This window comes from Phaseolus vulgaris, chromosome 11, assembly GCF_051622355.1.
Source record: "Phaseolus vulgaris cultivar YP4 chromosome 11, ASM5162235v1, whole genome shotgun sequence".
NCBI classification, from domain to species: Eukaryota; Viridiplantae; Streptophyta; class Magnoliopsida; order Fabales; family Fabaceae; genus Phaseolus; species Phaseolus vulgaris.
In genome coordinates this window covers 8,194,569-8,266,657 of record NC_143508.1, presented here as the reverse complement: position 1 = coordinate 8,266,657, position 72,089 = coordinate 8,194,569, and the positions used below count along the sequence as shown (strand labels likewise).

Below are 72,089 nucleotides of genomic sequence, written 5' to 3'. Positions count from 1 at the left end.
TAGGTAGTCAAGTGAAATTTGTACACAACCCCATCATCTCTTTGTGGGAAATTATCTCACATACAGAATAAAAATCACAGCTTTCTTCATATAAACATAGTTGAAACATATATATATAGTTATATATATATAAAAATTGTAATTTAAGTCTAAGTCTAATTTGGTCTTATAAAATCGGTCTGTAGGATGAAATTTAGGATTTAGGGTTTAGGGTTTGTAACATGAAATTTACCCTCACTTATATACTATGAAATATTTTAATCTTTATACTCTACTCGACTTTTGTTAAAATAGAATCAAAATAACTATGATACTATATTAAAAAAATAACTTTAAATTTAACTAAATCTTATAAAGTCGATTTATAAAGTAAAATTTGTACTTATTTTTATATTATAAATATTTTAATTTTTAATTCATATGAGATGTTGAATAATTACGTGAGGAGGAATTAAAGAGAAATTAAAATGGGAAATTTAGAAAGCAAACAAAGTAATTGTTTGTGATATTTGAGAATGTAATATGATAAATAAAGTAGAGGTTATAAATATAAATGTAAAGTGGGAGGTTAGATTAATTTATAAGACATGGAGGGAACATCTCCAACTACATGTGCTAATGTCAATGAATGATATCTTCTTATGCATTCGGACACCTCACGCAATGTACGTGTCCACATGCTTCGCTTACCACCATTTCACCAAAACGTGCACATTACTAACTTTAGATAAGTGCCCACTCAAACTCACTTCAAACTCTTCTTTCATCTCTCTCTTTTTTGCTTAATTCAAGTTTTATCTCCCACTCTTTCGTTATTTGTATTTCTCAATATTATTTTCCGTGGAAGAGAGGAACTGAAATTGTTGTCACTCTTTCTGTCCTTTTCTCATCTTTGGTTATGTGAACTGCATAAATAATGGTTAAGTTTGTAGCTACAAAAGAGTATAAAGAGTAGTACTAACCAGTGGGTGATGGGTCCAACTCTAAACAGTGGACCATTCGTACAAGTCCTAATCAAATGCACTTGTGGCTTCAAAGTTAATAGTATCTTTCTTGGGAGCATCAACTTTGTATGGGCTCAAAACTTCCATAAGACAATCTCAAACCCAATTATTACTTAATCATTATATATACGTATGTTGAAATTTAAAAAGGGGTGTCACTAAACTAAATTTTATCGAGTTTATAAATTGTGAACAAATTAGTTTGTTAATTAGGTGAAACCTATTAGTTTAAAGCGACTAATCACTATATAAAGTGGTGGGGAGGATGAAATTAACATATATGGTAAGATATTTGGCTGATTCGTTAGTGTATTTTTTAAAAATAATAGTGAGTGAGAGAGTGGGAACCATATAAATTGAAAGATAAATACATGGTGATGGGCATGCATATGGTAGAGGCATATTTATCAAAGCAGTTTTGACAAATCCTTTATTCTCTTCATTAATGAAAGGAGTGGGAATGGGTAGTGAGTGTGAGTGAGAAAGTGATGTTTTAGCTTTATTGTAATGAAATCCAAAACAAGTAAAGGAACCTAATCCACCACTTTTGGTTATGGTTATGGTCATGGTGCTGCCAAACCAAAACCCTAGCTAGCAATGCCAAAGCACTCTCTCTCGCACATCGCCATCGATTATCCCCTCAAACAAGAACTTGCAAATACACCCAAATAATAAATAATTCAAAAAGAAATAAAATAAAAAAAGATGCCCTATGAACTATCACTCACTTTTCGTGAATGAAAGGCAACCACATCAACACTAACCACTTACTTACTCAAAGTATTCCAACTTGAACAAGTAGATCGATCACATATATCAAAATGGCAATTATTAATAAACCCAATTAGGAATAATAATCCAAAAAAATCGATAATTACGAATAATTGTAAATTAAAAATAACACTAATAATTCACATTGATATCAAAATAATAATTCTTTGTAATTCCAATCCCCACCCTGCTCTAATAAAGACAATCTACCAAAGCCGGAGTACCAACCAGCATCTGAGTTGTTACGGGAAATTGAAACTTGGCCTCCCGAATATCATCCTCCGGCGCCGGGAGGTTAAGATCCAATTGCAAGATGTTACGCGGCGGCGAAACAGTGGCGGCGACAGCGGTGGTGACGGTGTTAGAACTTGTGTCAACAGTGCTGGTGTTTGTCGATGCCCTATGCCTCCTCATGTGTCCACCCAATGCTTGTCCTGATGAGAATTCAGAACCACAAATGGAACATTCATGAATCTTACCCTTGCTGTTGTTGCCATGACCCAATTGAAGGGAAATTGGAGGACCACTTTTAACGTTATCCTCTTCGAACCGATCATACTTGGTAACAAACATGTGCTGCAATTGAGAGGGTGGTGTTTTTTTCTCTTCACCCACGAGTTTCGGCTTTTTGTGACTCGCCCTGTGTCCACCGAGAGCTTGAAACGAAGGGAACGTTCGGTTACACGTTTTGCACTCATAAATAAAGAACCCAACTTTGGTGTTAACCGCGGTTGTTGCGGCGGTGTTGGTGGTGTTACCGTTACCCTTTCCTGTCTTGACACCGTTACAATCTCCAAGACCATGATCTTCAACTCGTTGCTTGTGATGGCGAGGTTGATGACGGTGAGGTTCCCCTCCCTGGGCCAAGAGAATCAAACAATTTGCCATGTCTTCCTCTTCGCTCTCGTAAGTGGTGGTGGAGGAGCCACCGGAATTAGGACTGGAGCAACTAGTGGCGGTGACTCCAGTGGCGGCGGTGCTAGCAACGACGACACCAGAAGGGGACAAAAGCCTCATCCTTTTGGTGCGTTTGCCCTTGGCTATGTTGCTCTGGGTAGAACTGGAATTGGAATTGGAATTAGAATTAGAATATAACCCTTCCATCTCCATATCTCTCACCAAACTGAAACAACCCAAGTGATGAGAAACAAAGCCTCAACACAGCAGTTTTATATGTAAAACAATACCATTTAAGGTAAGAGAGAGAAATGTGATTACGATGTAGTGATGGAATTGAAGTGGTTATGTGGATATAAACATATATATATATATATATATATATATATATATATATATATTTGTGTGCTGTGAAATTTGGTAGTGAATGGCAAGAGAGAAGTTGAAGCCGTCTTATAACAGCTACACCCAAGTGGTCTGTCACCAAAATCTTCCTTGCGTTTCCAACCTTCGAAGTGTTACTAACAAGAAAACTAACTTCTTTCAGCTTTTTCACGCGCCTCTCTAAGCACTTCTTTCTACGCCTTCATCATGACCACACTTTTTTGCTTTCTGTTTCACTTCTACTTTATAACACCATCGTAGCTCAGCCTCAGGGTGTTACTTTTATGAACTAATATTTTATTTTATTATCTATAGGCTACGATTTTATACCTATTTCTTTTTCTTGTAATAACGGTAAAAACTAAAATAAAAACTCAGACTTTTCTTAAATTGTATTCAGTATAATGATGTTGGGAATGTGAAGGCTTGTGTTGTGATGTTTGTTCTATTATTATTCTTGCATGATTAATTAAGATCGTTTTTATTTGGCAATTAATGGCGAGTTTAATTAGTAGGAGTGTGATTAATATTTAGTGTATGAGTTAAAGTTGGGTTTAGTAGTAAGTTAGGTTGGAATTAGAGAAGGAGATTGATGGAACTGATAAGTAAGTAAGTTGTAAAGTGAAAAAAGGAAAAAAAAGAAAGTAAGAAGCGAAAGCATGGAGGAGTTAAAGAAAGAAAGAAAGGTTGGCGTTAACGTTTCAGAATCGGTTTCAACGCTCTCTTTTGTTCACACCTTTAGGGCAACTATTTACACTAACCTCTTCAAGGAAAGTCAGATTGCATCACGTCGAAAGCATGTCAACTTTCATAATTTAGTTCTCTAATCTCTCGTGTGTTTGAAGAAAAAAAAGTACTAATCCAAGTATAATGATTAGGGATTGAGGTGCCTTTCAACCAAATTCTATGATCTCAAATTTAAAAATGTAAGATAATAAGTGTGTATTTTTTGTTTTTATACTGTTAATTTTTTTTTTCATTTTTACTAAATATTATATTCAAACTTATATTTGAATTTCTAACCAAGTAAAATTCCTAACAAAATGGGATGAAGAGGTATGGATTTTGTTTTTTTATTTAAGAGTGAAACTGTATTTTATAATTCTATTAGGACATTATGTATATATAGTAGTATGGGGTTGGGTTAATAAATATTATACGAAGTAAGGAAAACACATGTAACATAAAAAAGAGATATAGGACTTAAGAACTTTAGGAGAGTTCCTACCTTATAATTTCTTTTGGTTAAACTTCATCTTCCGCCAAAATCTACATTGAGCTACAACGTCTTTACTAACAATAATTACTACAAAAGAAAATATTTTAGAGTCGGCTAGAAACAAACACAAATATTATGTTAAAACGTGATAAGCGTATGTCTCACATTGATTATTTGAAAGTTATTGAATTTTGTATTGGTCTATAGAAGGGATGCTAGAAGTAAAATATACCATGAAAAATTCAAAAAGTAAGATTGTTTAAAAAAAATAAGTTAAAAATATGAATGAAGAATGTTTGATAACTAAAAATAAATTCAAAGAATATCTAAAGATATAAAAAAAAAATCCATTTGATTTAAATTTAAGTAAATTGGACTAGTATAAAAAAAATTATAGTAACTTCTCTTTTATTTTCCAATTCTTTATATATATATATATATATATATATATATTAATATTATGCTTGTATTTCCACATCTCCTTTTGTTATTAATCATATAAAAAGTTTAAAACATTAAATTACTTTCTTCTTAATATAATGCAGAGCCTAATTTTCCTTACAGTTTTTAAATATAAGAACTAAAAAATAAAATTGTTGCTATTATAAAAACCAAATAGTATGGGGATAAATATTTTTCATTGTCAAATAACAAAAATTAAAGAAAAAAAACTGACTTTTTGAATAGATATTGTTAATGTCAATAAACTTATATCACGTACTAATTTTTTAATAAATGACAACATAAAAAAAAGTATGCTTAAGATGTATTTAATTGGAACTTCAAAATATTTTTGAAGACATTTTTATTAAGAAATATTGTAGTATTCGATTAATATTTTAAATATTTTTTTAAAAAATATTCAATAAATAAAGACCATCAAAGTTCCACAATATAGTATTCCATTAACATTTAAATGACTTAGAAAGAATAAAGTAGTATTCAAAATCATAAAAAATAATTTTTTTAATTGAATTTCTGTATTTTTTGTGTGATATCATTACCATAAAACAACTTCATACAAATGTATGAGACTTTTCTATACTTATTGTCATGACTTTTCTAAATATCAAGAGTGGTAATAATAATAATAATTTTCTAATTTTAAATATTTTTCTATATTCAAATAATTGTTTTATGCTATTATACTTCTATTATCAATTTTTTTATTGTCGTTATATATATATATATATATATATATATATATATATATATATTTAATCAATGAACATACGCTTTTTTTTTCTATTGACATGATATTTTTTTCCAAAACATGGTTCAAACTTACTTATAGTAAACAAATTGAAATTGGAAAATTAGTAATTTTATGAAAAAAAAAGAGAACAATTATAATTCATAAATAAAGATAGAGCGATTACACAAATTTTCTCATTTTAATAATAATTTATAACTAAATAATAATTCAAAAATATGCGTTTTTTAAGAAAGAATGAACAAATATATTAAAATAGAATATTTGAGATGTTCTAACCCTTATACAAAAGATGTTCCGAAGAGACAGGTTATCTGTAAAATATAATAGATTGTCTAACCAAAAAACACAATTGGCATAATGGTTGGCTACCAGAATTGGTTCCCAAAATTAGGGGTAACAAAATGGGTTAGTCCGACCCATTTTGGTTCGATCCACCATTGACTAGCTAAAAGCGAGGTGAGCTAGACTGACCCACCAAGGTTATATGAGTTGAAATTAGTAACTCATCCCATCATAGGGTGAGTTGGCATTATCATTAAATTTGGATGCATATCTAAATTACCTTTAAGTTCCACTAGTCCGCCACATTTACAACTTTTTTTTGTATTTTTTTTTTTTTGGACCTATTTGTTTGGTTGTAGTTATTGATATTACTTTTTGGACAAATGCAAGGAAGAACAATACAATTGAATCAAACTTTAATATTCTAATCAAAGAAAGTTTAATACCTAACAAAATAAATCGAATATCAACAATACTTCAATGAGTCAAATTATTTACAGAGAAATTAATGTAAATCAATCGATTTTTAACTTGTTTTTAGAAAATCAAACATGTTTTTAACATGATTCCAGGAAATCAATCGGTTGTTTCTTTTATTCAACCTATTGTTTTTATCAGCAGTGTATAAAAACAAAGATTAAACAGATTTAAATGAGATAAGGGGAAGATAAATCAACATAGCAGGTTTATATTGGTTTACTCTTAACAAAAAGTTACATCTAGTCCCCATAAACACTTGGGAATTTCACTAACAAATCAAACACCTTTGATTTATAACACACACAACAAAGAGATGTTCTTGATCCCTTCAAGAACACAACCTTCTCTTTGCAAACACTACACATATCAGATTACCCTCTTGATCTGTACTATACAACCTTACAGAAATACAAAGATTAAAAGAAGAGGAAAGAGTACACCTGGATCAATTCATAGAATTGAAAAAATGACTTAACACACGTCAGTCTTATTCCTCTTGAAGAAAAGTCCAAAACCTTAGGCAATCTTGGAAAACAAATTTCAAAAATGCAATATGAATCTCTTGTAATTGTATTTTCAGCTAGGAGTATAAAACCCTTTTTATAGACTCCAAGTAGTCGTTAAAATCGTTAAAAACAGAAGTTAAAGTAGTTTGAAAACCAGCCAAAACAAATTTAACAGACTTAACAAAACTTTGTCAAGAAATTTCAAAAATCAATCGGTTGATTTATCGAAACAACTGATTGAATTGGTTTGACAACAAAGTTAACCAAAGTCAAATTGTTTCAAACTCTTTCAAAAACTTCTAAGTGTAAAAACAACCGATTGAAACGATAAATCAACTGGTTGATTTTCCACTTAACTTTGAAAACTTATCTTTTTAAAAGGTTTCAAGATCAAATGGCCTTGAATCAATTCTTGAAGTGGATTACAAATTCAAACACTACAAAATACCCAACTAAACAAGCAACAACAAGACTTTACACAATTCTTCAAGATTTGGAGTCATCAAAGCTTTTGTTCAACATTATGGTGAACCGTACTAACACCTAGCCACTTGCTGCATTGATTCCATACTTTGGTTACTATTCGGTAAGTTATGAAAGATGTGTGACAATTTCATTCTCCCTCCAACATAAGGCATATGATGTATCATCTAAAATTACTCCTCTCTTGCTGATACTTTCCTTGGTTGATATCCTATTCAATAATGATTTCCAATAATCAAAGTATTGTGCACATGGCAGTACCTTTAAGTTCCACAACTCATTAAATGCATTATAATTAACCCAATGACATTGTTTCTTCAACTTTATAATTTTTTATTAATAATAAAAAATAATTTAAATATCAATAATTTTTTAATTTATAAAATAATATTTAATTTAATAATATAGTAACTAATTATTTTTTATCATGTTTTTAACCTAACGATAGTATTGTTTATAATTTTTAATAAGCAACTTTTTATTTATTTTAAGTGACTGTGATCATTGATATCAACATTAATTATAATTATAAAATTAATTTTTATTCACTTGTATTTACATAATAATAAAATATCGTTTTTAAAAAATTATTAAGTAAAAATTAACTTTATAAACAAAAAATAATTAGTTTCTATATTAACTAGACACTATTTTTCAGACAAAAAATTATTGATATCTAAATTTTTTTTATTATTGATAAATAATTTTTAAATTGGTATCTAATTAACTAATTACGATTCAATTATTAATTATTTAAATTTTTTAAAATTAAATTTTATTTAGTGATTTTCTTATAATATGTACTTCATAATAAAAATATAAATATTTATAGAAAAAAATTCAAATGCATAAAATACTTTAAATTCCTTAAATTCATAAAATCCTTTTAAATCTCATTTGATATTTTACGAGTTCTTCAAAATTAAATTATAAAATTTTAATTATAAAATTTTTCAAGAAATAATTACATTCTTAAAAAAAATTAAAATATACTTTTTATATAAAAAAGGTCTTTTATAACATCAACTGTATACGTTAACATATATAGATTTTAGATTAAAAAAATAATTATTTTTACAATTTCACATATTAACTAGCTTTAATATAATGCCAATATTTTAAGCACCCAAATATTAACTAGCTTTATTAGTGAGTGAAATGGACAAAAATACCATAGGTTTATAATAGAAAACTAACAAATTATATCTTTACTACAGGAAAATTATTAAATAAAAATTAAATTTAAAGATAAAAAATAATTAATTTTATATTAATTAAATTAAATATTATTATATAGATTAAAAAATTATTAATATCTAAATTAATTTATATTATTAATAAATAATTTTTAAATTTGTATCTAATCAGTTATTAAGATTTTAGTTATCAATTTTAGAATTAAAAATTGATAGTTAAAATATTAGTAGTTAATTATATATTAATTTAAAAATTATTTACAATTAATAGAAAATAATTTAGATATCAATAATATTTTTAATCTTTAAAATAATATTTAATTTATTCAATATAGTAATTAGTTATTTTTTTCTAAAATTAATTTTAATTTGATGATTTTTTTAATAATGTATGTATATTGTTTTATATAAGTTCCAACCTGAATAAAAAAAAACTTTTAAAGTATTTTTTTAATTTTTTTTTTACTGATAAAAAAATTATTAGTATAAGTTAGAGAAAGATTTGAAGCATGCCATTCTCATGCGAGTGTTCCTAAATTTTTATAATAAAATGTTAATTACTGGTCACTTTAATCAGATCATTGACTTAATTGTCCACAAGTAGGTGGCAAATATGACATTATTTCCCATTAATCTATGTACTAATCAAAAGAGCAGTTGAAAAAGTAATCTACACCACTACTATTATAATAGCACATTTTATATCCATCATTTTAGGTTTTTATATTAGTTATTAATTATGTAAGTATTTCTTACATCAAGTTTATAAAAATTAATTTTCATCAGCTACACTTAATATCTAATGTAAAAGGTGTATTATTTTATATTAATGGGACTTGTACTTTTAAGGGAAATTGAAAAGTATTAAAAGTATACCTATAAAAATATTTTTTAAAAAGGTCTGTTTAGGATTTTAATAATGAAATGTTGTTGGTGATATTTATAAGAGTTAGGGATAGACTTAAACTTTTGATATAAGGTTAAAAGCATCTTATGATACACTTTGTTTTGGTACAGTGACATGGTCATTTAATTCTTAATTAAAGTAATATGTTTTTAATGTGTTTATTTTAAATATTTTCTTTCAATTTGACTTCACTCAACACTTACAGTTTTGCTATGAAACAATTTAAATTGAGATTATGCCTTAAGTAAAAGTATATATGCCCCATTCAGAACACTTTATGGGAAAGCATTAATTGAAACAATAGGGAGAGAGACTGAAAATTTGAATGAGAAAAAAAGTCATGAGCTTATAACCAACTCAATTAATAAGTAGTAAAAAAATTCTTTGTCACACTTTTGCAATCTTATTTCTTTTGTAGTTAGATAAAGTTGTATATTTTAGTTAGAACATTATTATAAGTGATAACATTAACACATCTTCATTAGAATATATTGACATCACGTAAAATTAAAAACCAGAATCTTAAATAAAACTCTGAATCATAAAAAAATTATCTTAAAAATATATCCAAAACTAATTAATTATTATATTTACTAATTTAGATACTATTTTAGAAATTAAAAAAATTATTGGTATCTAATTTAGTTTCTATTATTGATAAATAGTTTCTAAATCCACATCTAATTAGTTACTAAGGTTTTAATTTTCAATTATTTAAATTCTAAAGTTGGTAGTTAAAAATGCTGGTAGCTAATTAGATACCAATTAGTTAATTAAATATTTGTTAAAAACTAGTTCATAAATTTAGAAACTATTTTAGACACCAATATTTTTTTAGTTTATAAAATAATATCTAATTTATTCAATATAATAACTAATTATTTTTTGTCTCTAAAATTAGTTTATATTTAATGATTTTTTTTGTAGTGATCAATACAAGAAAATCATTAAATAACAACTAAATTTAGAGATAAAAAATAATTAGTCACTATATTGACTAAATTATATACTATTTTATATAGTAAAAGTTTATTGATATCTAAACACTACAAAAAAATGTGTAAAAAATGGTGGTTTTAATATGGCGGTTATTAATAACCGCCACAAATTTCAGCATAATACGTCATTTCATTAATATAAACTTTTTAACTGTTATAATTTTCTTTCAGATAAAACTTTTTATTCCTTTATTCCTATATTTACATTTTTAACTTGATTTAAAAATCCTTCAGATTTTCACTTGAAAATTGATTTTCTTTTTGAAAACTTAAGAAAATAAATTTTTTTTGAATTTCAGTTTGGAAAAACCCTAACTCCTAACACTCATCACTCTCGTCCCTCTCTTTGCCTCACATGAACCCTAACCCTAACGCTCTCACGAACCCGCGCTCTCTGCCTCCACACGAACCTAGCGCTCTTCGCCTCAACACGAACCTAGCGCTCTTCGCCTCAACACGAACCTAAGTGGTTTCTATTATTAATAAAAAAATTATAAAGTGTTTTCTAAATTGATGTCTAAATTAGTTACCAAGTTTTTAGTTACTAATATTTCAGATTAAATTAGTCTCTTAAAAACTAACAGAGACTAATTTAGAATATAAAATAGTTAGTAGCTAAAACCTTGGTAGTCAATGATTAGATACCAATTTAAAAACTATTTTATAAATTTTTATTAATAATAAAAACTATTTTCAATAACAATAAATTTTTTAATTTATAAAATATCTATAATTTAGTCAATATAACAAATAATTATTTTTGTCTTTAAAATTAATTTTTATTTAATAATTTTTTATTATATATTTATATCAACAACCAAAAAAATTATATGAAATTTTACATTGAAGTAAAAATTATTATAAAATCCAACAAGTGATGTGATACACATATATTCTACAATAAATAGCTTCTTATATTGTGTAATAAATAAATAAAACTAAGTTATGAATATAAAAGTGGTTGGCAAAGGTTTTTCTGGTCTTAAGAATGCTATCCAAAAATTGATTGGCTAAAAAAATATAGCTAATGACGTTGTCTTAATAGTTCATAAAACTTTTAATAAAGGAATCATTCTTTTGGTGCAACTAAAATATAAAGAAGAAAAATCATACAAATTATAAATTATGATATTTGAATAATTAGAATAAATAAATAATTGGCACGGAAATAAGGTAGATTACGCTAATGTTTTGCATGGTTTGAGTCTGACAAGAATAATTATTGTAACCTTCTTTTTAGGTCTAATTAGGTTTATTTAAATGTTTGGCCTAACTTTGTATAAAAGTCTTTCTAAAGGCCTTGTCAGTATGCCTATCAACAAATACATACTAGAAAATGTTTCAATGTAAAGATTACAAAACAAACTAATCCACTTGGTTACTAATTCTATCAACATAAATATTATTCATTTTTTAAAATAATAATAATAATAATATTGTTCCCATTTGTCAATATAGTCCTACATCGTTCGGAGTAAAGTTTAAGGCAGTTTATATATTTCATTTTCCCTCAACCCACCGATGCGTCTTTTAAGGACAAAACCGTGATGAAACACCGATCTTTAAAACGGACAATACTTTGAATGCGGTAATTGACCCTAATGATGTTATTCAAGGAGACTTGAACAAATATTCTATCAACACTATAATTAAGATATATCTGATTGATTTTTAAAAAAAAACTTTTTAGGTAACTAAAGTTCTAACTTTTTTGTTCCTTTTCTAAATAAATAGATCTTATATTACGAAGCAACCGACCATTCTATTTTTATCTTTTAGGATAATATATATTTTATCATACTCTTATTTAATTATTAAGTATGCAAACTAAGCCCAAATTATCACCAACGAAAGTATTTTTCTCACTATAATTGCCATCATAATTCCAATTAAATTAAGCTTCCAATTAAATTAAGCTACATGTGCCAATAAAAGATTCATTAAATTTAAGAGAGAGAAATAAAATGCATTTTAGCAGCAGCTTAAGGTTCTACAGGGCTAAGGACTTCATATTCTTAGAATAGCAAATTAATATATAAGCATCAAACTCATTAACACATTCTTAACCCCTTTTCAAATTAATTTACGAAATAAAAGTGATAAAATTTATATATTATGTTTTATGATTTTCAATATGTTTCCACCACTAGGAAAAATGTGTTCAAAAAAATGGTTACATATTTTAGTTGAGTAGAAGTAGTGGGAAACATGAAGCAAGAAGCAAGAAGAGATTTGAAAAATAAATTAAAGAAATGTTAAGTCAAACATATATTTGAGTGTGAAATAAGTATGTTTTTTTGAAGCTTAATCACAATATATTAAGAAACATTGTAGGATTAGGACATATTCCTCATTAAGGAAAGGGAAATAAATATATAGAACCCACCAAATGCAAATGCAAAAAATTTAGGAATCAAAAAAGGTAAAAAGTCTATCTTCCTCCTAGCAAGCTAGTTTACCTAATTAGATGTAGGAATTGCTGAATTATCAAAATATGATGTTACCACCTTCTACTATTTTAACTCTTATATTTACTTTAGTTTTTCTGTAAACATTTATGTCTTATTCATCTAAATGAGATGAATTAGGATTGTGGGACCATGTAAAAAATAGAGTTTGTTTTGTTTTTTCTAAATTTGAATGTGTACTTCAAGACTAAAATCACATGGAATATTACCAAAACTAACAAGGTCAAAACAAATGTAAAACTAAAAAAACAAAGAGAAAATGAGAAGAATAGTGATAAAAAAAAGATGTTGATTAATGTGTCATAAGATTCAAATTTTCAGTCTTGGTAGTATGTAAAGTTTGTCTCCTTAACAAAGATTAGTAAATAATTTGTAATTATTACATCATCATAAAAAAATAAAATCATTTTATTTGTAGCTTTTAAAATAAAAATAACATATTATAAATTAGGTGAAGGATATTAGAGAGAGTGATAGAGACTAACCCACACTACACTAGTGGAATTAATCCTCCAACTCCACTTTAACTCTTTAACACAACACTTCACACCTCACTCACTCACTCACATAACCTTTTCAACCACTCATCTCATCATAACATATACAACTTAACCTAATTGGTTGGAGCTAAAACACTACATATATACATAACATTATCATCTTATTTATTTTATTTTTTATATATGCACAACTTATCATTGTTTTTTCTCATGTTGTGTTAAAGATAAACTTTTGGGTCACTATTAATTAATATAAGTATCGATATATTTGTTGTTCTTTAGATTATATATACATATACATAATTTGTGTTCTGTAATCAAATTAAAATATTCCTAAAATGTCACATATTTACTTGTTATTTTTTTATCGATAAATAAAATCATAACATTATCATCAGAATCTACACTCTTTTTTCTTTGGTCAGCACTGAACATGAAAACGAAAGTTTTCATATTACTTCACCATGCTCTCCAAGATAGTGACATGTCCCAACAATACTACTTTATTTTTCTAGTTCCCAAATTCTCACTTCACTTCATTTTCTGCTTTTAGAAAATACTTGTTCTTTTTAGGAGACAAGTATAATCTTTATAGATCATAAACTATTTTTCTTCAGAATATTTATAGTTTCAGTTTTAGACGACTAATTAAACTAAAATAATCTCATCATTTCGATTGACATTAATTCCATTTTTATATTAAATTATTTTTTACACAAATTATGTAATTGTTATTTTATGATATTATTTGTTAAGTTTTGCATACGGGGTTGACAAATAATATAAAAGAAAAGACGATTAAAGAAATTGTATTGGTGAGTACTGGATGAGCTAATAATTTGGTTTCGATGACAAACCGACCACTTTAATACGTATTAAAGGTGCTCAATAAATGATAACAATGACGAATATGGAAATTCTCAATAAATCATGATCATTTCGACTCAAATTCGGATAACACTCCTAAAAAATCAATCAACACTAAGTTAGTAGAAGATATTGATTTATTACAAATATTCTCCAAATACACCAACATACCTCCCTATAAATCAGGGATCATGCTAGGAATTTAGCTACTGATTCGGTCCATTACAACAAAGGTCTATGACTAAAAACTATAAATAAACCTTTTAAAGAGGTGTAAGGTACGCTTCAATCAGTTTCACTATACACTATTAACACATAGTATTTACTTGATCATCAGGGTACATTTTTTATGTCAATCCCGATCGAACACCAGTAATTAAGGAGAGAGAAAACTTACAGTAAAAAACAAGGAGACATATTATATAGACTCACTTTTTTTTATATAATTACAAAAACATATTACAGCTTTGAACATTTGAGAAAAATATGTGTTTTGGGATACACTTTTTAAGTTAAAAGAGTTGCATTTTAAAAATGAGAATTGTAATTATTAGCTTCTAAATGATGAAAATATCGCTTATAACTGAATCCATATAAAAAAAATTATATCAATTCTAATTTAAAATTTTAAAGACAATAAATGTGTGATTTCAATACTTCAACACTTTTTCACAGTACATAACTTTCAATTCCTACCAAACACTCCACATTCAATTCAAAACTTTAAAATAATAAATTAGAATAATATTTCTTATATATTATTCATGTCTCTAGTTTCCATTCAATACATACGTCTAACTTTATAGTTAAATTTCTTATGTATATTATTTATACATGTATGTATTTTGAATCTGATGGAGGAAAAATCTATCAACAAAACAACAAAATACTGATTACATCTTACTATTTTTCATTATGATAATAGTGAGCAGACCTTATAGAAATTAATAATAACGAAGAGACAATACAAGCAGTGACAAACATGCACTATATAACACACCAAATATTTTATTTTTGAGACTAGAAATGAAGTAAATATATATATATATATATATATATATATATATATATATGATAGGTAGGTACTAGTTGTGTAGGGGCAAGTACAATGGAAGCACCTTGGCATTGCTTATATCCAAAGTCAAATATCAAATAGCACACAGAAAAGAAAAGAAAAGTGTTAAACCTAACACTCACTCAACCTCTTCACCAAAAAGACAGTGGTTCGTTGCAACAAAGAGTTCCACCATCACCATTTTACTCTACAACAAACAAACTATAATTCGTATTAAAAAAAATTGTTTATATTAAAAAGTGAATTTTAAATCTAAAGTAAAAAATTAATATATCTTTCTAGTATTTTGTCAATGTATTTTAGGTTTTGATGACTTTGTAATTTTTTTTACAAGAGTTAGAATATCCTAAAATATTTTTATATTATATTTTTTTTATTAAATTAATTTATAAGATTTGTAGTTACACAAGAAAATCATCAAATAGAAACTAATTTTTAGAGACCAAAATAATTAGTTGCAATAATTAAATTAGATACCATTTTAGAAACTAAAAAAAATGGTTTCTAAATTAATTTCTATTATTGTTAAATAGTTTCTAAATTGGTATCTAATTAGCTACCAATGTTTTAACTACCAATTATTTATATTCTAAATTTGATAGAAAAACTTTGGTTGCTAATTAGATACCAATTTAGAAATCAAAAATTTATTTAGTCTCTAATTTAGACATTATAACAACTAATTATTTTTTGTCTTGAAGGTTCTTATATCTAATATATGAATTTTTTTATATCTAATTAACATAGAATTTTAAATACGAAATTTGTTTTGATTTAATAATTCCACTGAATGATAGTTTATTAGAGTACAACTGGTACTATCCTGTCATTTGTACAAAATTATTGACACATAATGTTGAAATGTTTGAGTTGTAAGATTGTTGTTTGTGTTTGAAAAGGGTTTTATCTAATGATAGCTGTGAACTCAAAATTACGTGAATAATTAATGAGAACACAATAATGTTATCGGTTGTCAGAGAAGGTTGCGAAGCAAGCAACCGGCTTTGACGGCAAAATTCTAATTTACTTCACACATATATAAATAAAGGACTTACTTCTAAAGAATGTTGCAACATCCTAACAACACTCTCACACAAATTGCAAAATTAAATAACCAAATACATATATAAATTATTATATATATTCTTTTAAAGGAGTTACTTCTAAGGTATTGTCCCCTTTTACCTCTTACCAACAATTTTAGAAAAATACATATATAAGAAAACGGATAGATTTTGAAAGTGCTGTTTTCAATGCGACTTCTAATTATACTTTAAAACACGATTTTGCATTTTCAATTTTCAAAAAGAAGATGGTTTGTAGATTAAAATATGATTTCTCTTTTAAGAAAAATAAATCTCACTTCAAAAGTAATTTCAGTTTACTTTTTTTTACATTTTAAAAAACCTTTGCCTTTTTTAAAATTATGTTTTAAAACACATCATATAATATTCATTTTTTATTAGAATTTGTATTTTAAAATAATTATCGATTTCAAAAATACTAAAAATATATAATTTATTTGTTATGTAATATTGATGTGTTATATATTATACATAAGCAAAATACAATCTACTTGCAATTATAATTGCTTGAGAGTGTCATAAAGAACTTTAAACTTTCAAATACGATTGAGTATATATTAATATTCCTGATCGATAAAAAAAAATTGTCAACGATATTAAACTTTAAAGTTTTGTTATGTAACTATTATTTTTTATTAGGAAAAAAATTATATTTTTTTATCAATAAAAAAATAAAATAATAAGGAATATTTCAAGGATACTCTAATTTTTATACCACAAATCCTAACAATATCATCTACTTCTACATGTCCAACTTAATAAAACATAAAAAATAAATAACTCCTCAAGCACAACCTGCAAATCTAATATTTCATAAGGATATTAAATAGACATTCAAACTTTGCTTTGCATTCCAAATAAAAAGTTTTAAACAAAATAATAAAAAAAAACAAAAGCTCAAACCACAAACGGATCCTCAAACCACTTCCACCTTTGAATTCCAACAAGACTCATTTCTTCAAAATGATTCTTCTCTCCTAGTAGATCAACCAAGGAACTTTGACATTGCAAACAATGCACATAATTTCCGCTCTAAAACAATTAACAATATTTTGCAATTAATAAATTGAAGAAAATAACTCCTTGCAACCAACAAAACACAAACCAAGATCCTCCCACATTCAACAACCCACAAGAAGAAAAACAAACCACGATCTTATTTACAACAAGTCAAATAATACTATTACATAAGGCACAACAGAAAACACAACTCAATTACTTTCTAATGTATCTCATACATTCTAAGGGTTCCAAGCATCAATCTGAATAAGGAAAACAATTACATGTTCTTTTGTCAGTAACCACGACCAAACTTTCATTTGTGCAATAGTGAAAAGTTGCACATGATCGACTTTATCATTGTTAAAAATACAATCATTCCTATGTTTACAAATCTCCCCAATTATTGTTATCCAAATACTCCCCCAAATTCTATTGCTCGTAGAATTCAAAAAAGGAAATTAGTTATGCATAAAATGTGATTTCACATCATAATGATTAACCGTCGACACCCCCAACCAATTATAACACATCTGTTGAACATAGGCTTTGATGTCTCCAAATCCAAGAAGATTGCTTGAAGACTTTGTTGTTGCTTGTGTATGTGAGTTTTGTGTAGTTTGAATTTGTAAATTCACTCATAGATTTGATCCAAGGTTGCTTGATTCAAGTTCTTTTGAAAAAAAATGTTTTATAAAAAAAGTGGGAAATCAACCTGTTGAATTGCCGTTTCTACCGGTTGTTTTACACTTCGTGTTTTTGAAAAAAAAAATTGAAAAACTTGACTTTGTTGTCAAACCAATTCAACCGGTTGTTTCGAAAATTCAACTGATTGATTTTTTGAAATCCTTAACAAAATTGTTTTTAACAACTGTTTGGAGTATAAATAAGTAGTTATATGCTCCTGGTTGTTAAGATTTCAAATTAACACTTTCAAATTAGTTTTTCAAGATTGCTTCAAGCTTTGGATACTTTCTAAGAGTAGAATAGGATAGGATTGTTAAAAAAAGATAATGTTTTCATTGAAAAACCTTGGTCCCAATGGACTTCTGCTACCAAATTTAGGATCTAAATAATTGGTTGGTAGCTAATTAGATACCAATTTATAAATTATTTATCAATAATGGAAACTAATTTAGAAATCAATAATTTTTTTAGTCTCTAAAATAGTATCTAATTTAGTCATTATAGCAACTGTAACAGCGTGCCCTTTTTTTAAAACCATCAGAAACATTCTTCTTCACACCACAGTACCATTTTTCTTCTTTCTCTCTCTCTCTCTCCAATTCTCTTCTCTCCCTCTCTCTTAATTTCTCTCCCAATCTTCATCTATTTTAGAATCTGATCATACCACGCTGTAGCAGAGGAGTTAAGGAACATTTCTACCCGATCAGATTTTCAAACAGAGTAAGTTCATTTTTACTCTAAATATCCTTTGTTCTCTGTTTTTCCTTAGGATTTAGTCATCAATCTTGGTGGGGTCAGTTGAGAAGTTTAATCCTCTCAACTTATTCTATTATATACTGAATTTTTGTTCTGTTTGGATAATTTGCATTAGGCCCGTAAATCTTGAAGCTTATCCAAACGGTGGGGAATAAAATTATAAAAGTTGTTTGGAAAGCAAGCAATTGAGGTAAGGGAAGCTAAATTTAATTTTTTATAGCACCCTAGGATAGAAGATCTGAATGCGGAAGGGACGTGGTCCCAATATTCAATTTTTCTTGCAGGGATGTTGTGTGTTATATATATTGGGTTGTTTGTTTATATATTATTTAAATTTGTAAAAATATTATATTTTGATGGTTTAATATTTAAGTGTTATTTTTTTATTTTAATTACGTTTTTGAATGTTGTGGATCGTGTTTGGAATGATATTGTATGACGGGATGGTATGGAATTGAATTCATACATTTGGGATAATGTATGGACTGATGTTTGTTGTGTATTAAGTATTGATGCCTATGTGGTAACAGAGATCTCCGAGCTTCACTGATGATCTAAGTCACATAGACTAAGATATCAGGTGGTGAGAAGCTGATGGGGGAGTTCATGCACACCGTGACATATGAGATGCACGGCTTGGGTTGTATTGAACTTACCCTGATCCTTTCTGTTGGATTTGTTGGTAATCTTTGGATCAGGTGTTAGTCTCTGGTAGGACTTACTTAATACGGGTCTTCCGGACGATGTTGTTTGTTGAATATTTTGGATGTGTAGATCCATGTGAGATCTATGTGATTGTTTTATTGTTGAGATTTGAAGAAGATTGAATAATTTGAGAAATTGATCATGTAACTTGATTTTCTCTTTTGATTTAATTGTGTATATTATAAAATTCTATTTTCACTAGCTTACCCTTGCTTTTCTTGTTGTGTTTGAATTGCGATGACTGTACTACGTACATGAGCAGATGATCTTACAGGTGTCTGAGGATCAGAAGAGTTTTAGGGCGTTGATTATGAAACTTATATTGTAAATATTTGTATTTCTATATGTCCTAATCATGTATTAGGAATGTTTTGAAAAACTTTATACTTGTATAGAAATAAGTAGAACTTGTATTGTAATAGTTAGATGTATTTTCCGGGGTGTTACAGCAACTAATTATTTTTTATATCTAAAATTGGTTTCTATTCAATGATTTTCTAGTAGTGACATCTCTAAACATATTGGACATTGGAACTAATCAAAATATGAAATAGTACTTTCAAGGTTTTATACCTCATCCATGCCCACACTTTTAGTTATGCCATACAAAATATTTCTTCACCATCTATTTTTCCCTACTTAAAGATCTTGTTTCTTTAGTTCTAAATCTCCCATATAATTGATACCCAAAGTCCATTCCACACCTTGTTTTGCTTTTGCATTAAGTTCAGATAAAATTGTTGGAAGTGGTTGGGTTACAATGTCTTACCAAGCACACTTTCACCCACTTGTTGCACATGTTCCAAATATTGCATGTTGTTTTATAGTAAAAAGAATATATGTGTGATTGTTTCGTCTTTAGTAGAGGGAAGTATCTTTATACTCCAAAATGAGATGAACAAATGTGGATGTTCCTTATCATAATTCTATTGACATGAACTATATGCATACTTCACTGTATAAGTTTCCTTCTCATCTAATTTCCATACCTAGGTGTCCTTTACAAGTCTTTTGCAAAATTTCCATTATGGCCATATAGAACTCATGATCTAGGTTAGTTTCCTAGGCAAATGTATCTCTCCTCCAAGTTAAAGTCCATTTCCAATGGGTTTCATTCCACACACCCAGTTCCTTTATTGTTTTTCCTACAATTAGTTAAATAGTGTTCTCGTTCGGGGATGGGGCCTAAAGAACTATTGAGAGGATTGACATTCTCCCTTCCTGTCGGTCGGTCGTGCTACTCTTCAACTTCCTTCCTTGCTCGTCCTTCACCTTTCCTTTCTAACCTCACTCTCGGTCGCCTTGCAAACACCGAATGGGGGGTACTGCAGAAGGCACTCCGACGCTCAAGTCAGCAAAAGGGTTCGACACTCAGTTGTCAGAGTATTGTCGATAATGACGTACCTGTTTCTTGAAATATGCACTATTTATATTACTTGTGATGAGCTTTCCTTATTGGGCCAGGTTAAGGAGTTGGGCCACGTTTAGGGCTACATTACCTAGCTTTTAATTGCGGATTAGCTTCGCTGACCTTGGTTGACGTAATAAGACTTATACGGTTGGCCCACTAGGAGTGGACCTCAGGTCGATTGAGCCAGCGATGGGATGAGGCATGTCGTTATTCGTTCAGTCCATACCAGTACAAATAGCATAGAATCTAGGAAACCACTTACATGGAGAATCATCTCTAGTCCACTTATCCTCCCAAAATTTAATGATTGTACCTTCTCCTACTAACCATACTACACTATTATCAAAGCAATTGTCTAACTTTCCTTCCTTATACACTTGACATATGTCAGTCCATCATTACACTATAAGAAAATCACTAAATATAAATCAATCTTAGAGACAAAAATAATTACTTGTTATATTGACTGAATTATATATTATTTTAGAGACTAAAAAAATTATTAGTATCTAAATTATTTCTATTATTTATAAATAGTTTCTAAATTAGTGTCTAATTAGCTACTAAGGTTTTAGCTACCAACTTTGTAATCTAAATAATTGGCAATGAAAACCTTAGTAACTAATTAGATACCAATTTAAAAACTATCAATTTAGATGCTAATAATTTTTCTAATTTTTAAAATAATATCTAATTTAATTAATATAACAACTAATTTTTTTTATATCTAATAATTTTTTAATAGTATCACTATTAGTTTTTTCCTATGATTCTCGTTTACTACGTAAACTTTGTTCCTCTATAGTTATCTTATATGTTTTAAATAAAATTGTCTCTTATAGAAGATATATGTGAATTATAAAAAAAAACATTATTTAGTATATTTCAATGTTATGCATTACAAGTTGTAATGAGTTTTTTTCTCTCGTGAAATTGAATGAAAGAAGAAAATACTGAAATAATATAACTTCAAAAAAATTTACACTCCTAATAAATGATAAAGTAGGTTAATCCAATTTATTTAGGTTTGTAAGAAATAAATCAGATTGATCTATTAGCTCAAATTCTACCAAAGAGTATTGGTTATTAAAATTTCTTATACTTTTAATAGAAGTGGTATAAAGAGTCAATTCAACCTATTTAAGATTGGATTAACCATTGTAGCTAGTGTAAATTATATATAATAAAAAAAGTGAACTCGTGAAGGACTCATTGGCCCGTTAAATTTAATTTTTTTAATTTAAATTTAAAATATATAGTTATATACACATTGAAAACACATATATTCTTTAATAGGTCAATTAATATATCTAATGTTTAGATGAAATAATTATTAATTTTACATGTTAAATTACTAAAGTTATAATAAATAATTCAAACTTAATTTATAAATATTCATAATTTAAAATACAATTTTATTACATGCTTAAAAGATTTAAATAACTCAATAAAATAATTTAATTGGTTAAATTATAGCTATTTTTAATTTAAATTATAATAAAATAATTTTAATATATGATATAGAAATTAAAAAAAAAATTGGTTAGTCGAGTCCGTTTACGGGCTAGCGGGCCTATCGATCTTATCAACTACTCCTTTAAGTACTAATTAATAATTACACTCTTACTAAATAGATTATAACTATTACTACTCTTACAATTTAATAATTTATATTTACTTATAGATAACCTATTTTCTCATTACATGATTTTTTTTCTTTTTTCAGTATTTTTTTACAACATTATATTTTCTATTAAATTTAAGAAACATATAATTTAACATGTTTTATATTTTTAGTCATGTATAATTTAATTCTATCTTGCAATTTACACGAGTGGCATACTAATTTACCTTGTAAAAGTAATCAAATTAAATTAGTAATTTAATTTCACTAATATTTGCAATATGTTAACTTTTTCCATCAAACATAAATATGGCAACTTATTGTACACTACAAGAAAATCATGAGATAAAAACTCTAATTTTTAGAGACAAAAAATAATTAGTTATTATAGTGACTAAATTAAATATCATTTTAGAGACTAAAAAATTAATATCTAAATAATTGGTAGCAAATATCTTCGTTGCTAATTAGATACTCATTTAAAAAGCATTTATCAATAATAGAAACTAAATTAAAAATTAATTTTTTTTAGTTAGTTATTATAGTGACTAAATTAAATATCATTTTAGAGACTAAAAAATTAATATCTAAATAATTGGTAGCAAAAATCTTCGTTGCTAATTAGATACTCATTTAAAAACTATTTATCAATAATAGAAACTAATTTAAAAATAAATTTTTTTTAGTCTTTAAAATAGTTTCTAAATTAGTCACTCAACTAATTATTTTTTTTATCTAAAAATTAATTTCTATTTCGTAATTTTGGTGTAGTGGTAGATATTCAACTCAGTTTGAAATATAAAAGGATAAGAATTCATAAACCAGTAAAAGCTCATTTGAAAACTCGTCATCAACCACCATCACAATTAACTACTAATGAAATTGATCTCTCTCACTTATTAAATTGGAAGAAACTGTAACAGTTAAAAACACAAGAAACCAACCACTTATAATACTCCTTTCTTTATGTATAAACAACTAAATATCATTGTAAGTTCATTTACTCATTTCATATTATCTTTACTGAAGTGTATTATGAATCACATATGATTTAGATTATACAGAAGATGAAATGAAAGCAGAAAATGGAGATTGAAATGAGGCACTGAAGAAGGTTGAAAGCAATGAAATGAGTGAATAAATGATGAGGATGTTACGTTGTATGGTAGTGGGAGTTAACTTAATGGAGTGGAAGTCACAAAAGTGGAGAGTGAAGTGAAGTGAAGACAAGGCAAGTCATGACTCACTGCCAACTCCTTAATTCACTTCCTTCTACGCCTTACTGTTGTTACTGTTACTGTCACTCTCACTGTTAGGTTTACTCTTTATGGTGATTTTGTTTTGCTTCACTCTTTAACCCCATGCATGCATGCTTACCTTCTCACAAACCTTTTTTTCCAACACAACATCAATATAAATCTGACTTTAACATGCAAACTACTGATAGTCAATGCCCATAACCAAACCAAACCAAACCAACCACTAATTTATTACAGACAAAAAAGATTGCTAAAGACAAATTGCCAAACTAGTTGCCTCCTTCTTAAGGTGCAAGCCCTTGTGTACTTAATTATAGTTAGATACTTTTGTTTCATCACTATAATCTACATGTAAGAATAAGCGATAACACAAATGTTAATTAATGAGGCTGCAAAACGGCCACATGGCATGCTCATGTTCCTACTTCCTTATGGATCCATTCATTAAATTTAAGTGAAAGATGCACTTTAAGAAAGTTAAGATTAGTAGAGAAATATGTGGCTAAACTAATTTTGAAAATTTTGAACTTTAATAGGCTGTTTTTTGGAACAAAATAGATGAAACACAATCAGTTAAACTGAACAGCAATTACTAAAATAGAGGAAATTTGTTTGGGGTTGATATCAAATCTTGTGACTCAATCTTCTTTTTGTGGAACCTTCTCTATATTTTGGTGATCTGAAATGTCTTAGCAACATGGTCTTTCCCACACCTGCGAAGGACCTTTTAACAACAGGTCTGGCAACAAAGTTATTGTGGTTGCTATAATTTAGGCTAGGACTTAATTATGGGCTCTAAGAACACAATAGTTTTTTGTGCATATTTGGAGTCCATGACCATTTTTATGTAGAGTGTAGGACTTGTAAAAGTTGTTTTGAGAACATGAAATATTTTTGTATGAGTAGGGATATCTTTAAGTGTTTTAATCTATTCATTTTATTTTTTTTCTTAGAAAAAAAATACTATAATGACTAGTTCCTCTCACTGTTTACGTTTTTATTTGTGATTTGTAAAATCGAACAGCAACAGTAGTGTGTGTAGAGTGAATTGGAATTAGTGGTAGAGGGTAGTCTGCCAAATACCTACCTAATTGCAAGTTGCTTCCATTCTAAGTCCAACCGCTAACTAGGAAAAGGTAGTCACTACCAAAGTAGTGATGACTCATGATTAATAATGGTGAAAGACTTTGAATTAACTTTCCAAACCCACATGATTTCATCTTGCTAACAGAGACCTTCTTACGCCATAAACTTGGTAGGTCTTAGCAAGGAAACTTTTTACATGCATAGTTGGGTAAACTTATAAATGCTCTCTTTATTCATATTTTTACGTCTCTAGCATTGTGAAAAATTAGTTGCATTTTTTTATTCTAGTGAATCACCAAATTCATTCCTATAAATATATAAGATGCTGGTAGGTCAACAAAAGAGTGGCTATGAAACTTAACTAATAAACTCCACTTACATTTTTATCTAAACCTTGTGAAATTATACGCCACATTTAATCATTTCTCCCTCATCATGATATATGAGCAGATAAGCAAACCACATATACATACATGTAAATATACTTTATTTCTGGTTCGGCTTCAAATAAGTTGAGATATGTAAACCGTGCAGAAAATAATTAGAGCAGCACTCTTACTGTTAGCATGTGTGAGATTACAGAGTTCAATAATGAATGTTTTGTCTTTCTGAAAGGGGAGACCAATTTGATATTTACCTGATGTTAACCACTTTACAAGGGAAGCAAGTTCCTGTATTTATTTGTTTATTAGTTATTATGGGCTTAACAAGAAGCTTCCAACGATGACCCATTCACTATTGGAAAACTAGCCTACATAAAGCTACAGGGTGGTAGTTTCTTCCTGCTCCTTAAAAACTCACTTCTTATACCTTTTAACCTTTCAGATTGATCAATCCCATGAGTAAAACTACACTCCAGATTAGTGACTTCTGTATTAACTAATCCAAGAAAGAAAGAAAAATGTATTGGTACGAGAAGAAATTTTGAGATGCAGAAAACAACTGCAGCGAGTGACATATGTCAACCAAAACACTTCACTCATGAACTACTTTATCTTGGTTGGAACAAAAATAAGAGAAATCTCATCTTCGTAACCTTGAAAAGTACAATACAAATCTCAAGTGAATATATATGAACAATAGAATCCCTAGTTTCACTGAAGAGTTAAAAGGGAAATGAGTAAAAGGGCTTCATTTGATCCCGTCATTCGCAAAATTCCCACACTCCCATTCCCCCACCAAAAAGTAAAAGAACAGTGGACACAACACAAGTAACCAGTTGCTGCAGTTGCACCATTGACATAGAATATCAACATAAATTATTCTGAAGCAGGCAACAAGGACTACAGAAATCAATTCCATTGGGGAATAAACACGTGACCGCATGATGAATTTTATTAGGGTTTACACACCGGTGAAGTACTGATATGTTTTCAAGATTCATTTGGTGCACTTGTCTTTAGATGGACATTATGATTTATAGTTTACATGGTGACTGAAGAAATCATACAAAAGTGAGTCATCGGGCTTCACGGCATGGGGATAACCCAAAGGGAAAAAAAAACATCAGAAAAATAACAAGATTAAACATTCGCTGCACTAGTTATGCTGGAGTCAAACCAAGCACACCTGCAAACATGCAAGCACAACACATTATCACACAGGATAAACATAAAGTTCATAAATTGAAGTATAAACATTATGAAGACAGCAGACATATAAATCAGCTATAACTTATGAAAATTGGATTGTTGAATAAACTTTACAACTTCACCCAGACCAGCAACACCTACCCTGCATGCAGTGGTGGTTCTAGCCCTTATCTAATTAAATTTAGCCTTGTCTAAGTTACTAATAATGGCAATTATATTAACTTCACTAATTTGAAAATTATTCATTATATTTTTAGTTTATTATAGAGATCTCACATTGACTAGAGATAAGATCAATTCATAGTATATAAGTAATTGCAAACTTCACTTTATAAGCCGGTTTTGTAAGGTTAAGTTTAAAGTTCCCTTTTTAAGATAGTATTAAAGTCATTTAGAGTCTATCCTAACTATAATTTATTGGGCCTATTTAGTCACCAGTTATCAGATCACTTATAAACATAAACTCATACAGGAATTTGAGGGTCTCAGCGTGAGGATAGTATGTTATAAATCTCTTGACTAGAGATTTTGTCAATCATAATATAATTCATAGTATATAATAAGTGAATGCAAACTTCATCTTACAAACCAATTTTATAAGGTTGAGTTAAGTTTAAAGTACATTTTTTAAGAGTTTATATGAAAAAATATATTAATTTTACAATTATCTTTAATTGCTCTATAAATACATAATTTAAATTTAAAATAATCATCGTGAGCGGGGCCAGGATGACAAAGGTGGGGTGTAGGTTTAAATGTATTTGCAGGGGCAACTTTTGGTTTTAATCCCCCTAAAGGAGGCAGTGCAGGGTTGGATTGTTAAATTGCCCGTCCTTGGAGCCTTAAGAAGATGATAATCAACAGACCTGTTTCTAAAGCTTGTTCACACCGAATCTTGAGTTTTAGAGACAAACTTTGATTCATAATTTATATCTATTTATGAGTTTAAGCACAATAGCTACTAATCTACCAGAAAAGGCCAAGTAATCAAGCTTGTAATTTCCTCCTTAAATGCAGGATACAAAACCCAAATTTGATTTCCAGTCAATATTCCATGTTTTAATTAGACAATCCCAAAGATATGTATGTTGTCATAGATATTAAAGCACATATACAAAGATCTTTCAGATATCTAAACACCCTTTCTCTGTATCAGTTACGCACATGAAGCCATGAAATGACATGTAGCAAACATATGCATATCAATAAAATACGTCTCTGTTCAATTTGATAGTGGATAGAAGTATTCATCTGAAGTATAGATCGGGACTCAGCTTATTCAGCAGACTCAAGTGCACAACTTTCGAAAATTAGATTAGAGATAGTATGTAAATCATGCATTACTTATCAAATAAACAGTTTGTGAGCAAATCATATTTTTTTTATCCCAAAAATTGATCATAATGTTATAGAAAATAGTTCACCTTAGAGCATTGAAGTAAAGAGTAAACCAAAAAACATAAATATAATCATATTGGATTGGTGGAAGGAATAGATGAATATGAAAAGGATAGAACACTTCTAGTTTATAATTTTTTTTCATACCACATGCTAATCTTCCACCAGCATTTCCAGTTGTCAAACTAAGTTCATGACCCCCTGCAAAAGTATAAGCAAACGTAGATAAGACAAAAGTAAAAATAATTCAGTTATAATTTTGTTTTGGTTCAAAGTTTACATAATTTCAAACTAAAGCATTCGAGTTGGGTCCCCTTCTTCATAGTTACAAATGTATATTATAAATCCTAATTAGTTGTTTGTTATCCTCTTAACTAATATTATCTAATCTTTTAAAGTTTGTATCTTCTACAACTGATTTCAAGTACTACAAGTAGATATCCCTTTATCTTTTGCAAAAATTTTGGATAGTTTTAATGAATCTATGTGTTAATGATTAATACGCCTTATAAACGACTTTAGATAATACATTCCACTTTAATAGGAGATCAAATTAACTCTTGGTACACAGGCCCCAGCCTCAAGCCGAGTAGGCGAAGAAGTTTATCCAACAAAAAACTCAAAAATAAATTACGATCTAATCGATTCATGCTAGTGCATGAAAACATTAGATTGCTGACATAAGTTGCTTAATGGGTTTATGGTTGTGTTAGTTTGTCCTCAACATTTTATCAATTGCCCATATTTCAAATTATCTTATAGGCTAAGGCTCAACAATTGTCAAAGTTAAGAAAAACGAACTTACTAGTATCACAAGGGGTTAAACTTTAAGCAAATGTCAGTAGAGCTAGGTTGGTACTACCTAATTTATTAGCTTTTGTAAATATCGCTTGGTAAGGTTGACTGCCTGAAAAGGTCGATTTTTGGTAGATATTGCATGATAAGGTCGGTTTTTTGTAGATATCGCATGATAAGGTCGATTTTTGGTAGATAACGCCTAATAAGGTCAAGGCTGATCATAGTTAGCATTTTAAAAATCCAAGAGGCAGATCATAGTCAACAATTTAAACAATCTAGTTGAGCTAGGGTTTAAGTTTAAATGACTTCAAACTACAGCATTCAAGTTGAGTCCCTTTGTTCAAAGTGTATTTTATAAGTCCTAGTTAGTTGTCTATTATCCTATTAACTAATATTATCTAATCTTTAAGGTTTGTATCTTCCTCAACTGATTTCAAATACCACAAGTAAATATCCATTTATTTTTGGCTAAGATTTTACGTAGTTTTATTGAATCTGTCTCTTAATGATTAACCGGCCCTATAACCGACTTTAGATAAGTTACATTCCATTTTAATAGGAGATCAAACTAACTACCAGTACATCATGATCACACTACACAAGATTCCAATTGCAATGTGAGATATAAAATGCCAAGATGAACAACCAATTTCATTCTCATGTCATTCCTCCCATTATACACACATACTCAGTCGGTAATGCAAGTGCTGAAGTTAGTGAAAGTAATTTTTGTCAGAGAGCTCAGGGATCCAAATGCAAATATAAATAAATATTAAATGAAATAACTGACCCTTTCCAAGGTCATCCTCAAGCTCATGAACCACCAAGGCTCTTCCAATCACTGAATTGGGGCCAGCGAGTGGTATCTGCATGTTTGATGCCAAACATACAACATAATTAGCTACTTTCAATGTGGAATTACATGGTTCAAAATGGTTTGGAATTATGACAGACGGGCCTAAAAACCATGATTTGATAAATATGTATCAAAAGAACAAATATTATGTTAAAATACAAATTAAAAAGAGCACCTGATTATCCACAATTGAAACCTCTGCAACCCCTATATTTCAAAACAAAGGACAAAAAAATACATAACCAGGTCCAGAAAGCAGTTCAAATAGAGGAATACAAACGTGAAAAGAAAAAAGTTATACCATCTGCATTAGCAACTATGTTTCCCAGGTCACCCGCATGACGGACTTCATCCTCCGGAGCACCATGTGTCAACTTGTTAGGATTAAAATGCGGTCCTAAATGTCATTCAAGAAACAAACCCTTGTAACTTAATTGAACTGGACCACCGCAAGAAAAGAAAACAGTGAAGCAAAAAATGGAAACAAAGTTCCACTTGCCTTACCTGTTGAAATACACCCATTTGTGGTATCACCATACTCATGCTGCAAGAAAAAAATGATAAAAGTGTTTACGAAGTAAACAATTTTAAAGGAAGGGACATGAAGTAACAAGGGAAGCAAACACTCACTAGGTGAAAACCATGAAGCCCCGGAGTAAGGCCAGTAATGCGAACACTGACCGTTGTTGGGCCTACTCATAACACACAGAAATAGGTAGTTAGACACGTGAAAAGTAGCAATTGACATTCACACATGACGAAAGGCTAATTTTAAACATCCACTCACTTCTCTTCTATCTCATTTTCATCCTATTTTTTTTCATATCTTTCTCTTCCCAACACTGTCCGCTCCAAAATGGATGGGGGAGAATGTTTAACATTTTCCATAATGAAAAGTGTTACATTCATTATTCGTACATACATAGATTTCCTAGAGCACTGGCACTATCTATTCTTTTATCTCTCTCCATCGCACGAATTATCTTCACGCACACTTTCTCACTTCTCTTCTTTTCTCCTTATTTTTTGCCTTGTGCAGAAATAGTTTCTCATAATTAAAAGATTAAGGAGCTAGCCGTTAGATCCTGAATACTTTTTCATTTATAAGTTTTTTCACTTCTAATAATTAAATGAAATACGCTTAAAAGAAGTCACATCAATAATTAAATGTCACCGTGATACATAATAAAATGCATAATTCCTTGAATAATTTATCGTTTGTCACCATTGTATTCATTTCCATTTCAATCAAACTAAATTACTACTGTTACAAAGAGGAGAGGACGAACCATCATCTTCTTGTGTTAGGGTGGCGACGCCTTCGACGGCGGAGTTTCCCTTGAGGACGGCAACGGCCTTCTTGGTGGCGGCGAGGACAGTGAGGGTCTTCGAGCGCGAAAGGGTTAGGGATTGGGGAGTGACCTTAACGGAGACGCCGGAGAATGGTGAGCGGAGAAGTGAACTGGGTTGGAACGGCGACGGAGCGACAACAGCGTTGGCTGCCATTGCTAGATGCATTGTGACGGAGAGTGAAAGAGGTTTAGATGTTTGTGATAATGCAACACAGAATGTGTGTGTGAATCTGTGGTTAAAACCAAATTATATAATCCTCTTACACTCGCTTCTTTTGTTTTTCATTTTTTGTTTTGGCTGCTTCTGAAATTTATTACTATTTTCTATCAGATAGAAAAAAAAAAGTTATAACAGTGTGGTTAGTAATAAATAGAATTCATTAATATATTTTATTACTGGTAATCTAATTTTATGTCGTTTGAAATTTTATATCTAATTTCTTATTATATAAGTTAAAAACCGTTTGCTAAAGTAAAATTAAATTTTGGCTTAGATAAATAAAGTTGGATAAAATTTCTTAAATTCCATACATTGTATCTCCTTTGTGAAGCTTCCTTTTCGAGGCAAAGTTTCTTAAGTTAGTTGAATAAAAAGAAAAATAGAGAGGAATGAAATAAGAATGGTAGAACTTTTTTATGTGTTTCTTGAAGTTTAAACTGTTCTGATGGTTGAGTTTTATGGGGTTATACATATTATAGAGGAAACTCAAAAGATGGGGCTTACTAATGTCTAACTGAAAAATGATTCTGCTTTGGTTTGCGATGCGTTTACTATTAGGACAAATGTTCCTTAAATGTTTCGTAATACTTGTCTTAATTATTGTGAGAATTGGTTGTGTGCTGATAAGTTGTTAATTTAGAATTTATTCGTAGAGAATATTTTCATTAGTATAATAAGTTTCCATCTTGTTTGTTTTTAGAATTTTTTATAAATAAGTATAGTCTACATATGTATCGTTTTTGTTAACATATTGGGTTTTGGTCTAATCCCCATATTTTTGTATTTTTCTTTAATAATACGTTTTTAAATGATTGTTGTTATTTGAGGTGTCAGCCTAACTGAGATATTAAGTTGCATAGTAACGTCTAACCTGAAAACTTTTATTTAAAAAAAAATAAAAAAATGGTAGAAATATAATAAAAATGTGTTTAAAAAAAATAAAAAGGAAGTGAACAAAAGTTACCCTTGTTTAACTGAATAAAAAAGAAATCAGAAAGAAAGAAATTAATTATATGAAAATATATTATAATAGTTAAAAATATACTTTTTAATATAATATTTAATAACATGTGGACTAAAAGGAGAGTAAAAAAGGAAAAGAAAATAAAATAAGATATTGAAAAATAAAATTGTTTGAATTGAGTAATTTGTAAAATTACTGTATCCGCAAATGTAAAGACGAACAACAAAAAAATGCATAAATCAATATATGAAAATTGAAAAACACAGAAATAGATGAGAGAATTGGTTAAGTGAGCATCAACCTTATCTATTATTTAAAAAATCTATTATTAAAAATAAACTGATAGAAAGTTAGTCAAATGTAATTTAACTTTAAAATTTTAGATGAATGTGGCAGTAGTTATAGATTGTCACATCAAGTGTGATAGCAGTTTTTGTTTATACATTTGGGATAATAATTTTAATTCAAGTTTGCAGCATTATTAATAGTACAATTTTAAGAAGTGAAAACAGAAGCGTACACACATATACTACTAATATTGGTTCTTAAAAATTGATAGGGCTATTATCTCAAAATAATGAATTACATCTCAATGCTCATAGTTAGCGACTACAGAGGAATAAAAAAAAGTTAACCACTAAACAGCACTTAGATACATGTATACTATTACATATATTACAGATTATATATAGATTTTCATGTCTACTTACAGTAGCTCTATGTCTCTGCAACCTTATTTGATTACAGCTTACGGTTTATTTATTCAAAGAGTCAAGCATTAAAAATGGTAGAATTCAAAGCCTTGCTTCACAAAAGCTTCAGACACCCAAATTTTCAAGTTGTGCAGGTTCATTTCTGGCTCAGAGCTTTTCACCTGTTTTAAACACATCACTGATAAAATCAGTAAACAAAAATCACAACTATAAGTAAACTACAAAGATTCAGAGGATAACTTACATTCAATGAAAATGTAAGTTGAAAAGTGTTACCAACTGTGGATAAGTTTGAATTCTGAACATGGAAGCCTCTCAGAGACTCTATAGATTTGTACAATGAGGCAGCCACTCCTTCTCCTTTGTTGCAAACTATTTTCACATAAAACCCTTTTGCATCTACTTGAAACATGTACATCTACACCCAGCATCAATATTCTAGATGTTACAATAAGTGGCAGGACCAACTAAAAACTGTTTATGGAGTTAGAAAGATTTTGTCAAAACACCTGGATTATCTTCTTGCATATTGAAAGGCTGTTAAATTCAACATTCTTGAGATTTTCATTTGATCCTTCATAATTTTTAGACACCAGTAAGGATGTTTCAAGTCCTTCAACCTCATCTTTAAGCATATTGGCTTGTGCTTGAAGCTCATGCATATATGACACAGCATCTCCAATGATAGAAGCCTTATCCATCTTCCCACACAATTAATTATATACATATATATATATGTATGTATATGTATATCAGTTAACTTGAGTTTCAAAAGTGTAGAGCATGTCACAATTAAGTAACTTATGAATAAGCCACTAATCAAGTTTGTTTTTCATATGAAATATTCTGAACTATGAGCCTTTTGTAATGTTTTAATGTAGTAGAGAAGACACCTACCTTAGTTATGAAAGGAACCAAAGATCTCAATGCATGAAGCTTTTCCTTCATTCTGTCTCTCCTCCTCCTCTCAGAAATCAAAGTTTTGGACCTGTCAGTTTTTGGTTTTGACTTAGGAACAAGACTCTTAGAAGGTGTTGTTGTTGCAGAGGAGAGCTCCATGTCATCTTCCTCTTCTCCTCCCCCTCCTCCTTTGGCTTCCCCATCAAAATAAGCGAAGGAGTTAGGTGTGGAGTTTGAATCATAGACATTGACAGCATTACTATTGCAGTGATCAGATGGGATTGCAGGGGGTGCCAAGAAAGAGTTATCAATGAATGCTTCATTCATAAGCTCAGAATTGAAGTCACAAATGGCATGTTTCTTCTCCGAACGAATCAAATCGATCAACTGATCTAAGTTGGGATCTTCAACAAAGTCGTGTAGCTCAAAGTCATCAATGTGCAGTAGAGTCTCTTCATGAAGATGGGTAGTGTCCATGTTTGTATAGAAAATTATATTAAATTCTTGATATAGAAATTAATAGCAGTCGTTTGTGATTTTTCCTGAATGATCATTGAGAAGAGTGAAATGTGCATGACAAATAAAATTAGAAGAAAGAAACACAACATTAATAGAATACATAAACAGATTAACGTTGGAACAGTATGCTGTCCATTTCAACATTTTCTTTTAGTTATAAATGGTGGTAATAATTTAATGCAATTATCATTAATATATATAGAGATAATGCTGGTACTGCACAGGTAATATATAAAATAAAGTTCATAGTATATATATATGATATAATTTTATTTTTTGTTTTCTTAATTTGGGGGAGTGATGCTGTTATGCATGAAGACATGTGTTGAGTGGTGTAAATAATTAAAATTGTGTTATATGGTCACTTTCTAACTATGAGCACAGTTATTTTCCTGCTTAATAAAATATGTGTGTGTGAACAGAATCTAATGGGAACACGATGACGCTGTTCTTCACGTACTTTGTTAAGTTGTGTAAAATTAAATAAGAAAAATGGTAATAGTCTTTAGAAGATTAGTTCAAGAATCAAATATTGAAAAGTTTAATTTTGTGAACAATTGTTCCTGTTGTGATTTTATCAATAGAAAATTGTTGTGAAGGAAAAGATGGGATAACAATATACTACAGTTGACCTAAATGCAAGTTTTGGACCCAAAATATATATCATGGCGTGTTTTTGAAATAAAAATAAAGTCATAAACTAAAATTAGTTTTTTTATTATCAAGTTTCTACCTAAATTAATTTTAATTTAGGAAAAAAATCTTTTATACCAACTCAAAAATGCGAAAGTAATAATATAAATACTACATATTTCTTCTCATTTTTTCTTGCTATTTTTTCTATTATTTTTATTTTTATTTTAAATCAGAGACAATATTTTATTTGTGTTGACTAGGTGAGTACAAAATTATGAACAATATTAATAAATTGACTATGTTCAAGTTGATGATGTTCTTTTATGCATTTATGTCAGTTTATTATATAAATAAATAGAAGGGGGGAAACAAAAAGTGAATTTGTAATTTTTGTTAAAAAAATTTAATAAAGTGAAACTTGAACATGCTCTTCATACTTGTGATCGAGATAGTCTTATCTGCTTCATTTGCTCTATGATAAAAAAAAAAGTGAAGATAATTTAATGAGAAAAAAAAATGAAATGATGCATGAACATTTTATAAAACTGTTTATAATGTACTAATTGTTTTCTATAATCACCCCTCTCTATTGCACGACTCACATTTGAATCCTAAGTAAATGTATTATATTAATACACTCTTTTTTAATAATTTAAATGTAAATAATTATAAAGTTACTCATTTTTATAATATAATTTTTTTCTCAATTTGCATTTATAACTATTATAGTGAAGAAAGAGTTAAAAAACTTTAAATGGGGTGATGTGAGGATCAAGAGATTTATAGGAAGAGAAATAAGTATTTGAAAAAAAAATACAGCCAGTAGGGATAGAGGTAAGGTTTCACTTAATAGACTCACTTCTCATCCAAAATAACTTTGTATCTTTTGACTAATAATTTATTTACCCATTAGAAAAGGTTGAATATTAAAAAAAAATATAAGAATTGATTTATGTGCATATTAATTTATGATTTTTCACTTCAAAAAATAAAATAAATTACAATCGGTAAACATTAAGATATAAAAGATAAGAAACTTTAGAATAATTTATGTTTTCTATTTTATATCTGTTGGAGATCCCACGTCGACTAGAGATTAGAACTTTTCATTCTATATCTAAACCTCATGAGCCGGTTTTATGGGGTTGAGTTAGGTTTAAAGTTCACTTCGTAACTCGCTATCGGATCACCCATAATATATAGTCCCACGCACGAGTAACAAGATATGTAGAATTGTTTTATCTTTTTATGTTAGGCCAAAGCTATTTTTCAATCAACATTAATTAGGATTTATTGATTTTCATTAATGATATTTTTTTGGCTTATGCATAACACATTTTTTTATCAAATTATATCAATTGAGATTATTTGTCAATTAATGTCAGTCGGGGTTTTCAACCAATATGAATCGTAATTTTGTAGACAACAAAGGTTGGAATAATTTCTCAATATTAGAAATTTTTTTATTGTTCTTAATATGATTTTTTTTTTCATTGTTAGAAGAATTTTTGTTCTTGTAAGTCATTATTATTTCTTAGTCAACATTTTTTCAAAATCAGTGTAAGGGAGATAATTTTTTTGACGAATGTGAATTAGATTTTCTGACATACGTTTGTCATGGTTATTTTGTTTCAACGTCTTCAATGATTTTTATTTTTTTTATCAATGATACTATTGTTATTCTTTGTTGATAGTTTGTTAGAATATTATTTTCTTTCAACCACCATTAACTATGATTATTTTTTATCAATGTCAATTATAAAAAATTTCATTTGACGAAAAGTTAAGAATAAGAACACATGAACGCCACATAAATAACTTCAATCATTGTTTGTAATTGACATCAACCAAATTCAATATTAACTTACACTAATAAAAAAAAATTATTATTTGAAAAAAACAAATGAACATTGTCAAAAAAAATAATATTAATCAAATCCTAAATCCTAAGCCAACTAAAAGAATTCATGAATAGTAATATTTTTGAATTACTAATAATTCTTTAGTATTTGAATGACTTCTTTGTATTTAAAGGTAATTGAAATATTTTATCCAAACTATAAAATTAAAATTCAATGATTTTGAATTAATTTAACTAAACAATATATTTAAAAAATGAAATGAAATCAATTCAAATTCAATCTATTTTAGCGTCTTACAAATTATAAAAGTATCTATCTAAATGCAAGGTAAAATTCATCTTTAATGTAAATTCATCACTCACCACATCCAAAACAAACCCTAACATGATAAGGAATCCACGCTTGATCACAAATAGGAGTTGCACTTGTTTAACCTATTCACCTCATGGATGAAACTAAGCTAAATTATTTTACAATTCAAAGAGATTAATATATTGTTGTCATAATATCTCCTCATGGATTTATGATGTTTTAGAATATTTAATTCAAAATATTTTTAATTAAACAACTATCTAAAATATATTTTAAATTATACCATTCAGAAAAATTATACTCTAAATTACATAATTTTGAAATTATATCCTAAATTACATAATTTTATTTTGAATTACACAATTTAAAATATTATTTTTGGATTATTTTTAAATGGCATAATATTGTATTAGGTTTTACAACTCAAAATATTATTATAAATTATATAATCTAAAACTATATTCTAAATCATAATAGGTTGAATATATTATAATACTATCATATTTTTATAATACAAAGATAAAAAAAATGAAAATGGAAGAAGAAAAACCCTAATTTTATTTCAAATGTGAAGGTGGATCCAAATGTGCAAACTAAACGGCACGAGCTGCCCCGTTTTGGTAGCCGTGGGAATGAATGGGTCGGAACTGGATTTATGTCTAGGTGGAGTCTATTTGTTTTAGGCAGAAGAGTTTGGTTCAGTTGAGAAGGAGAATGGCGGTCGTCGGCGGCGGCAGTGGCGGTGGCAGTGTCAGCACCATTCGCGTGGCGCCTAAATCTAGTGTATTATATAATGCTAATTCCTTTCTCCATCTTCCTTCTTCCCCCACAATGCTAATAGGAAATCACTATTCTTTCTGTAGGTTTTCTTGCAACAATGGTGGCTTGTCAATCAACGCAACGGTTTAGCCGTTGGCGGGGTTGCTTCCAGCGAGTAAGTTCTCTCTTTTTTTAATTCAGCTTTTTCATTGCTGGAAAAGGAGTGATTGCAATTCGTACGCGCAGGAGAGGTAGAGAAAGAGTGTTTTTGTCCACCGTCATTGCAGAGAGAGAAGAGGCCAATGTCCTACATACTCAAGATGGCATCGTTATTATTTTCCGTGGTTTCATCAACACCTCTCGTTCATCTCAAAATGGCGTCTCCTTAGAGGTATTTAACAACCTAACATCAGAATGAAATTCAATATATCTCTATTAATTGAATATCCTAATCCTGTTGATGGGTATAACATTTAAATTCTATCTCTTTTACCAGGTTTGTCAACACTTCCTGGTTGGATTTCCTCACGATTGGAAGAAGTATTCACGTCGTAGTTTTGGTGACTCTACTGCTTCTTCAATTGATAACAAGAAACGTGAATGTAACAATAGTGAAAAACGAATCCCAGTTGAAAACAAAGCCAGTGTTGAAAGGAAAGCCAGTGTTGAAAGCCAAACCAATGGTCAATCCTTGATCGGTATGCATGATCGGACAGGCCCTTCTGGAAAAAACATCATTAAACCTCCGAAAACTCCAACTTCGGCCTATAAAAGGAAAGCTAGTACACAAAAGATAGGGCTGGATGCCAACAATTCATTAAGTAGGAGGGTAACGAGAAGCATTTCCAAAACTAGTCACACTATGCCGGAAGAAGACGAGAAAGATCCAATAGCCAAAAATATTTTTCCAATAGCCGATCTTATTTCTCCAGTTAGGAGATCTCCCAGGTTATATAGTTGTAAATAATGATCTCTGATACTGAATTAGTGGTGGATACTGAAACTTGTGAGCATAGTTTGCCATATTATGCTTGGATTAAGAAGTATGTATTCTTGATGTGAAGGTATCGATGCATTATATTTCATTCCATTTTCATTCAACCTCTCGCTCTTTACTATTCCTGTTTATATCTCATAACTTTCACACACACATTCTCTACTCTCTAAGCTATATACTACTCTACTGAGTATATCACAATAACGTCATTCACTGTTTGTGTTCAAGTTAATTGTCTTCCCTCCGCCAAAAGCGCTCCCCCTGTTTTCTTTTGTACATTTGTAATGCTTCTATCTAAATGTTGTCCTGATCCTTGCGATTCCTGTCATTCCCTTAACCATGTCAGCTGAACTTCTATCTGTTAGTCTCAATCAGTTAACACTGAGTCAATTCTGTAAAAAGGACATGAGGCGAACTTACTTGCACACAGTTCACATATGTTAATGACTAGTATTTTTCGAAGTATAATTTACAGTATACTTGTTAATATTCAACACTTGTTTCACATCTGAAATTTAGGGGGCAAGAGTAAACAATTACTTGTAAGTGAATTATTGGACTGTTAAACATCATATTCTATTTGAAATTATTATCGGGGCAAAGAAGTATACAATTTTTTTTGGTGTTAGTTATTTCTAATGTTATGCATATTTTTTGTCTAATATTTTGACGTATTATTGATAGCAGCTAGGGTTACTTTTCTAATTGCAAGATATTTTGCTCGTGAGCGTATTGTAAGACTAGTGGAAGGAAAGGAAATACGAAGTTTCTTGCTATGAACAAAGCAAGTGGAGAAAATGGCTTCAGGGTCGTGACCCTGCTTCAATTGAGTCCTCTTCTGCCATTTTCTTCGGGGAATTATTTATATGGATTGACATCTGTTAAGTTTGTTCAATATGTATAGGGAAGGTATGATTCATATCACTGATGAATGCCAATGTTATACTGATCTCCAGTGCCTTGAAATTATTTGAATGTAGGAAGAGCTTCTTGCTCTAGGGGCATTCAAAGAGCTTATTTGAGCTCGTCTATTATTCTTAGAGTTTGGATTTAGGGTCTAATTGTAAACCTACTTGCAAATTATATAAGCACTTAACTAGGTGTTTGTTAAGCTCATGGATATGACTTATGACCTTATAAGCTCTGTTAGTTTATTTGAATAAGCTTCACGGCAAGTTTATTAAATTAAGCTACACGCACTCATGTATTGTGTTCTTATTACTTCAGTGCTTAACTAAATTATTTACCCGAGTGCAACCTTTATATGTTGTCTTGAGTTCTTGTGTAATCTATGCTAAATGGGTATAAAAGAAGATAAAAGAACAAATTTATTTTATGCTCGATTGCACTTGTATATCCTAAAAAGTAGGTAACTTTTTTTTTTTGTTTTCCTCTGGCTAAACATAATCAAAATAATTATAAAATGGTAATTGTATGATTACAACAACCACAACATAGTTTTAATCCACTGATTAAGGTCTTCGCAACATGAATTACATAGTTCCATTTTGATAGTTTTACTTATTGACAACGGTATTTTGACATGGAATATCTGTAGCTTCATGTTGATTCTACATAAAATATAATTGTTGCTCAATGATTGTTAGTGTCTTGTTTTTATGAACTGGTGAAAATACTGAGAGCATTGAACTTGTGACCAGGTACCTATTTAAAACATTGTTCTGACAATTGCAACTAGGGGCAGCTTCATGAAATACCCTTGTTTTGAATTCATCAAAGTGGATGTTGTTATAAATTGTCATTGATTAGTTGAAGTGTATCTAAATTGTAATGAAATGTAGTTAAAATGAAACTCGGCATATTTTTGTTGTTTACCTATTTGGAACACTCTCAGTATGATTATCCAGAACTCTATTAATGGCCACTGCATTACTTGCTAAGCTATTATGCTGTGATCCACACCAGAATGTATCCATACACCAAATTCAATGGAGTAGATTGGAAACTGATATCTGAGTAAAGAAACATCAATAATGATAAAAGAAAGAGATTGCAAATTAAAATATTCTGGTTGAACTATGGTAGGATCATTTTGTTTCTTTTGCAATGTCCCCTTCTTATATTGCTCCAACAGTTTGCATGTGTCATCTATAAAATTATGACGCATTAATTTTTTAACGTCCAACCTCGGACAATTCAATTTTATTTTAAATGTTTCATTTGTCATTGCTACTACACTTGTTCATTTCATCAATACCTCATTAATCAACTCAGAATCCAATATTAAAATAAGGATATTTTTATTGACTTATCCAATAATCGAATTGAAAAGCTCTTAAGTCTTCGAAACTAGTGGGTTAGGAATTTGACTTACAATAACATTAAAATAAGATTTCAGTAAAAATAAATCAAGAAATAAAATAATAATAATAAAGTGCAGTTACCATTTTTTAATTTTTTAAAATTTATTTATGGTTTTTTGTTCTTTAAATTTGCTCGTTCTGTGAATTTATTAAATTAAATATATACTTCTGAGATGTAAAAAGAATTACATTATTTTCTCGAATTAAACTATAAATTTCTTATTCATATTCATAAGTTTATATGATTAGTGTAATGTGTATTTTTTTCTATAAAAAATTGCATACATAATTACATATTTTTTCTATAAAAGGTGTACAATGAGTTTGTCACATAATTCAATATGAATAATCATAAATTAATAATGTTTTAAATGAAACTTAGATAATTACAAGATTAAGACTTAAAATTTTATATTAAATTTTGTAAATAATATTTTGAATTTGTAATATATATATATATATATATATATAATAACTAAATAAAACGCTGATTAGAGTTTCAGTATTATAAAAGTAACAATGAACCATGAAGCCTACAAAAAATAATTAAATTAAGATAACACTTAAGAATTTACATGATGAAGAACCTCTAATAATACTAGAGTTGTTTAGGGGAATGTTATAAATAATTATTTTCAAATTTTAAAAATTGTAATTACAAAATTCTTATTAACATATTGTGTTTATTATTTATTTAAACAATTGTGATGAGAGATGCTACCCCATTATAACAAACTAGACAACACGAAGAACAATGGAAACCACCCGAGAGGTTGTTTCATCTAATTGTCTTCTTGTATCAGAGTACTCTGAATCTAATCCCACACAACTTTCTGCTATGGAACGTGGGTTTCAGAATTTTGGGTACTTCTTAATGTCTTGAGACGATCATTTTTCACTCTTTTTCTTCATCTGCTGTATTTCAGAATTTCGTTCGGTTGGGATTTCATTTCCCTTTTTGGGTTTACCGGAAAAGAGAGAAAAATGTTATCTTGTTTCTGTCATGTTGTTTGAGACAGGTGCACGCATTACAGAAGGAGATGCAAGATCAGAGCGCCGTGTTGTGATGAGGTTTTTTACTGTAGGCATTGCCATAACGAAGCTAAGGTATAATTTTATGCTTTTGCCAATTTTTCATCGTTTTAGAGTTGTGTTAGTGTTAGCAGAAAATTTATACTTGCCTATTGATTTTGGCTTAATTTCAAATCCCACATCGGTGGGAATTATTTAGGGAGGGAGTTTGAGAGGTTATTTTCATTGTTGATATCACAAGTTATAATATCTTCTCTCATATTAATACAAGCGGATTGTTTCAACTGTGTTTGGAGATTAGTCTAAACTGACTGAACTCTGTTAACAAGTTTTGGGTATTTTTTTCTTTTTTATCTCTTTTAATTATTCTGCTCTATTTATTCGTATTATATTGCTTTCTTTTAATTATTCTGCTCTATTTATTCGTATTATATTGCTTTCTTTTCTGTTATAGTATAGTATTCAATATTATTTGTTGGGTAGCTCTGTTAGTGTTATGTCCGGTTTATTTGTTCTGAACTGATTCATTTCACTAATTGTGTTGTTTTAGTAGGGAAATTACTCGATTTTTCTTAACAAGTGGTATCAGAAGTTTGAGTCTGTAATGACAAATAAAGATCAAGAAGCGAAAGATGTTGCCTTAAATATTTCATCCAGGGTGTCGGGCTCCTCGTCATCATGGTCGAGGTTCCCGGTGTTCAATTTGAAATTGGCGGTTGAAATATTTGATGGCACTGGCCATTTCGACATGTGGCAAGGAGAGGTCTTGGACTCTCTTTTCCAACAGGGTCTTGATATTGCTATCGAAGAAAAGAAACCAGAAGGGGTAGAGGATAAAGACTGGAGCATCATCAATCGATTGGCGTGCGGAACTATTCGATCATGTCTGTCCAGAGAGCAAAAATATGCTTTAAAAAATGTGAATTCTGCACACAAACTGTGGAAGGGATTGGAGGACAAGTTTCTAAAAAAGAGTGGTCAGAACAAACTCCGGATGAAGAAAAGGTTGTTTCGATTTGACAACCAACAAGATACTACTATGAATGAACACATCACTGTGTCGAGCTCCTCGTCATCATGGTCGAGGTTCCCGGTGTCCAGTTTGAAATTGGCGGTAGAAATATTTGATGGCACTGGCCATTTCGGCATGTGGCAAGTAGAGGTCTTGGACTCTCTTTTCCAGCAGGGTCTTGATATTGCTATTGAGGAAGAGAAACCAGAAGAGATAGAGGATAAAGACTGGAGCATCATCAACCGATTGACGTGCGTAACTATTCGATCTTGCCTCTCCAAAGAGCAAAAGTATGCTTTAAAAAACGAGAGACTTCTGCACATAAACTGTGGAAGACATTGGAGGACAAATTTCTGAAAAAGAGTGGTCTTAACAAGTTCCTGATGAAGAAAAGGTTGTTTCGGTTTGACTACCAACAAGGTACTACTATGAATGAACACATCACTATGTTTAATCAATTACTAGCAGAGTTGTTGAATTTAGATGTGAAGTTTGAAGATGAAGATTTGGCTTTGATGTTGTTATCATCTCTTCCTAATGAATTTGAACATTTGGAGACTACGCTACTTCACGGAAAGGAGAATGTGTCGTTAGATGGTGTTTGTTCTGCTTTGTATAGTCATGAATTGAGAAAGCAAAATAAGATGAAAGACAAATCAACGACATCAGAAAAACCGTTGGTGGTAAGAGGTCGTCAACAAAGTCAGACAAAGGGGAGAAGAGGAAGGTCTAAGTCTAAAGGTCGAGTCGTTGCCAAAGATGAGTGTGTTTTCTGTCATGAGAAATGACATTGGAATAAAGACTATCCAAAACTGATGGAGATCACATAGGAGAGACTTTTATTAATGAAGGAAGAAGTCATTCACCCACACATTTGAAGTTCTTCCTTCTAGTCTTCTCAAATATTAAAGAAGAATTAAAATAAAGAGAAGACCAAGCCTAAAGCCAAAAGAGGACTCAAGAATAAACTTCAATTAATATCTCTCTTTATAGTTTATTTTGTATAAATTTGTAAATAATATAGAATAGTGTTTAGGTAGGTTCAAAGAGGGAAACCTAAAGACACCTCTTATGTAAAGGCATCTTTAGATATTAGTTTTAGAACATTCTAGTAGATTGACCCTTCATAGCTCACTATAGGCGCTAGAAGTGAGACATGTGCAAGGGACTTTTGGTTAGCTTGTTGTGTAAGCTTTGTAAACTTCATGACCGGTCCTTCTCCTATATAAGGAGGGCTTAGGTCCTTCTAAATGCAAAATTGATTTTTGAAGTAATGAAACTCTCCCAAATTGGTGATTGAGTGAGTGAGATTTGTCTTCTCTTCCTAGTCTCATCTTGAGTGCCTTGGTTCCTCAAGTGACGGCAATTCACACTTATCTTGGAGCAATCACATTTCAAGTGGCGTGTTCATCAACCAAGTTCTTCAACCACATAAGTCTTCTCTCTTTTCCATCTATTTCTTTCATCTCCATGTCCATATGAACTCTTAAAATATGTCTTAGGTTCTTTCTTGCAATTCTATTCGGTGCTTTAGCTTTATTTCAGGTTTTGTTCGGTTCTTCTTCTTCCTTGCTGAATGTAATCGGTTCATCTTCCTTCTTTCTTGCTTTTGTTCGGTGCATTTCAATTGTTAGGCATTTTAATCGGTTCATTTGAATTCTTATGCCTTTTAACCGATTCAATTGACAAGAAATGGACTTCCATATGAGTTTTGGCTTGGTTACTTAAGTTTTGGTGAGTTCTTGAATGATAGAACATTGATCCAATTCTAGAAAAGTACCTAATCATATTCCAACTCAAGTTGATTCCATAAAATGTCAAAGAATCATCTATATCTTGTTATTGGAATCATATCAAAAGGGAAAACTCCACAAGATGCAAATGTTGCAGAATGCAAAAGTGATGTGGAATCATATATCTCTTTGATTGTCTCGCCTTCAGCATCATCGTATCCAGATGAGTGAATATTTGATTCAGGTTGTACCTATCATATGTGTCCCATTCGAGAATGGTTCTTCGAATTTCAAGAACTCGATGGCAGAGTTGTTTACATGGGTAATGATAATCCATGTAAGACAGCTGGGATAGGTTCAATCAAGTTGCAGAATCATGATGGATCTACCAGAATTTTGCGGGATGTGCGGTACGTGCCAAAGTTGAAGAAGAATCTCATCTCATTGGGGGCTTTAGAATCTAAAGGCCTAGTTGTGACGATGCGAGATAAAATTCTTAAAGCAACTTCAGAAGCACTGGTGATGTTGAAAGGCGTAAGGAAGAACAATTTGTATTACCACCAAGGTAGTACAGTGGTGGGGACAGTGGCGGTAACAACTTCCAGCACTAAGAAGAATGCCGAGGCAACAAAGCTGTGACATATGAGGTTTGGAGATAAACAAGGACAGAGAGAGGGGGAAACTTTGGCTGCCATAAAAGCAGTAATTTGCAGAAGGTACTACAACCTTTTGGTATGCATGAAGATACAAAACCTATAAGTACCCCACTTGCTCCTCATTTGAAATTGAGTAGCCGCTTATCTCCGACGACTGATGAAGAACGATAATACATGGCGAAAGTTCCATATGCAAATGCAGTTGGAAGCTTGATGTATACAATGGTGTGTACGGGACCAGATATTTCACAAGTTGTTAGTAGGTACATGCATGATCCAGGCAAGGGTCATTGGCAAGCTGTGAGATGGATTCTACAGTACCTCCAAAATACCGTAGATGTTGGATTGGCATTTGAGCAAGATGAATCACTTGGCCAATGCATAGTTGGATATTGTGATTCTAATTATGCAGGTGATTTGGATAAGCGACAATTTACAACTGACTATTTGTTCACTTTAGCAAAAGCGCCAGTTAGTTGGAAGTCTACCTTGCAGTCTACGGTGGTTTTGTCTACGACAGAGGGAGAGTATATGGCGATTACAGAGGCTGTGAAAGAAACAATTTGGCCTCATGGGTTGCTTAAAGACTTGGGAGTTGGTCAGAAACAACTCGAGGTATATTCTGACAGTCAAAGTGTTATTCATTTAGCAAAGAATCAAGTATTTCATGCACGGACGAAGAGGCATTGATGTTTGTTATCACTTTGTGCGTGAGATTCTCGAAGAAGAGGAGATTGTTCTTCAGAAAATTCACATTACGGAGAATCCTGCAGATATGCTCACCAAGGTGGTTACAGGGGTCAAGTTTGAACATTGTTTAGACTTGGTTAATATCTTGCACATTTGAAGTTGGTGCCCGGAAGCACAAATTTGAAGCACCGCAAAGATTGGTTTAGTTATGTTTGTTTGAGAAGATTTGTATTAGGTGGGACTTGAAATTAAGCCAAGGTGGAGATTTGTTGATTTTGGCTTAATCTCAAACCCACATTAGTGGGAATTATTTGGGGAGGGGGTTTGAGGGTTATAAAGTAACCTCTCCTCCTTCATTGTTGATATCTCAAGTTGTAATATCTTCTCCCACATTAATAAAAGCGGGTTGTTTAGCTGTGCTCGGGGATTAAGCTAAATTGGCTGAACTCTGTTAACAAGTTTGGGTGTGTTTTTTCTTCTTTATCTCTTTTAATTATTCCGTTCTATTTATTGGTATTATGCTGCTTTCTTTTCTGTTATAGTATAGTATTCAATATTATTTGTCGGGTAGCTCTGTTAGTGTTTTGTCCGGTTCATTTGTTCTGAACTGATTTCATTTCACTAGTTGTGTTGTTTTAGTGTGGAAATTACTCGATTTTTTCCAACAATACATACATACATGTTTCTTATCCATTTTGTTTTAATTTAAACAGAACTCTGAGGAGGTTGATGTTGTGGATCGTCATGATGTTCCACGCCATGAAATTAAGAAGGTTTGCATGTGATTACTCACTTCTTGATTTTGAATTGGGGCGGTTATTTTGTTTGATTCTTTATGGTAGTTGTTATACTGTACCTTAGTAATTCATAAGAAATAATATTCTGATTGCCAGAGAATTGTCATTTTCATGTTTAGTAGGATTGCAATTTCATTAAAGCTCTCTATATTTTTGGATCATTGAGCAAACTAAAGTTCTAATATTTATCTGGTTCTTATCTTATTTTACTCACAATGTTAATCAATATTTGATGCTGTTCACTCCCTTAATCCATTCTGTTTTGTTGATTTTTAGGTTATATGCTCTTTATGTGACACAGAGCAAGATGTAAGTCCTAAAAATCTGAATTATAATAATCGATAGAAAGATGTGTATACTCATAAATATGCCTGCAGCTACTGATTTGTTGGTTATTTTTCATGCCCTCAGGTTCAACAGTACTGCATAAACTGTGGAGTATGCATGGGCAAGTATTTTTGTTATATATGCAAATTCTTTGATGATGATGTAAGTTCTCCACTGGAATAGAATTTGTGTCATGATTGTTTCTTTTAGTTAGTGCTAGACTTGATTGTGCAAATTGTGTTAAAAATTTCTTCAATCTTGCAGACTTCAAAGAACCAATACCACTGTGATGAATGTGGCATTTGCAGGTAAAGTTCTTCACTCTGTTTGCTTACTGCTAATCCGCTACATTTCATAGTGTGTTGCTCAATAGAATTGGAGTAATCATCTGCTCTATGCAATAACTTTTACAGAACTGGGGGCAAGGGTAACTTTTTCCACTGCAAGAGATGTGGTAACTACATTGCTCCAAATGCAATTGTTTACTTTTTCTCATACCTTTTCTCCATTAGTAATTACTAAAAATCTACCAAATTATGTTTTAGGATGTTGCTACTCCAAGGTGATGGAAAAGGGGCATCGTTGTGTAGAAGGAGCAATGCATCACAATTGCCCTGTCTGCTTTGAGGTAAAACAAATCACTAGTACTATAATTGGCTGAAATGTTTAGAAAAAATGTCGGATTCTCATTTAGATTACCTCATTTCCCCCATGCAGTATCTATTTGATACAGTAAGAGAAATCAGTGTCTTGCCTTGCGCGCATACTATACATTTAGACTGTGTCAAAGAGATGGAAAAACATCATAGGTAAGGCATTTACATCTATCTACATGTTACCAATGAAGGACTTAAATGGTGTACACCTTCATGAGTTTCATCATGCAGTATTCTGCTATGAGGCTGAGTTGATATACACCTTGAGCCAGTCTTCATCATTTAACCAGTGTTATTAATTCTCATTATTTGAAAACGGATATAGGTACTCATGTTCTCTGTGCTCAAAATCCATGTGGCATGTCAAGTTTGTGGAAGAAGCTTGACAAAGTGGTATGTAGATGTCATTTTCTTTTTATCAGTGGATGAGCTTAGTTGGGAGTGAAGGGGACCTTGGCCTCCCCAATTTTTTTTCACATATATAAACTAATACATAAATCAAAATAGTTTTTTTAGTTTTAGTATATTTCATATATTTGGTACCCCCAAAATGTTTGTACATCTATTTTGGCATCTGCAAAATATTTTCTGAAGATCCACCACTGCTTTCTATTGATATATTTTTTAGGCAGCATATGATTGCATCAATATATTCAGTTTTGTAACATTTTCGAGTTAAAACTTTTGCTCAGATTGCCTTAACTCCAATGCCTGAAACCTTCAAAAACAAGATGGTAAGTAACAAGTCCCAATTCTTAAGGTTTAGAGCCAGGAATTAAGGGTAGCTTGTGAGACATATCTAACTGTATATTTGCATGAAACCAGGTGTGGATTCTTTGCAATGATTGTGGAGTGAAATCTCATGTACAATTCCATATTGTGGCCCATAAGTGCTTAAGTTGCAGTTCATACAACACAAGACAGATACAGGGAGCATCTGCTACACCAAGCTCGTCTAGAGTGACCGAAATGGTGATATGAACATTAAAGGTCTCTTGGAATGGAAACATTTCTTGTTGAGCAGAGTTACTCAATTATTTATGAAACACTAAAATCAAATTCTAGTGGTCAAACATAGACAATTGAGGATAAACTTATTGGGGATAAACTTGGTTTAGGCTGTGTTGTAATATGTTATTAGTGCTATTAAAGCCTAAGAAATAATTAGGTCTCCTTATCATTGTCATCATGTCATTATCTTAAAATTATGCAAAGATTCGAAGCTCCCAAAGTCAAATTGATAAAGTGAAATCGTATTTCAAGTTGCCGAAGGCTTATGATAGAAATGGAAAATCATTACATAGTGAGATCTTGTTTCTTGAATACATTTTGAGATCTTGTTTTCCATAATATATATTTTGTATTTTAGAATTACTTTTTTTAGAATGGAATTTTGATTTTCAATTCTATTCTAGAATTTTATATCTGCAACATAAAAATCTATTTTGGATTTACTTTTTCAAAATATTATTTTTTATTTCAAATTTTAAATTCCAAAATAAAGGACAATTTTAAAAATTTAAAATTGGATCACACGGTGTTTCCTTCCTACATGCAACTGTTTTTGGCACATCCACACTTGCTTCCTGCACCTTCCCATTATAGTTGAATGACAAGAATAATACTTTAAAATGTTAACACTTTTTCAGAAAATACTATACAGAATGGATTAAAAGTGTTTTAAATTACACATTTAGAATGCATTCATACAAAAAAAATTGTGAAATGGATTCCAAAATGTGTCGTTTTACTAGCAACATTTAGCAGCAACCAGAACCATCAATACTATTGGGCGAAGTGAGACAGCCAAGGTCCAAGAAAGTGAGCTCAGAAGTGAAGGAAGAAGCCAAGCTGAATGAGTGAGTATTATGCTTAATCACCAACTGATCATGTTTTCTTCTTTCAATTCTTAGATTCCCTTTTCTATTCTGAACTCATTTTCTATAACAAACTTTCAGGGTGGACATAATAAGGAAAACAACAAAGTGGCATGAATAAAATTGAGTATTTCCTATGTTGCAATTTCATGTTCTCCTCTCAAAATCCTACAACTTGATCCTTGCTAAAAAAGGATGACAACATGTGTCTTCTTACTGTTTTATTTAATCTGTTTCTAATTTTATAAATTAATGATTATTTTTTTTATGTAAATTCATAAATTAAGAATTATTTTATATGTCAATTAGCAATTAATACTCACAAATAAGTGTTTATATTTTGATATGAAATAATGCTGAATTTAGGCACTTATCAAGTTACCATGTGGTTTTCTCTGGTCCCATAATGGACACCAAAAGGTTTATGCAGAATCGAATATAACCTCACACGTGGTGTTCTCAGCCTCGTTCTTCGGTCTTCGGATATTTGATCTTCGAATCTTCGATCTTAGCAAGAAAACCTGCTATTATACTCTGACACTCAAGTCAATTTTCGATCTAAGTAAAGGGTATATGTAAAATGTTATAGTGATTCGCTACCTTTCACAATGTTCAACTATTTATAGCGATTGTATTGGGATCCTACATGTACGGATGATTAAAGTAGACTTAAGTAAGTTCAAGTGCCCCTAGTCATGATTTGTAGATTATTATTGTTCACCACTTGTTAATTACATTGTTAAGCCTTTAATTTTGATTAGGGATGACGATGTTGTGCGGGTCAACCCACGACCCATTAAGAAAAAACGCAGGGCGATATGTCTATTTCAACTCACTTAGGCATGCTTCGCATAACCCACAGTTCACGAAGGCTAAGTGCGGGGCAGGGCGAGCTGGGCCTCAAAACCTGCATATCTTAAAAATTTATAAATTTATTTATGCACCCTTATAATTTCTTCCTGTAACCTCATATTCTAAAAAATTCTAAAATTATTCATTCCAAATTCTACAATATGAAATACATACTTATATTTTGCATTATGCAATCAGGAATATTGTACAGTCCAAAACACAAATTTTAACTTTCAGATTATAACTCTTGAAGTCTCTGAATTCCACATTTTGAAATCAAAGAAAAAATATTCAATGAAAAATGTCAATGGATAATTTGAGTATTTTTTGAAGTATGGGGTGCAAGAAGAAAGGCATGGATGTGTAGGAAGAAACTCCTTTCAATCCCTAATTCATAATACTTTTACAAAATTTAATAATAATTTTTTAATATTTAATAGTGTTTTTTGTCCTTCTGAAATGCATAAATTATTTACACATGTGTCATAAAATATTGTGAAACTAATTATCTACTTTATCTAAGTAAAAAAATAATAATTTAATAAAAAAAAACATTCAAAATTTATATTTGAAAAATTATTTTTATTAATTTTAAAAATATTCTTTTATACAGACTAACATTTATGCGAGAAGAACCATTAAAATTAACTCACATTTCCTACTCAAATTTGTTAAACCAAAACTCGCATTTTGTGTGTTAAAGATTGTCATTCTTGATTTGGATGGGAAAATATCAAAATACTGAATGAGTTTTCGATACCTCGGCCATTACATTAAATAAACGCATAATTACGGTTTATTTATTTTTTCGTTTGAGTAATATGTTCATTTGGTTCCTTTGAAGTTTTCGTTTTTTTATTGTAGTTATTCAGACAATTTGTTGTAAGAAACAGTTTCTAATAACAAAATCCTAGTTAATGTGTATGTTTGACGTTGCTTAGAGTTTGAATTAATTCAGAAACTTGAAAAGGCTTAAAGACGTGAACTATACAGGTAAAAATAAGGTAAAAAATTTATTTAAAAAATAATAAAGTACTAATTCAATTTATTTTAAACTTAGATACATTATTGGTTGTTGATTCGTATAGATTTCATACATTAATTATAATATTGTGCTGTTCCAATCTTCTTACGTTAAATAACGTTGAATTTAGATTTTTTCTGATTTGCTTCAGTAACTTCTCCTACTAAATAAATATAATGCATTGTTATTCTTACTAACAAAGACGATTTTGCGTATCTCTATTTTTACTTTTATAATTATTATATATGTATCTATATTTATTAAAATTAACTATAATAAATTTATAATGATAAAATAATTTAATAATAAATTAAATATTATAAAATAGATAATTTATTAATTTCTTTTCATTAATAAACTACTATAATACATAAATAGTACAACACTTACAAAACACTTCTTCCCATAATTTGTTATATCTTGACAGTGGTAACTGCTAAAAAATATATAAAATGACTAATATCTAAAATAAAATAATAAAATAAGTATTGATATAAAGATAAAACTGAAAAGTAATTTGTAAACAATATTTTCTCATAATTTTAAAAAAGATGTAGATTTTAATGTAGTTGTGGAAATGAAACTTTATAGAGTGTCCTGAAGAGAGTATCCGAAGGGTGACATTCTTCCCGCCATTTCTATCGTGTCTGGCACAATGCTTCTCTAATAAACTCACTCACGCTCTGTTCGGACATTCAAATTAGTTACATGGTTCATTCATTCAAGTTCGCATTGTGTTTTCGATCCTCTTTTCCCATTTCCTTCTATTCCTCCCAAACTGTTAGGGTTTCCTCTCTCTTCTCTTTCCCTCTCTCTCTCCCCTCCGTTTCTCTCCGCGCCATGTCCAAGCCACCCTCCGCCTTCGACGCTCTCATGTCCGGCGCCCGCGCCGCCGCCAAGAAGAGTTCCCAGTCCAAACCCCAAACACCCAATCTTTCATCATCCCCCAAGAAAAGAAAATCCCCACACTCCGCTTCCTCACAAAACCCTAGCAACAGCAAATCCCCCAAACTGCCTTCTCCGCCCGTAACCGTTGAACCGGAGCAAGCTGCTGTTAAACCGGAAGAAGCTGTTAAACCGGAAGAAGCTATTAAACCGGAAGAAGCTATTAAACCGGAACAACGGAAGGTCCGCCACCTGTCGTCGTCTAATTCTTCGAACGGGAAGACCGTGGAGCTGATTAAGCAAGTTCCGCAGCTGAAGCAGAAACCATCGAGTTTCGACCCCGCTTCGGTGACTGCATGGGAGAAGGGACAGCCAGTGCCGTTTCTCTTTCTCGCTTTGGCATTTGATATGATTTCTCAGGAAAGTGGAAGAATTGTTATCACTGACATTGTTTGCAATATGCTGCGGACTGTGATGCTCGTCACACCGGAGGATCTTGTTCCCATCGTTTACCTCTCCGCGAACCGGATTGCGCCTGCTCATGAAGGGTTGGAGTTGGGAATCGGCGAGTCGATCATTTCCAAGGCGCTCGCGGAGGCCTATGGAAGGAACGAGTCGTGGATTAAGACTCAGTATCAGGTGACTGAGTTTAGTTGAGTCTTTTTGGTTCTTTCTTTCGTTCTTGTTGTTTGGTTGAATTTGACCGGAGAAGATGTTTGTTAAGAATCGGTTTCAGGTGATTAATTCTTTTGGTTTTTATTGCATTCTTGTTGTTGAGATGAATTTGACTGAAGATGTTAGTTAAAAGTCGGTATCAGGTGCTCGAATCTTTTGGTTTTTCTTGCATTCTTGTTATTGAGATGAATTTGACTGAAGTTGTTTACTAAGAATTAGTATCAGGTGGCTGACTCTTTTGGTATTTCTCCATTCTCGTTGCTGAGACGACTTTGACTGAATGAGATTTTATTATTGGCAGAAAAAAGGGGATTTGGGCTTGGTTGCTAAAGAGAGCCGTTCGTCTCAACCTATGATGTGGAAGCCTGAAGCATTGACCATTAGGAAGGTTTTCAACACTTTTCACCTTATTGCTAAGGTATGTTATCATTGAATTTTTTAATATCCTGCATTTGGGTTGTTCGATTATTCACATTACTTCTCAGCCTTTGTCACAAGCTTGTTGGTTTATAGTTTTAAATATGAACAGATTACGTTTACATCGAGGTTTATTGAAATTGCATATGAACCCCCAGTCAACAGCAATCTCCCTTATAGGCAATTACGCGGTCTAATGTGTTTCTTGGTACTGCTATGTTTATTTCAAACTAGTAAATGGGGTTAGTGCAGGGCTTAAAAAAGGAAGGGGTATGGGATGGAATTTGACAAAACTTTTGCAATGTTATTGAAATTTACTTTCTAAATAGTAGTGCCTAGTTTTTTGTTGACAAGTTGCATCTATAAGTTCTACCCATGTATGGATTAATTTGAAATTATTATTGCAACGTTGAGTGATTGAGAAAACTAAGCACATGACCATAGGCTTTGGTTTGGGATAACCAGGTTTAGTGCATTCTCATGTGGTATAACAGCATGAATGGTAAAAAAAAGAGAGAATTGGCAAAAGTAAGTTCCAAGTAAAACTGATATTGAAGACTTGGAGTGTGTTATTGGTGCCTTTATCACATATCGTGCATAGAGCACAACAGTCATTTTCAGCTCATTTTTTTATTCTCTGTTATGGTTAGATGTTTTTTTTTGGAGTTTAATGTGCTGTACAAGAATAGTGTGCCTGGGAAGGAGGTTCGTTTCTGTATCTTTTGCTGAAGCCACGGCTTACTAAATATACGTTTGTTTTTATCTTTAAATTTCTTGCCATCTGTTTGGTGGCCATGTTGGAAGTTAGTATGGCTGGGTGTATGTACTGTAAGAGAATAAAGCAGGAATTTGTTGTTGGGATTTGAACACCTTTTTGTGTACAACTGAATGTTGCTAAATTATGCTGTTACTTTTTCTTTATTCTGAATGTGTTCAGGAATCTGGAAAAGACAGTCAAGAGAAAAAAAAGAACCATATCAAGGCACTTCTTGTTGCTGCAACTGAGTGTGAACCTCAATATCTAATTCGTTTGCTTCAGGTTGAAATTTTAATTCTTTATTGAAATGTTCTGGTGGGCTTACTTCTCCATGTTAATTGCATCCTGTTCTTGTTTTCTAGGCGAAGTTGCGAATTGGTTATGCAGAACAAACTCTTTTGGCTGCATTAGGCCAAGCTGCAGCGTACACTGAAGAACACTCTAAACCACCTCCTGAAATTCAGTCTCCTTTAGACAAGGTAAGCTAATGTGATTGAACTGGGAAATATGGTATGAGAGTGAATTGGTTTATATGGCTTAGTCTTGTGAGTTCAGGTTGAGTAGCATATACGCTTTGGGTCTTAAAACATTTGAAGTGCTTCAGAACTAAGTTTTGGGGGTAGGGTGCTGCTGCTGTAGTTGGTATCAGTGAATTCTGGTGAAGATACCACCCACCTTTTCTCTATTCTGCATTTTAGGAAGCATTAGGCAGAAATTCATTATATTTCCTTTCCTATTTTATATATATATATATATATATATATTTATATATGTATGTATATTTATATATGTATAATGTATGTATATATTTATTTCTGGTTTCATTTTGCATCAGGCTTCGGATATTGTTAAACAAGTCTATTCTGTTCTTCCTGACTATGACAAAATAATATCTGCACTGCTTACGGAGGGTCTATGGATGCTTCCAAAGAATTGCAAATTTACTCCTGGTGTTCCAATTAGACCTATGCTGTCAAAGGCAGCAAAAAGTGTGACTGAAATTCTAAACAAATTCCAGGATGTGGAGTTTACCTGTGAATACAAATATGATGGAGAGCGTGCCCAGGTGATACTTCATGGTCAATTCTTCCATCAGAAACATAGCTATTATGATACTAACTATGTACAATAACATTATCTGCAATGAAACAGATACATTATCTGGAGAATGGTTCAGTTGAGATTTACAGTAGACAAGCAGAACGGAACACTGAGAAGTTTCCTGATGTTGCTGCCGCAGTTTCAAGGTAAAAAAAAGCTTTATTAGGAAGGATATACTTGAGGTCTGGTTCAGTCTTTTTGGGTAGGACACTTCTTAACAACACGAAGTTGCATTTAGTAAAACAAACACTTGTATGACCATTTTGTGTCAGTGAACAGGTTAAAGAAACCGGGTGTATCTTCATTTATTCTTGATTGTGAAATTGTTGCATATGACTGCGCAACACAGAAGCTTCTTTCTTTCCAGGTAATCTTAATGCTGTATTTTTTTTGGATGTCAGTACATTATCAGAACCTTGTTCTACTAGCAGTTGATCAAAATTAAGTCCTTTGGTAGGTTATGCTTGTGTTGTTTTACCTATCTTGGTGACACTAGTTTTCGGTTTTGGATATTTTTGTGCTAGGATTTAATAATTAGACATGTGACTTGAAAGAAGAAAAGAATGTTATTTTGATACATAGAAAGTTCTGTTATAGAAGAGATAGAACATGTATCAGAGGTAGCTATCTGCTCATCTATATATTCCTTATAATGGAAGATTGCATTTGCATTTATGACCTGCCTTTATATATGATATGTTATCAACGACTTCACATTTAAATTCTCTTTTACTCTTTCAAGAACATGATTCTTTTTGACAGACTCTTACTACTCGAGCTCGCAAGAAAGTAGAAATTGAAGATATAAAGGTTAATGTTTGCGTATTTGCTTTTGATTTGTTGTATCTAAATGGCCAAGAACTTCTTCAGGAAAACCTCAGAGTCCGTAGAGAGGTACCAACTCTTATCTTTGTTCTACCAACATTTTCATGTTTATTTTTTCTTTATTAAGTAGCTTAGTCCTTGATAGAGAAGGATGAAAGTTGTAAACCTAAATGCTGATCCAGTTTTTGAGATACAATTTTTAGTTTGGTAGTGTTAAGACTTAAGCACAAGAGGGAAGTGCAACCTAAAAGACTAGGTAGAGGAATCTCCTTGCAAGTAAGTATTATATTAAGTAGTTCACCCTACTCAATGTGGTACTCCTAAAATTGACACCCCTTTTAAGGATTGACATCAATAATCATCATTGATCTGGTGGTAGTCCTTTTCTCCTTGAGACGACTTCATTCATCAATCAGTATTTTGTTTTCACCTTAATCCAACCTATAGATATAGTCCAACTCAATAAAAACACCAATTATTAGGACTTAAGCACAGGAGGAGAGCTCAACCCAAAAAACTTGTGAGGATTATTCGGGAATTGTCTGACAACTTCGACAAATATTAATTCTTGTAATTATTGGAGTAGTATTTAAAGCCTAACTTAACCTCACAACACTGACTAAGGTAAGATTTGTCCTCACTTTATCTTTAGCTGATGTGAGATCTCCAACAGTAATAATGAGATAAATGAGTTTCTATTTCTTTCTATATTTGAAAAAGTTTCACTGTAGTACCCCATCAAATTTTGATTTGGATCAATAGAAACATCAATAGACTTACAATTTGCCAACCCTATCCTCTCCAGAATGTCAAGAGCATGCCTTCCTTTGATTAAGCCACTTCAATACCTAGAAAATAATTTTTGATAACTAAGATCTTTAGTTTGAAAAATGGTTGAATAACTGCAACTTTGGCTAAGAGATCCTAGTGGTATATAATTCTTTTTAATAACTATATCATCAACATAGACCATTAGATAGACACACTTTCTAAGAGAAGTGTGGTTGTAGAAAAGTAAATGATCTATCCAACTTTGTTTCAATCCAAACACCTGCATAGTATGTCTGAATTTACCAAATCATGCTCGTGGGGACTACTTTAGATCATATAGAGTAACGTAATTTACACACTAAACAAGACTCTCCCTAAGCAACAAATCCAGGTTGCTCCGTGTAAATTCCCTCCTTAATATTACCATGAAGGAAAACATTTTTAGTGTGAAGTTGGTGAAGTGTCCAATGAAAAATAACAACCATTGCAAGAAGAAAACCTAGTGGGTATTCAAGTTTATAAATTTGTATTTATCATTTGGCCACCAATCAAGCTTTAAATTGATCAACTTCATCACCAGGTCCAATTTTAACAACAAAGACCCATCTAGATAGTGCACTTCATCAATCATGGCTTGTTGCCATCCTGGATGATCAAGTGTTTCATTAATAATTTCAGGAACAATGGTGGCGAACAAAGAAACAACAAAAGAGTACAATGTTGACAATAAATTGAAAAATTATATATAGGATATGGATTAAGTGTGGAACAAATACCTTTCATAAGAGCAAATGAACAATATGAAATGAATCATGTGAAAGAGTTGACGGACCAGAAAAATTATCCGAGGCACTTTAGTCAACTATTACCCCACGAGTGTTAATCTTCCACTTGAGAAATACAAATTGTTGAAACACTTGGTCCCGAACAAGATTGACCTTAATGGTTTGAATTTTCAAATTTAAGTCTCATTTGAAAACTTGGTGTCAAGAAATGTGACCAGATGATGCTGACAAGACAAATGACAGCGGCCGGTGTGATTCCAACTATTACCCCACTAATGTTAATCTTCCACTGATTGAGAAATACAAATTGCTGAAACACTTGGTCCCGAACAAGATTGACCTTAATGATTGGAATTTTCAAATTTAAGTCTCATACTCTTGGTACTCATTTGAAAACTTGGTGTCAAGAAATGTGACCAGAAGATGCCGCCGACAATACAAATGACAGCACCCGGTGTGATTCCACGTGGAGAAGGTGGCACATGGACACATGTGCCTGATAAAGGACTGACTGGGATTAGAGGGGGGCAGCGCATAACTAATCTTTTGATCATGTCACTACCAGGGTTGGGTTCTCCTTGACACACACCAAACCCCAGACTTTGCTAGACAACTGTTTCAGACGGTGGCCGGAGACAACAGGGCTCTGATACTGACTTGAATTTGGATGCAGTAAAAATCAGTGAGTTATTGTCACAGCTGATTATATATATATAGACACACACATAGAGAAGAGTTACGAGGAAAAGGTATATCCTATAACACTCAACCCTTAGGCTAGGTACATACACCTAAAATACGGCTTTATGAAAACTGTACAGTACCATACAATCATAATTTTAACAATACTTAAGCATTGAGACTTTTTCACCTAATGGAGTAGTTTCTTAGGTTGGGTTCTCTTGCGCAAGTCCTAATAGGTAGGGAAACCAATTGATCTCTATCATAGCGTTGATTGAATGCTATTTATTCATGAATTCATTCCATTAATCACGGGCTTCTATACAAATAAGAACTACTTATTGATGGGTATCTGTTTTCTGTCTGCAGCATCTTTATGCCTCTTTTGAGGAAGAATCTGGATTTCTTCAGTTTGCAACAGCATTAACTTCAAATGATGTTGAGGAGATACAAAATTTTCTTGACCAAGCTGTTGGTGCTAGGTGCACTTTTTCTTCTAGTTAATTTCGAGTTTAAAATAGTACATAATTTCATCACAATGTATGATTCTCTTCAAATTATTTCAATGAGATTTACTAATAGTATTTGATAGGCATTGAAGAATATTAGACTACTTAGTGTGTTTCTTTTTCCATTCAATTACCTTGAACGTTAATGATATGTTAGACAAGGATTTATGTGGATGTGCTTTATTTTACTAATAAGGAGAAACTTGTAAAGCAAACTGACTCTTGATTGTTTATTGTCCGACATTCACAGATGTTTCAAATTTGGTTTTCTTGCTATAATTTGAATGAGAATTTTTGTCATTGATATTTGGTGTTTCTTGATTCATAGTTGTGAGGGATTAATCATTAAAACATTAAATGAGGATGCTACATATGAACCAGCCAAGCGATCACTCAACTGGCTAAAACTGAAGAAAGATTATATGGAGAAGTAAGGATGTGTGTTCTGACATTCATATTTCTTAATTCTTTATTATGAATTTCTGTTTGCTCATTGGTTCTAGTTTGCAGTTTAGGGGACTCTGTAGATTTGGTACCTATTGCTGCTTTCCACGGACGTGGAAAACGTACAGGTGATCATGAAGTGTACTCTTTAATGTGATGTTGCTTATTTTACTCATCGTTTTAACATCATGTACGAAGAAGACTATGCCCTCGGGATTTAGATACACTGCTATTGTGAACCATTAGCTTAGAGCGGTTTGAAATGAAATAGTGACATGTCTTGTAGGAGTTTATGGCGCCTTCCTCCTGGCTTGCTATGACAACAATAATGAAGAATTTCAAAGTATTTGCAAGATTGGTTAGTATTTTAATTTTGTTTAGTCACTGCCGATTTCATTTGGTAAGATTATTTCTCTTAGTCTTCTTGTTATGGTGGGCAGGAACGGGATTCGCAGAATCTGATCTTGTAGAACGTTCTTCCAGTCTTCGTTCTAATGTGATTTCCAAGCCAAAGGTGCCAGCCTCTTATTTCACTCTTATCCTTTTCTAGTCATGCTTGATATTTTTGAAATTAATTTCATCACGCTCTTTGATTTCAGTCATACTATAGATTTGGAGAAACAATCAATCCTGATGTCTGGTTTGAAGCCAGTGAGGTGAGAGTTATCCTGACTTTTCTGGGCGATTTCATTATTTTCTTTTCCAATTGTGCTGTAGCCTATCATCATTATTGAGTTATCTTATCTCTTACTGGTTATTACTGTATCCTTGTTTTGAATTTCCTAGTACTTCAATGGAAGACATGGACGAAATTTCATACTGTTGGGAATACTATTATGGTCTGATGCCACTGTGGCTGAATGATCTCCCAATGTGGTCGAACATTGTTTTTGGCATTCCTTTCTAGATTAATGAGCGTCCTTGGAGAAGTTTTACTAATTACGGTGGGGAGGAAGGATAATGGGTTGCATAATTAACTAACGTGATCATGTTCTGTTTGTATAATTCCTGGAACAGTGTAGTAAGCTTCTAGATTTATGGCAATTCAATTTTTAAATAAGCGGTGAAAGCTCGTACGTTGTATTTGGTAGAGAAGAACGAAACAGATTCGATGAAAATAAAATAGAAAATTGGAAATATATAAGAAATAAAATAAAAAGTTGAAGATGATTGGTTGATGAGAAATAAAAAAGAAAAAGAACAAATATAAATAAGTGAAAAATGGTAATATGTTTCATTTTTTTCAAATTGTTTTAACTTACCAACAATCTACTCTAATCTCGTCTTTGGTTCTCAAAAACAATCATGCCAATGGAGTTGAAATTATTTTTCGAAATCCTTCTTTTTAATTATATTTTTTTATCCAATAAAATTGTATTATGCCCATTGTAGCATTTTTTTTTTATGTATTTAGTTATATGTTACCTTATTTCACTCAGGTGTGGGAAGTGAGAGCGGCAGACCTGACCATTAGCCCTGTCCACCGTGCTGCAGCGGGCATAGTTGATCCGAAAAAGGTAATAGAATGAATTGATGCGTAACATTGTTTAATTGTTAATAATAGCTGTATTTAACTATTTTGGTGGCATTTCTACATTTTTCTTTGAAGGGCATATCTCTTCGATTTCCACGACTAGTTCGACTCCGGCATGACAAAACTCCTGAACAGGCCACGTCAGCCGAGCAGGTAAAGTGCAATCTACTTTATATGACCAGCAATATGATAAGAAGATTGAAAATATAGTAATGGGAACTCAAATTGATTATTTTTGGTCATGTTTTGCAGGTTGCTGAGTTGTATAAAGCTCAAAAACACAATCAAGCGAACAAACAAGATGACGAAGATGAAGAAGATTATTGAGGGGAGTTTTTTTCTTGCTGAAAGATAAAATCTCAGTTTTATTCCTGATGATCGCATGAGAGTAAATGTGTATGTGAATTTTCACCTAAGCTTAGGTTAGAGAGCATGACTGCGTATTAACATTAACTGAAAATTCGATGTACAACGTGGGAGAAGCTGATGGAGGGCCCCAAAAGTAGACATTTGCGCATAAACCATGTTAATTATTGTCTACAATTCAGTTTTGTTCTTGTAACATGATGCTGTAGTTAAGGCTGTTAGCATTGACGAAACCCTTCTCAATATTAGTCCATGTGTCAAATTACTGAGCGTGGCACATGTCTTCCATTTTCAATTGTAAAACTGTTGTATTTAAGTTTCTTTTTAACTGTAGATGAAGCTGTTTTGGAAAAATCTAATTCTAATTGCATGGACCTGACTCGGAAGATAAGATTGAATATTATTAGAGAAAAGGACGAAGGAGATAGGTAAGTGAGATATGCCTAATGTTTAGAATAAGTGCTTCGTCTTCTGTGGAATAAGACCCTTAACTCTTTCCACTTTGATCCCAGTTTAAGGTTCTGCCATTGGTCTAAACTATTTTTCGTTTCTAACATTTCTTTGATACTTTTACACTCCTTTGGGAGAGGTTGGGGCATTGTTTAATCCTTGAATTTTCTAACTTATTTGCAGACTGGAAATGATTAATATCTTTAAAATTTCATTTGTTAATCTTCTGTTCTCTGAACGTAGACGGGGTTACTTGTCGGCCCAACGTATAACTATGGGCCTGGGCTTTGTTTGGTTAAAACTAAGAGATATTAACCTTGTGGAATGAGTTGTGTTTAATTTGGCTTATTCGGCCTAATGTTGACCAAAGCTTCAACATTTCTTGTCTTGTAAGGCACGAGTCGCGTCATTTGCGCAGCCTGTGTTCACCGTTCGGAAGAGGCTTAGCGTGTTTTCTAGGACTTCCTTCTTGCCGTCACCGGCAAAAATGCAATGATGTAATGTTTAATTAATTACACAGCTAGCTAGATGAAAGTAACGTCGATTCTATTTTAATTTTTCGAGTAAGAAACCAACCTCCTATAGCTGGCGCTAACCTCGCAACAGAAGAGAGGTACACAGGAATAGTCCGTGGTCAAAATGCCAGAAAATATCAGGTTCTTGAATAGAAACAGGGGCAGGTGCTGGATAAAATTTACATTTGGAAAATACATGCACTACGCAGTATTTTTAGCCGAAAATTTGCAGCATCTGTATTCTACCTGTCTGCTTTGAAGAAGACTGTCCATGTGATTTCCCTTGACCTGACCTTCACACTGTTCTAGAACATGGCTACTCTTTAGTATGAAATGTGACGCTGACATCCTTCTCTTGGGTTACATCTTCAAAATTGGTCCCAACTATTGATAGTTTGATAACAAGAAGGATTTTCTAAAATAATCGCACCGGTACAGAGATGGCATACGCTGAATATAGATTGGAAACAACTTTTTGTTATTATAAAAAATTGGGGTATAACATGTTCTACTTTATATACCATAATGTTGGTAGAGTGGATGATTTTTCCCTTTGGTTGCCATGCTTTCATACATAGAGATGCATTGGTCAAAATGAACTGCTCTTGTGCCTCTTTGAAAGGAATGATAAACAGACTGAGATTAATAGAGTGGGAGAAGATAAACACATACATTTACATATAATAGAACCAAAGGAGACTTTGCTTTAGTTTAGTGAATAAGTGTCAGAAAAAAGAGAAGAAATAGGATTAGAAGTGACTAATGATAACTTGTCCAAAAAAGCTTAATATAATCATACACCACACCAGTAATAGATCCTGATTCTGATTTGTGGGTCCACCAAACCCTACACGCAGAGCTCATGGCCGTCCCCCTTGGTGGTTGGCGACACCATCTCCCTATCCCAACGACTACACAACCAATCACCCGTCCCTTTAATTCTTGATGTGATCTTACACATCAACCCCCCTCTCTCTCTCCCAGACTCACACTCATCACTTCTTCCTGCACTACATTATCCTAGTTACATTACAATTTCAGTCACCCTTTCACCTCACACAAAACAAAAGGAGAATGTGAAAAGGGCAAAAATGCCAGCAAGGACAAATCCTTCATCCAATATCACCCCAAACCCAAAATCAAACATTTTTTTCCTTCAGCTCTTTTCCTCCCACCGAGTTAAAACAAACCACTGTACATATGCTAGATCAGTCGAATCGAACACCTAACCTTAAAATCATATTATAAATTAAAAACTAAAAGGGATAAATAAAACTGACTCGGTAACAGTAATAGTTGTAGTACTAGTCAGTGGAGTACAATCCTTTGGAACTTGGTCTGCGTGGGAGAATCAGAGCCCTCACAGAAAACCCTTTTCCTACTGACTCTCCCGCAGTTGGAGGTGAAGGACTCTTGGTGGAGGAATTGTGCTTGCGCCTGTGCCTGTGCCTGTGGCTGCGGGGAAGGAATGGTGACAGGTGGAATCTCGAAAGACTCAAGAGCAGGTGGAGGGTGTCTCCATTGAGGGAGTGGTCCCGCAAGGAGCAGAGTCTGAAGGAGAGGACCAGCTTTCATCACTGCCTGCAAAAGCTTACCCTTTTCTGGTAAAGGTTTATGTGGTGATATAAGCTCAATCATTGACTCTGGCAACTGTGGCTGCGCACGACCCACATGGGGGGGCTGACCCAAATGCTCCATCACCGGAGAGGAAACAATACTTTCTTCACAGTCCGATGATGAAAGCCCATTGTTGGAGTCAATCCCTCTTCTGGGCTCATCCTCAATGCTGGAAATCCCAGACGCAGGGGCTGTCTGGTGCTGCTGCTTTTGCTGCTGGAAAACCATTTTCTCCAACAACAGTCTCTGCCATTTCTCCTGTGCCTCGTCTCTTTCTCTTATCACCTTATTGAGGAGCTCCTTCAGGGTGAGAAGCTGATCGTCCCTCTTTCTCAGCTCCTCTTGCACACTTGCTCTCGTTTGCTCCAGCTCAAGAGTGGTGCACATCAAGGACTGCTTCAGCTCCTCCATTGACTGTGTCATCACAGTTATGCAATAATGTCATGAATTAGTCCACAGGGGGCATTACACTTTTTTTCTACTTGAAGGAAACAGAAAAGAAATCAAGGCTTTACCTTTCCGTGGCAGTAGTAAGCCCAACTGAGAAGAGGACTGCGTTGGTTGTCCATGCGTGTGTTGGAATCCCGAAACTAGAATCGGTGTTGTTGGAAGAGAGAAAGTGAAAGGGGAATGAAGAAAAGTGGATTGAGAGAGTTTGGGGGGTTTGGGAGTATGGTTGAAGCTGTTTTATAAGAAGGAGTCCAAGTTACTGTGTGGGATTGGAAAAAAGCACAGAAAAGGCCAAAACCTCAACTGTTCCCAAATCCTACGCCCCCTCTCTCCTCCTATCATAATATCTCTTTACTTCCGTTATATATGTCATGTCTCACTATTGCATATTCATTTCCAACATTCTTAAAACCTAATTAACATGCACATGTTCATGTCATTCTTATTTTTTTAGATTTAAACAACTCTCTTTTTGTCCTCTATTATGATGCTTTTTTCATTTTCTTAAAAGCTCTTAATTACATTTACTTTTTTAAAATCGATCAATGTGTTTTTTTATTATAATCATGCTAAATACATACTACACTCTATGAATAATGTTCAACTCTCCATTTCAAAATATTGTGTTAATAAAAATATCAATATTCTTCTCCTATTAATATTTTTTCACTGTTATCAATTCGAGAGTAATCCTTAAGTAGAAATAACAGTAAATAAGTAAGGTCTTCTTCAAAATAATATAATTGCAATCATTCTTATTAGACAAAAGAGACACATGTGATTATCAACTATGAATTCTTCACCCTAATGAATTACGTACGAAGGGAATAGGAATAGTGAAGACATTATTATTTCTATCTGATAACCATCTTTCTTTAGTCAGTTTAGTGGAACTCTGAATAAAGAAATATTGGAGGCATAGTAACACTCAATATCTATGATATTATATAAAATCTTAAATTCAAGTTAACACTGTGTAATGCATGCATAACTTTTTTCATAGTTTGTTTGATATTTATATCTCACTTTTGTCTCTCTCATAATTATAAAAATGTTTATACAAATTTGTTATATATAAAAAATTCCTCTTCAGTTCTATTGCTTGGCTTTTCCAGCATCTTGCATGCTGTTGATAAGAAAATGTTAGAAAGTGACCAAATAAAACAGTGATAACCTTTCATCTATAAAGTAACAATGATAATAACAAAAATAAGAGGTGGAAGTGATATATTCTTTAAAAAGGGTTAATTATAAAAAACCAATATCTAGAAACCAAAATAATTAGTTGCAGTAGTAACTAAATTAAAATTATTTTTAAAAATAATAGTTTTTAAATTGGTGTCTAATTAGCGACCAAGATTTTAACTACCAATTATTTATATTCTAAATTTGGTAGCAAAAACTTTGGTTGTTAACTAAATACTAATTTATAAATCATTTAACAATAATAAAAACTAATTTATAAACCAAAAATTTATTTAGTCCCTAAAATGTTCTCTAATTTAGTTATTATAATAACTAATTATTTTTTATCTCTAAGATTAATTTCTATTTCGTGATTTTCTTGTAGTGTAATAAAACATCTTCCTTTATTTTCTAAATATAAATTTCTCATGTAATAACTTGAAAATGAATTCATGGGAGGAGCTATCAAGATTTTTTTTCTTACGTTAAAGGCATTGTTCTATACTCTAAATGTATTTTAATATATTAAATATGTTTTTTTAGCAAAATTTGTTTTTATTCATAGTTTAGACTATAGGTTTTTTATATTTGTAATAAAAAATTAATTAAATGAGTTATTAATTACTAATTATTTTACGTGACAAATACTTTTTTAATATGAATTAAAATATTAAAATATTTTATATTAATATTTTCTTTACTACAAATACACAGTCTAAAGTTTTAACTTTAAGTACAAAACCAATTTCATGAAAAAAATATATTTAACTTTAATATATTATATATTATTAGTACGAAGCTTTAGTGAATGCCAAAACATGAATTGTTGAATGGTAAAATTAGAAGATAAAACCTCTTAACCAACACGAGATTAATTAGATTCACATGGAAAATTTGAAACAAAAACATAGTTATTTCCAAAGTTAAGAAAATCAAGAATGAACAAGATCTTAATCGTTTCAAACTTTGGTGGCTTTTGACTGATACAAAGTTACTTACGACAGTAATTTGAATAAATGCATGGGGAATGGTACGATCCTTACTATTATTCGTTACCTCCATTAGAAGTAACTTAACTCTCTCTTTCAACACATGCATCTCCATTTTTGGCTATGGGAATTCACCCTTCTCATCTTCATTACACGTGGGCTGCTTCATGCAGTAAATCCAAATATGTATTTTGTTTTTTTCACCAAAACAATTTCAATTAATTTCTTCCATCCACATTAGTGTCTCACCACTTTGATTTTGCTTCTTTGCTTGACTAAATTAAAAGAGAATTTTAAGGCATCAAGACTTTTCTTGGGTTCATACAATACTTCTTTTATTTTAATTAGTTGAAAATTGTTTCAATTGTTCTTTATTAATGGAGCATAATTTGAAAAAAAAAAGAGTATATGACCATTCATATAATATATATAAAAAGTTAATGCTAATTTAAATAATATGAATATTCCTAAAATATATACCAATTAAAATGATATATTAATAATAATAATAATAAACATGAATAGTTTCAATAAATATGGTAATTTGTTGTTTATATAAGACTTTCATGAAAAATATATTAATTTTTTTATTAAAAAAAAATATAAAGTATTTTAGGAATATATGTATCAACCTCATTACAAGAAAAAAAAGTTATATATATTAATGAAGAGATGAATGAAGACACAGAGAGTAAAATACTAAATAGTAACAGGTAATTTTAATTTGTGTGTACGAATATATTTTATTTTATATTTGTATAATACATTGAGAAAAAAAATACTAAATTAATTATCATTTTATGTTTATAAAATCTACTAAACTTAGTTATCATTTGACACACTTCATAATTGTCTACTATAAAGAGTTTCAAAATCAATGCAATTGAAAAAAATTCTTATGGTCTCTACTCAAGAGGTGTTATTATTTGTTGCATATAATATATTTCCAATACCATAAGAGGCATTCCACTATCGGAGTCTAGTTCACTGTCAAATAAGCTTAAAAATCTAACTCCAACACTTTCTAGGAAGAAAAGCATGGAAATTATAAAGTTTTTTGGTATTTATAATAATGTAGTTTGTTTTCCTTTATGAATACCACTACAAAATCCTTACATATAAATTAATTTTAGAAATTAAAATAATTATTTAATATTTTACTTATTTTAATTAGAGATAATTTTATAAAATAAAAAAATTATTAATATTTATTGTAGTTTTTATTATTAATAAAAATTTATAAAAATATCTAATCATTAACTATCAAGGTTTTATTTACTTACTAATCTATATTCTAAATTAATTTTTATTAGTATTTTAGAAATTTATTTATAATTAAAAACTAATTAAATACTAATTTAAAAATTATTTTATAAATTTGTATTAATAATATAAATCACTTTAAATACAATTTTTTTAAAATAATATTTTAATTAATATATTGATTAATTATTGTTGAACTCTAAATTTAATTATTATTTAATAATTTTTTTATATACGTATTTGTTTTGGCTGACCATATTTGAAGAGTTGAGAGTGTTAGAGGCGTCTAATTTATATTGACAAATTAAAGTGGTCCTATGTGAAAAGCACAAGTGCGTGTAGAAGATGACCAATCTTTACTTTTTTAGAGCAAAATATTATCATAAAGTTTTGAATATATAGAGAAATGGTTTTGGTATAAATTTTGTGCAAGAATTGAAATAAATTTAATTAACATAAACTACAGTTTTAATGGGGGCAGGGTAGGGTGTAGGGTTCTTTTGATAGCATAGTCTCCAAAAGAAAAAGGTGGAACACATCACTGCATGATTCACTGCATTTCAAAACAATTCATACTTTTAACAAATTTTAGGATCATTTGTGAATAATCTACTTTCTGTTTACCTATCCCATGTAAGAAAAATATATTTCAATTGAATAATAATTTAAAAATTCATTTTCATATGTAGGGATATCGTGTGCGGAAGCGTGATAATTTCAACCAAAGATTATGATAAATTAAAGTAACAAGTAAAATGAGAATGATACCAGAATTTTTAGGTGGAAAACCCCTTTAAATAGAGGTAAAAAACCACCGGCGAGAGAGCCAAAACTTTCACTATAATGTTACTGGGAGTAAAATGAATTCCTCTCAGACTAATAGATAAATAGCCCTAAAACAAATACTCTCTATATGGCTTAAACACTTACACCCAAGAACAGAAATAGAGAGTATATGAAAAAAGAGAGGAAGCAAAGTGTGTGTTGTTTGTTTTGTAGTGTTTTGTAGTATTATTACATTGCTTGAAGGAAGCCACTATATATAGTGGTTATAGGAGACAACAATAATAAATACAATTAATGGTAATTAACCTCCCATTGATGACAATTGATTGTGGCAATTAATCTCCCATTGATTGCAATTGATTGCGACAATTAACCTCCCAATTATGACAAGAAAACGGAAAGGTGAGTCATAAACCCACAAATCTCCACCTTGACTTGCCTTTGACTTGAACACTCTCTCGCCATGAAGCCTTGATTAAGTATGGATAATACCAGCTAAGTTCAGGCAATGATCGAACTTAGCCGATGGAAGTGGCTTGGTCAACATGTCTGCAGGATTTTCGGTCGTATGAATTTTTCAACAATTATATCTCCTGTATCAACAATGTCTCAGATAAAATGGTGTTTAATTTCAATGTGCTTGGTCCTTGAGTGATACTTACTATTCCTGGTTAAGTGGACAACACTCTGACTATCACAAAATATAACAAGAACATCTTGTTGAAGACCAAGTTCACTTACCAAGCCTCGAAGCCATATAGCCTCTTTCATACCTTCTGTAGCAGCAATATATTTTGCTTCAGTGGTGAACAAAACCGCAATTGCTTGAAGTGAAGAATACCAACTGATAGCAGACCCACATAGGGTAAAGATGTAAGCTGAAAGTGACCTTCTCCGATCTAAATCACCACCATAGTCAGCATCAACATAGCCAACTGCTCCTCCGGGATCGGCTCTATGTTGATCAAATACCAACCCAAGATCTGGAGAACCTTTCAGATAACGAAGTATCCATTTAACGACTTCCCAGTGTGCCTTGCCTGGATTATGCATGAACCTGCTAACAATGCTAACAGCATAAGCTAAATCAGGTCTAGTACATACCATAGCATACATGAGACTTCCAATTGCATTTGAATACGGGACATGTGACATGCGTCTTTTGTCCTCGTCTGATTTTGGACACTGATCTGATGACAACTTGTAGTGGGCGGCAATTGGAGTATTAACAGCTTTGCAGTCTCGCATTCCAAATTTGTCAAGCATCTTAAGAACAAACTTCTTTTGTGATAAAAAAGTTTTCCAGCTTGACGATCTCTGTTGATCTCCATTCCCAAAATTTTCTTGGCAGGACCTAAGTCCTTCATATCAAATTCACTACTAAGTTGGGCCTTTAACTTGTTAACTAAAGATTTATCTCTTGCAGCAATCAACATGTCATCAACATATAACAAGTATATAAATGACCCATCAAATGTCTTTTGAAAATAAACACAATTATCATAGCTACTTCTGGAGTATCCATGTCCAACCATAAAAAAATCAAACCTCTTATACCATTGTCTTGGTGATTGCTTCAAGCCGTATAAAGATTTCTTCAAACGACATACATGGTCCTCCTTTCCAGGAACAACGAAGCCCTCAGGCTGCTGGATGTAAATCTCTTCCTCAAGATTACCATGAAGAAAAGCAGTTTTCACATCTAACTGTTCCAGCTCCAAATCATACAAGGCAACTAAAGCAAGTAATATACGTATTGAAGTATGACGAACAACAGGAGAAAATACTTCATTAAAGTCAATACCTTTCTCTTGATCAAAACCTCTTACAACAAATCTTGCTTTATTCCTTGTACTCTCAACACCAGGGATCCCTTCTTTTCTCTTGAAGATCCACTTGCAACTAATGACTCGTTTTCCTTCTGGTAACTTCACCAATTCCCATGTTTCGTTTTTGAGAAGACTCTCAACTTCTTCTTGCATAACAGCAATCCACTTTGTTGAGTCGTCACCAGAGATAGTTTCAGAGTAATTCTTGGGTTCACCTTCTTCACCCATCTCTTGTGCAATAGTTAAAGCATAAGCAATGTTGGCAGATTCTGCAATTAATCTTTGAGTCGGTTTTCTTGGTCTCTGTTGTGGAAGTTCTTGAGCCATAGACCACGGCTGTGGTAATCCTCGTCGTTTAGGTGAACATTGCTCATGTGGACTCAAATGTTCATTTGTACCATCAATAACACTGACTTGATCACCTTGAGTACTGAAGGAATTGGGAACGTCTTCCTCATGAGCGGGTGTTTTAATCTCAAACTCCACCTTCTTTCGAGCATCTTCCTGGTCACCTGTATCAATTGAGGAAATGACAGTATCTTTTGCAGAAGAGAGCATAGCATTTTCATTAAAGGTCACATTTCGACTATGAATTACTTTATGAGATTCTGGGTCATATAAACGATAGCCTTTAACCCCTGAGCCATAACCCAAGAAAATGCACTTCTTACCACGAGGTTCTAATTTTCCCTCGTTTACATGAGAATAAGAAGGGCAACCAAATATTTTAAGATTAGAATAATCAACAAGGTTACCTGACCAAAATTCTTCTGGAATGTTGCAATCAATTGATATGTTAGGAGAGCGGTTTATCAGATAACATGTCGTTGAAGCCGCTTCAGCCCAAAAAGATTTGCTCAAACCAGAATGAGAGAACATGCAACGAACTCTCTCCAGGATAGTTCTATTCATTCTTTCTGCAACCCCGTTCTGTTGTGGAGTACTTGGGATGGTGAAGTGTCTGAAAATGCCTTCCTTCTTGCAGAAATCATTGAATTCATTCGAACAGAACTCAAGGCCATTGTCTGTCCTTAACCTCTTTATCTTCTTGCCAGTCTGATTCTCAATCAATAATTTCCACTCTTTAAAAGTGGAAAATGTTTCATTCTTATGTTTAAGAAAATACACCCACAGTTTTCGTGAGAAGTCATCAATAATTGTCATCATATAACGACATTTACCTTTGGAAGGAACTTTTGACGGACCCCAAAGATCCGAGTGAATGTAATCCAAGGTACCTTTGGTTCTGTGTATGGCTTTAGAAAAACTAACCTTTTTCTGCTTACCAAAAATGCAATGTTCACAGAAATCAACCTTTCCAGTACAGTGGTTACCAAGGTGACCCTTCTTCTTGAGGATTAGAATTCCCTTCTCACTCATGTGGCCTAATCTCATATGCCACAACTTGGTGTTATCTTTGTTGGGTGAGGCAACAGCTGCAGAACCTGTAACAGTTGAACCCTGCAGCACATACAAACTATCACATCGAATTGCCTTTAGTAACACAAGAGCTCCTTTAGACACTTTTAAAA

At 31.4% G+C, this 72,089-nt stretch overlaps 7 protein-coding genes across 11 annotated transcripts; 3 read left to right on the top strand and 4 right to left on the bottom strand.

Moving 5' to 3' along the window:
• Positions 1-1,852: 1,852 nt before the first annotated feature.
• On the bottom strand, positions 1,853-3,265 carry LOC137824294 (zinc finger protein ZAT5). The gene has a single exon (XM_068629872.2). It carries the CDS (start codon positions 2,883-2,885, stop codon positions 1,968-1,970), a length of 918 nt encoding a protein of 305 aa, XP_068485973.1. The 5' UTR covers positions 2,886-3,265; the 3' UTR covers positions 1,853-1,967.
• A 22,884-nt stretch (positions 3,266-26,149) lies between these two features.
• CSD2 (copper/zinc superoxide dismutase 2) lies at positions 26,150-31,140 on the bottom strand. Its single transcript, XM_068629861.2, has 8 exons — positions 30,799-31,140; positions 30,140-30,201; positions 30,014-30,053; positions 29,811-29,906; positions 29,685-29,716; positions 29,444-29,519; positions 28,003-28,056; positions 26,150-26,434 (listed from the first exon to the last, which is right to left on the bottom strand). The coding sequence occupies exons 1-8, from the start codon at positions 31,025-31,027 to the stop codon at positions 26,409-26,411; spliced, it is 615 nt and encodes a 204-aa protein (XP_068485962.2). The 5' UTR covers positions 31,028-31,140; the 3' UTR covers positions 26,150-26,408.
• Positions 31,141-32,572: 1,432 nt separating this feature from the next.
• LOC137824272 (transcription factor FER-LIKE IRON DEFICIENCY-INDUCED TRANSCRIPTION FACTOR) lies at positions 32,573-34,307 on the bottom strand. Its single transcript, XM_068629840.2, has 4 exons — positions 33,656-34,307; positions 33,268-33,459; positions 33,003-33,176; positions 32,573-32,919 (listed from the first exon to the last, which is right to left on the bottom strand). The coding sequence occupies exons 1-4, from the start codon at positions 34,133-34,135 to the stop codon at positions 32,824-32,826; spliced, it is 942 nt and encodes a 313-aa protein (XP_068485941.2). The 5' UTR covers positions 34,136-34,307; the 3' UTR covers positions 32,573-32,823.
• A 3,239-nt stretch (positions 34,308-37,546) lies between these two features.
• Positions 37,547-38,847, top strand: LOC137829787 (uncharacterized). The gene is made up of 4 exons (XM_068636705.2): positions 37,547-37,770; positions 37,851-37,921; positions 37,993-38,137; positions 38,243-38,847. The coding sequence occupies exons 1-4, from the start codon at positions 37,702-37,704 to the stop codon at positions 38,711-38,713; spliced, it is 756 nt and encodes a 251-aa protein (XP_068492806.2). The 5' UTR covers positions 37,547-37,701; the 3' UTR covers positions 38,714-38,847.
• Positions 38,848-41,784: 2,937 nt separating this feature from the next.
• On the top strand, positions 41,785-49,276 carry LOC137826135 (E3 ubiquitin-protein ligase RZFP34). The gene is given in 13 exon segments (XM_090297530.1): positions 41,785-41,931; positions 42,087-42,174; positions 46,904-46,963; positions 47,264-47,296; positions 47,399-47,476; positions 47,579-47,622; positions 47,728-47,768; positions 47,860-47,942; positions 48,032-48,123; positions 48,296-48,322; positions 48,324-48,363; positions 48,663-48,704; positions 48,796-49,276. Coding segments are annotated over 13 exon segments (894 nt in total). The 5' UTR covers positions 41,785-41,821; the 3' UTR covers positions 48,952-49,276.
• A 2,968-nt stretch (positions 49,277-52,244) lies between these two features.
• Positions 52,245-61,806, top strand: LIG1 (DNA ligase 1). 5 transcript variants are annotated; one of them, XM_068606032.2, is made up of 17 exons: positions 52,245-53,247; positions 53,585-53,701; positions 54,638-54,739; positions 54,820-54,936; positions 55,293-55,523; positions 55,610-55,704; positions 55,838-55,925; positions 56,321-56,452; positions 58,990-59,102; positions 59,458-59,559; positions 59,640-59,701; positions 59,860-59,931; positions 60,014-60,087; positions 60,173-60,229; positions 61,013-61,090; positions 61,183-61,260; positions 61,360-61,806. In XM_068606032.2, the coding sequence occupies exons 1-17, from the start codon at positions 52,432-52,434 to the stop codon at positions 61,432-61,434; spliced, it is 2,409 nt and encodes an 802-aa protein (XP_068462133.2). In that variant the 5' UTR covers positions 52,245-52,431; the 3' UTR covers positions 61,435-61,806. The 5 variants fall into 5 exon arrangements, 2 of the variants coding, with proteins under 2 accessions (XP_068462133.2, XP_090153242.1); XR_016517254.1 differs by having other exon boundaries at positions 52,279-53,247; positions 59,633-59,701; XR_016517255.1 differs by having other exon boundaries at positions 52,279-53,247; positions 56,301-56,452.
• A 1,402-nt stretch (positions 61,807-63,208) lies between these two features.
• On the bottom strand, positions 63,209-64,893 carry LOC137806140 (uncharacterized). Its single transcript, XM_068606145.2, has 2 exons — positions 64,571-64,893; positions 63,209-64,469 (listed from the first exon to the last, which is right to left on the bottom strand). Exons 1-2 carry the CDS (start codon positions 64,622-64,624, stop codon positions 63,747-63,749), a joined length of 777 nt encoding a protein of 258 aa, XP_068462246.2. The 5' UTR covers positions 64,625-64,893; the 3' UTR covers positions 63,209-63,746.
• Between the last annotated feature and the right edge of the window lie 7,196 nt (positions 64,894-72,089).

Excerpts from the sequence above, each read along its gene's own strand:
- LOC137824294 (XM_068629872.2), bottom strand. The coding sequence starts at position 2,885 with ATGGAGATGGAAGGGTTATATTCTAATTCTAATTCCAATTCCAATTCC.
- CSD2 (XM_068629861.2), bottom strand. The coding sequence starts at position 31,027 with ATGCATCTAGCAATGGCAGCCAACGCTGTTGTCGCTCCGTCGCCGTTC. Across the intron at positions 30,202-30,798 it reads CCTAACACAAGAAGATGATG|GCCCAACAACGGTCAGTGTT; the intron begins GTTCGTCCTCTC and ends TGTTATGAGTAG. Across the intron at positions 30,054-30,139 it reads GGCTTCATGGTTTTCACCTA|CATGAGTATGGTGATACCAC; the intron begins GTGAGTGTTTGC and ends TTTTTCTTGCAG.
- LOC137824272 (XM_068629840.2), bottom strand. The coding sequence starts at position 34,135 with ATGGACACTACCCATCTTCATGAAGAGACTCTACTGCACATTGATGAC. Across the intron at positions 33,460-33,655 it reads TGGTTCCTTTCATAACTAAG|ATGGATAAGGCTTCTATCAT; the intron begins GTAGGTGTCTTC and ends TTGTGTGGGAAG. Across the intron at positions 33,177-33,267 it reads TATGCAAGAAGATAATCCAG|ATGTACATGTTTCAAGTAGA; the intron begins GTGTTTTGACAA and ends TGCTGGGTGTAG.
- LOC137829787 (XM_068636705.2), top strand. The coding sequence starts at position 37,702 with ATGGCGGTCGTCGGCGGCGGCAGTGGCGGTGGCAGTGTCAGCACCATT. Across the intron at positions 37,922-37,992 it reads GGCGGGGTTGCTTCCAGCGA|GAGAGGTAGAGAAAGAGTGT; the intron begins GTAAGTTCTCTC and ends TCGTACGCGCAG. Across the intron at positions 38,138-38,242 it reads AAAATGGCGTCTCCTTAGAG|GTTTGTCAACACTTCCTGGT; the intron begins GTATTTAACAAC and ends CTCTTTTACCAG.
- LIG1 (XM_068606032.2), top strand. The coding sequence starts at position 52,432 with ATGGTTCATTCATTCAAGTTCGCATTGTGTTTTCGATCCTCTTTTCCC. Across the intron at positions 55,524-55,609 it reads ATGATGGAGAGCGTGCCCAG|ATACATTATCTGGAGAATGG; the intron begins GTGATACTTCAT and ends GCAATGAAACAG. Across the intron at positions 59,702-59,859 it reads CGGACGTGGAAAACGTACAG|GAGTTTATGGCGCCTTCCTC; the intron begins GTGATCATGAAG and ends CATGTCTTGTAG.
- LOC137806140 (XM_068606145.2), bottom strand. The coding sequence starts at position 64,624 with ATGGACAACCAACGCAGTCCTCTTCTCAGTTGGGCTTACTACTGCCAC. Across the intron at positions 64,470-64,570 it reads CTTACTACTGCCACGGAAAG|TCAATGGAGGAGCTGAAGCA; the intron begins GTAAAGCCTTGA and ends GTGATGACACAG.